The 67,717-nt window shown below is 40.5% G+C and overlaps 7 protein-coding genes across 9 annotated transcripts in view; 1 reads left to right on the top strand and 6 right to left on the bottom strand.

The window, feature by feature from the left end:
• Positions 1–7,255: 7,255 nt before the first annotated feature.
• LOC112566194 (ras-related C3 botulinum toxin substrate 1-like) lies at positions 7,256–12,562 on the top strand. 3 transcript variants are annotated; one of them, XM_025242328.1, is made up of 7 exons: positions 7,256–7,355; positions 8,007–8,151; positions 8,783–8,854; positions 9,095–9,212; positions 9,856–9,918; positions 10,056–10,190; positions 11,940–12,562. In XM_025242328.1, exons 2-7 carry the CDS (start codon positions 8,114–8,116, stop codon positions 12,093–12,095), a joined length of 582 nt encoding a protein of 193 aa, XP_025098113.1. In that variant the 5' UTR covers positions 7,256–7,355; positions 8,007–8,113; the 3' UTR covers positions 12,096–12,562. The 3 variants fall into 3 exon arrangements, with proteins under 3 accessions (XP_025098113.1, XP_025098031.1, XP_025098195.1); XM_025242246.1 differs by lacking the exons at positions 7,256–7,355; positions 8,007–8,151 and adding an exon at positions 8,275–8,506 and having other exon boundaries at positions 11,940–12,555; XM_025242410.1 differs by lacking the exons at positions 7,256–7,355; positions 8,007–8,151 and adding an exon at positions 8,613–8,672 and having other exon boundaries at positions 11,940–12,555.
• Positions 12,220–20,636, bottom strand: LOC112566113 (WD repeat-containing protein on Y chromosome-like). The gene is made up of 8 exons (XM_025242118.1): positions 20,450–20,636; positions 19,110–19,352; positions 18,502–18,680; positions 18,083–18,304; positions 15,881–15,925; positions 15,551–15,679; positions 14,790–14,891; positions 12,220–14,209 (listed from the first exon to the last, which is right to left on the bottom strand). The coding sequence occupies exons 3-8, from the start codon at positions 18,634–18,636 to the stop codon at positions 14,168–14,170; spliced, it is 675 nt and encodes a 224-aa protein (XP_025097903.1). The 5' UTR covers positions 18,637–18,680; positions 19,110–19,352; positions 20,450–20,636; the 3' UTR covers positions 12,220–14,167.
• On the bottom strand, positions 19,092–22,611 carry LOC112560438 (WD repeat-containing protein 49-like). The gene is made up of 4 exons (XM_025232307.1): positions 22,420–22,611; positions 21,718–22,008; positions 21,114–21,311; positions 19,092–19,352 (listed from the first exon to the last, which is right to left on the bottom strand). The coding sequence occupies exons 1-4, from the start codon at positions 22,609–22,611 to the stop codon at positions 19,092–19,094; spliced, it is 942 nt and encodes a 313-aa protein (XP_025088092.1).
• On the bottom strand, positions 22,463–28,005 carry LOC112565942. The gene is made up of 5 exons (XM_025241884.1): positions 27,077–28,005; positions 25,871–26,151; positions 25,224–25,449; positions 23,266–23,549; positions 22,463–22,747 (listed from the first exon to the last, which is right to left on the bottom strand). Exons 1-4 carry the CDS (start codon positions 27,445–27,447, stop codon positions 23,498–23,500), a joined length of 930 nt encoding a protein of 309 aa, XP_025097669.1. The 5' UTR covers positions 27,448–28,005; the 3' UTR covers positions 22,463–22,747; positions 23,266–23,497.
• Positions 28,006–29,653: 1,648 nt separating this feature from the next.
• LOC112560430 (WD repeat-containing protein on Y chromosome-like) lies at positions 29,654–42,810 on the bottom strand. The gene is made up of 16 exons (XM_025232296.1): positions 42,548–42,810; positions 41,521–42,162; positions 40,604–40,884; positions 39,535–39,757; positions 38,815–39,105; positions 37,733–38,051; positions 36,589–36,879; positions 36,085–36,337; positions 35,462–35,718; positions 34,761–35,003; positions 34,057–34,233; positions 33,490–33,714; positions 33,290–33,373; positions 32,320–32,496; positions 31,347–31,466; positions 29,654–30,969 (listed from the first exon to the last, which is right to left on the bottom strand). Exons 2-16 carry the CDS (start codon positions 41,889–41,891, stop codon positions 30,694–30,696), a joined length of 3,588 nt encoding a protein of 1,195 aa, XP_025088081.1. The 5' UTR covers positions 41,892–42,162; positions 42,548–42,810; the 3' UTR covers positions 29,654–30,693.
• Positions 42,811–46,113: 3,303 nt separating this feature from the next.
• LOC112574973 (WD repeat-containing protein on Y chromosome-like) lies at positions 46,114–55,785 on the bottom strand. Its single transcript, XM_025256435.1, has 12 exons — positions 54,651–55,785; positions 53,776–54,053; positions 52,973–53,198; positions 51,382–51,697; positions 50,827–51,114; positions 49,966–50,284; positions 49,122–49,330; positions 48,514–48,759; positions 47,834–48,010; positions 47,289–47,530; positions 46,739–46,912; positions 46,114–46,197 (listed from the first exon to the last, which is right to left on the bottom strand). Exons 1-10 carry the CDS (start codon positions 54,974–54,976, stop codon positions 47,342–47,344), a joined length of 2,574 nt encoding a protein of 857 aa, XP_025112220.1. The 5' UTR covers positions 54,977–55,785; the 3' UTR covers positions 46,114–46,197; positions 46,739–46,912; positions 47,289–47,341.
• A 204-nt stretch (positions 55,786–55,989) lies between these two features.
• Positions 55,990–67,717, bottom strand: part of LOC112572327 (choline O-acetyltransferase-like) — a 64,845-nt gene continuing 53,117 nt past the window's right edge. The window contains 7 exon segments of the mRNA XM_025251957.1: positions 55,990–57,861; positions 58,676–58,816; positions 60,011–60,073; positions 60,276–60,414; positions 61,333–61,455; positions 66,285–66,416; positions 67,242–67,342. Coding sequence (XP_025107742.1) covers positions 57,640–57,861; positions 58,676–58,816; positions 60,011–60,073; positions 60,276–60,414; positions 61,333–61,455; positions 66,285–66,416; positions 67,242–67,342 — 921 coding nt within the window. The 3' untranslated portion in view covers positions 55,990–57,639.

Below are 67,717 nucleotides of genomic sequence, written 5' to 3'. Positions count from 1 at the left end.
TTCTTATCACATTTATTTTTTGTATCTTTTGCATTACATAAGCAAGTGTATTCCTTGTACCTGGCCCCGCGCGCTGATTTCACCTTATGCTTACGTTCAGCCTCTTTAGTCCATTCTGTATGTCGTTTCTATGAGAACGAGAAAGTAGTTAACCCAATCATTATAGTTTGTCTTTGTGACCACACTGCGCGGGCCACTTACTAGCCTAGAAACATACGAGCAGTTTTGACAGCACATAAATTCTAGAGCGCTGATTTATGTTTCTCTCTCTATTGCTCGCGCGTTTGATGTACAACACCATCAGCCGATTTGCACATTGGCCAGTCTCACCCTAAAAGATCATGCCTGTGATTTCTTTGCTCATTGCTTGTGTTTGGTGTATTTTGATGTGCTGGCAAGACCGAGGCCTAGCGAAATAAGCTCTAGAAGGCCTTATGTATGATATAATCTACTACTATTATTTTCAAATGCAGATAGTACCCCACCTGACCCTCGCTTATCTGCGACGCCTTTATTTTCTTTGCCAAAACTAACATAGTTATCTTTTGCTGTGACCAGATGGAACTTGCAATTTGCAGATCTTGTCATGTCACGACATCTGGTGCCATATGAATGCGTTCATGAAGTTATGCGAGGATACTAAGAGCATCTATTTGTTCACAATTCATGCCAGATCACCCTATTGCAGCCCCTAGTTTACTCGGCATGCATGTAAAACTCAAAATAACCATAATCATTGAGACGAATTACAAACCATTTTAGGCTTTAGCTAGCCCATTATGCTAGTCTTAGCCCATTATTTCGTAAATACATCCTGCATCTATCGCGCATCCTCTTTAATATAGAGATGTCATCCCCGTCTTGATCATTCGTTGCATCATGAGATGACTCGTGTTTTCGTGATGCTATTTGAGCATAGCTATGTTTAGGTGTATTTTCCTCGACGTACAGTCATGTTGTCACTTTGCGCATTGACTTGCAGCTACCTTCGATGTAAGCCTGCCACATCTAAAATGAACGGTGGGTGATCAGCATGCTAGTATTCATACTCATCCGTTTATTTACTACAAGGGTATTTCTATAACCTCAGGCTGTAAACAAGACAAAGACAGACATATGATGTTCTTATGGTTCAGTACTGTAGTATGTCTACTCAACGCGGCCGCTGAGAGTAATGATGAGTGTTGTTGCGTCTGTTCTAATCTGCTCCAGTATCCCTTCAATGTGCTGCCATGTGCACGATTAGGTTTCAAATGTACACCACATTTATGAAAAGACTTCTATCATCTAAGCCTAAACTCTAAGATCCATAGAATTCTAACATAGTGCATCTGCTTTTGACTCTGAATAAGGATGTTGTGCTGATCTCTTTCTCTCAGAGCGCTCTTTCTCTTCTTCGCTTGTCACTGTGCGTGATCATCAATGCAACTAATCGATTAGCGCTTCTACTGTGTCTATACATCTACAAACTGCTAACAGTATTTCTGTTAACCTTTGTATTGCGGAAAGCTAAACATTCCAATTATAATGGTGTTGCTCCGACTAAATATTTATACTTTCATGACAGAGAAGAGGTGTCTGTATCCGGATGACATTAGCCTCAGTTCCTCTCTTGTAGCAAGTTACCCACTCTAACGAATAATTTGCGAGCTTTATGGCTGTGTGTGGGTTTCTCGGTCCTGCCTTTGTAGCTCTGCTTTGGGGGGCTAGGAGCTACATTTCGACTCCTCAGTCACAAAAAAATGAATCGTAGCCTCTGATCCTCAAAGCATTGAGGTTATATAGAGAAAGGATTTCAGTTTATTTAGTTGCTTGATTTAAGGAGAAAGCAGTGGGATTGCATCGACTCAATTTCATCAATGGATGCGACCGTTTCCGGCCGAGGTTAAGCAGATATTATATTACAGACTAAATTTCGCGTCCTCATGCATTTACCTAGGCAGTAGGGACAGCTGTAAAAACCCTTGATATGTATGTTTTCGAGATACTTTACAGAGCTGGATTACCAAGATGACATCTGATGATGTCACGATTATTCAAGCTAGGTTATACTGAAACCCTCTGTATGAATGGATCACTTGTAAAAAGGAAGGCAATGTGCGCTTTCATTTTAATGCTATCGAGTAAGGAAATGAAGAGTTAGGCGTAGGCCTGCTGTCTGTCTTCCACCTATACACTTAGGGATTATTCTCGTGTCGTCTCTGCTTATGCGTCTCATTTTTTTTCGGGACGGGGAGCTAGATGCACGTGCATACCGTCTTTAATTTTATCTTTACGTTTATACCGCAATCCAAAACCTAACCTGCTCTTTTCTTTAACCTCATAGAACTTGCTGTCAAGGAAGAAATGTGTGTGTGTACCAGCATTAGCATATAACATGTTAAGTTGATTTTAATATTTAAACTGGTTAATTGTTCGCAGGTTCTCGTGTGTGAATGCTGGTGTAAGTGGATACGAGCAAATTTGCAGGCTGGTGAGACATATATTCAAAAAAAAAAGACGGTCCATAACTAACCAACCTGAACAAACGGGTTCTAGATGTTTTACATGCGCATGTCCGCCTCGATGCTTCAGTAACAAAATTGAAAAGATCAGTTCGTGAGAATTAAAAATATGTATTTTTCGCTTTCGTAGTTGATACCTCCAAACTCGTGAAGAGCAGGCGATACAAAGGTGAGAGTTGGACTTATCCATGCACTCCAAAGCTGAGTCATCTTTCGCCACAACAACTGCGCTGCGCCAGGTTGCTGCTGGTCCACCAGCTGGTGGCGTCACTAAGGCTTGTCATGCTTCCTGCCGCAGGACCTGGAAACGCCCGTTTCCTCATGCACTGTCATGTAGGGGACAGAAGTATGGGAGTATGCTGATGGCCAATGAATGACTGATTACTTGGATTAATTGTTCCGTAAATTAAACAGACGATTGCTGCTATAGCCAGTCTTGATCCCCAAGTACAGTGCAGGTGTACACACTTTGATTACATATACCTTATTTCAGATTGAAACTACTGTATGCTGCATAACACTTCAATTATAGCAGATTTCATATATTTTAAAAAATATTTCTGTCCTTTTCCATTTCGCACTATCAAATGTATGGCCTGTGGTGATATTAGACAAAGATTTGCAGTAATCCAGAAGTATGTTATCTATGCTATGACAAAGGTAGTGCGGTGTCTTTACGGTCGCTGAAATCGAAGAGTTAAGAGACCCACTTATTTTGGACCAGCAATTTTGTGAGAGTTGCGCAAGTCTCCTCTCTCTTGCTGCCTAACATTCCCTAACCCAGATACCCATTCTACCAATGTCAATTGGTGATGGGCTACACGGATGTCGAACAGATTACCGTAGTCAGTGTAGTGTGCGTGTCTTTGGATTCGAACCCAATCGCTCTACCCGCTATCCTCTTTTATTAATCTATTATTGACTGAATGGGAGTGGAGAATTGGTGTTTAACGCCAAGACAGCAACTAAAGATATATCATGGCAAAGAAAATGGCACGTGAAAAGGTGTGAATGCATAGAAAGAACAGCATGTCTGAGACGAGACCTATATATAATCCAGGACAGCCTATCCCGGTGACAGGCGCTATCCCGAGCACCACTGGACCGCTTGACTGAGTAGGAAGAGAGCAAAAGTAGAGAAGCGGTATTCACTTGCTTCGATTCTGCTTCCTGGTCCTTAACCGACGTGTTCTCTTTACAACTTTGCGTCCAGTATATATGTCAGTACCATGAATAGCGATTATTCGTTACGATAATGGACGTTCATGTTTTCTGCAGTCAGGTAATGGAATAAAGGACGTTTACTTTGCGTAAACTAGGGCAAAATAGGAGTTCTTGAGCTTCAGAAAAAAGTCCAGAACAGTTGAGGGCCTTTTCGTATGCACAAGTGGCTTGTCGATTGCCCTTTTGACCATTGACCTCATTTTCATCCTTCTTCCCTCTCATGACAACTTATATGAATATGTCGTCAAGGCTACAGCCTGAGCGTTGAGGCCTCTTTATAATCTAATGATTGGATAAGTTTGACCTTGTTCTATGCGTGTTAATATTTAGAAGGTCGCAGCTTGAAAGCCAAAAGGGGTGTTGTCAGATCTTGGGAATGAATATGTTGTAATGAAAAAAACTATAATATATCACCTTATAATGAGTTCAAGTTTTAAAATACAAATGTCTCTAGCAAATAACGAGACCTACAGTCTGGCGGCTGAAACTTCCAATTTTAAGTTTTTAAAAAGGGCTTTTGTAAGTGTCGAGTACAACAAACATGGAGAACGGGAATATTTTATTTTTGTGACTGTAAACGTCAGTGGACTGGAAAATATCCGTCTCAGTACACAGGAACTTTCAACTCAAAGATTCAGGCAGTTCTCTTTCACCACCATTAGTTGAGAGACGAATTCTAAGTAGATAAATATTGAGGCACCTATTATAGAGGTCTCCATTGGCAGATGCGCGAATACGTCACGTCTGGTTCTACTTCCGGAATCAAGTGGCGTTAGGGTGTCATATCCGCCAATCCTTGACTCAGACTGGTTTTCCAACAACAAATCGACGCGCACGACTTAGTTACTTACTTTATTTATTTACTTATTTTTGAAGAAGTTATTTACAGTGACAGGTGTACTGTCGTCTATTGAGGGCGGTCACATACCGTCATGGCTCACTGCTCTGAAAAGGTTGTACGACTCAACAAGACTGCAACTAAATGTAATTCCCACTTTCTGTGGGAGTTGTCTGAGAAAACGATTAAATCCAGTCTTACCTAGTTTCGCTGTAACACAAAGTCTGTTGGGTGTGATGACTCTTGCCACGCAACATAAACATCAATATGAATAAATGTCTGACCAGTGCTCATGAAAATAAATATTCTGCTGCCTTATCTGTAGACTTTGTCAGAGCTTACGATGTTATGGTTCATAATCTGCTCATCAGAAAACTAAATTATACAGACTAAGTACCAGATGCACTCACCTCCCCACTTCATTTCTTTATGCGATCGAGAGTCACAGTAAAACAATTAATATCTGACCCCCTTGAGTAAAATTTCTGTTCCATAAGGCTCTTTCTTAAGATGTTTTCTCTTCTTCCTCTACAACTCCCGGCAATGTAAGATGTTTGTAGATGACACTACAACAAACCCACAACTAAGTCACTCACGTTTTTCTTACAGTTAAGTGCAAACGACTTTCAGTCTTGAACTGAACTAAAACACATGGCAATCAGCCCCCAAAAACTAGGCAAATGAGACAAAATATAGCCACTCCATTTCCAAATATCCGTATCGTCACTCAACCAATAATGGAAGTACAGAGTCACAAAATCTTAGGTAATACTTTTGACTATAACTTGCTATGATCGAAGAAAAATTATTTCCCAGAAAACGTACCAGAGGCACCCTATTCTTCACAAAAATGTATCCACAAGTCATGTCATCCACATCACATGTCATTGTCATTCTAAGAATTAACCTATTTCAATCATTCCTGAAATACTCAGAGAGCGTCCTGTGCAATTGCCTATCTCCTGATCTTCACTGAACTCTCTAAGCTGCTTTCGACAAGAATTACTGCAATACTATGGCCACGCATGATTATCTGTTGAAGCATCTTAACCATGATTGGTGAGCCTAGTACCAGGATGTACAACGAACGTGCATAAATGTTAAAGCATTGCAGCTTTTGATGTACTTCCCGACTCCATGACCACTATCAGCATGTATTAATAGTTACCACCTTTGTACATATTCCCCTTCCATTCTTTTTTGATGTTATACCTTATTTTATATTAGTTTAATAACAGTTTATTCTTAGGGCGAGGGCTAGATGAAAAAAGCATGCTGTGATTATTCTACCAGCCTCGTAAATAAAGAATTGTCAAACTGTCATTCCGTGGGTGTGTGTGTGTGTGTTTTCTTGGGGTAGTAGGGTGGTGGAACAGAGGTGGGTCTATGACTCGGGAATTTTCCAAGCCCTCAACTGTCTATCAGTAACCATGTTAGCACTCTATACGTGTATCAGTGTGTTAAAAATGAAATACTGCAAAGAGTTCTTAAGATGTCCTTTTTATATTTAATGTCATTTTTAGGGTCTCTTGACCTGACTTAATTAACTTAGATAACTCTGCAAGAATGCTATTAAGATAAGATAACACTTTATTTATCCCTTAGGGCAATTTGTGGTAGCTCGATAAGAAAGCACAAAAATACATGTTACCACAACCTATTTATATCCACCAAACAGACATACATTCATAGTTCAACAGCTCCATTCATTTGCACACATTAATATTCAGAAGTCGACGGATTGAAACAACAAAGAATAGCTTCAGTCTGTTGGTCCTGCATGCAGGTACACAGAATTGGTGGTCCGGTGTAAATTGGAAATATTCTTTCGACACAGCATGTCTGTCATCATGAAGAATTTCAGACACTTTCAGAATTGCCTGCCTGTTACACAGACTCTAAAAAGCACTCCGGGCTGTCCCAGTGACTTTGGAGCATGTAAATATACGATGTAAGCTGTTCTTGTCTTTCACCGACAAACTACTGTAAAAACAGACCAGCTCTCTATGTGCGCTCTACAAAAGAGCTAAAGAAATCGCTGGGAGACAGAGAAAGATTTAAGTTTTGGAAGAAGGAATAGAGCTCTTGAGCCTTCTTCACGACAGCTTGAGTGTTGTTATGCCAGTAAATTCTCCTATCGAAGATGTGCCCAGGTACTTAAGAGTAGAGACGATCTCCACCTCCTTATTGTGGACGACACTTACAGGACTTTACAACATACTTACGGGACCTATACCACGGAGGAAGAAGAGAAGGAGCCCTATGAGTTGACATCCCGACACATACCTATTATACACATTACATACACAGCAGACACGACTGCTGGCTCTATCTGACACACCTCCCCCTTCCCTTCTCTACCTACCCTCTCCCCGTGATTGAAACATGGACAAAACAATCACAATGACGATGCAAAGTCATGAAGGAGAAACAATCCTCAGCTGGTTCAAAAGTAATTTCAAGATTTCCTGAATAAATTGTTGATGTCTTTATATATCTATGATGTTCCAAATCGACAGTCATGATGGTTTAGTTTCATTGTGACACACTTCACGGTACGACGAATATACATTGTCGGCTCCTTGTGAGCTCGAGAGTAACGGAGATTCTGACGACATGGCTTCAGCGCGTTCTGAATTCTGATTGGCTGAAAATAAAGCGATGACAGAGTTGTCTAATTTTAGCTGCACGCGCGCACAATTATAAAGCTCATATAGACGCTGTCTCATTACTTCTCACCCTGTGCGTGCATGTAAGCAGCTGTCATCAAGATACAGCCACAAATTACGGTAAGGGCGGCGAAGTTCCTTTGTTCTTGCTCATAGTATGTATACACTGGCGAAATGAACCTAAAAGCGATTAATTATGCTATTAATATATATCGTGCACATCAACATGGTTTGAATGAGGCTAACTTGGCTTGCCAAGCCAGAAGAACATAGCACATGTTCTTGTGAATCATACTAAAGGCTTAACATTGTTTATTGTTTATGTTCGTTAAGTTTATTGAAGTGTTAAGATGATTTTTTTCTTCTGCTTGCGTTTATAACATGCCTGAGATATCCAGAGCGCCTGCGTGTGTGTCTGCATGTGCGCGTCCAAAGAAAATCAAGAAGCAGAATGAGAAAGATGGAGATGGATTAAACATTGTGCTATTGTTAGACTACATTTAAGAAGTACTACAGTGTGCGTGTGCACGTGATTTCTGATTGAAATGTTAACTTTTTAGGATCAAACCCATCGTTCAGTAGTGTCGTGGGAGATTATGAGTAACTGGTTTGTTATTAAGATTCTGATGATTTATGTGGCGTTTATTACTGGAGGTCTCTGGTGGGGTACGATTTCCTCAAGGATCAATAAATTCTAGTCATTGACGTGACCACTTGAGGTAGTTTAACTGACATGATTTTATTTGCCCTCATTTTTTTATCTCCTCCCAGCCTGAAACACACAGACCTTCATCGTAGTGTCAACGCATCTGTGACAGGCAGGCAGCGACGTTCAGTCTTTTCCTCCATCCCTCCCCCAACGCCTCCCAGTATCAGGGATGCAGCGACACATCAAATGCGTGGTTGTTGGCGATGGGTGAGTGGAGAAAATTATGTTGGATGACATTTTTATTTTTTTTTTTGCGATGTATTCCTCACGAAGGCATTGGCGAAGGTGCGTTGTGTTTCATCGGGTCAAAGGCTAGGAACTTGAGAGGTCACTTGTGTTTCCTTCCGATTCCTGCTTAGGGTCAAACTCCACTCGCGCGAATCTCTCTATGCCACTGCTCGGATGCAAGTCCATGCATTGTTCCCAAACATCTGCACAGACTATATCATTTCTTGACGGCGAGCTGGACCAACCAGGTCTCCATGACTTTGATGAGAAGCAAGGGTGGTACACGAGTGTTCATTAGAAGAAAGACAAGTGCCTGCATGGCTGACACAACTAGGTTCTGCAATATTGCATAAGTGTACAGAAGAAAGCTACTTTCATCAAGTCTCTATTGCTTTGATCCCTCCCTTGTACGGTCTGGCGCTAAAGTAGTTCAAGAAGCATCCCGTGAAGAATGGGCTGGGCACTTAGGTGCTGAGTGAAGCTTTTTCTTCACGAAACATGTAATTATTTCTACAGGGCCGTACTTAACAATAACTATTGAGCTACTTCTAATGCTGTTATTTTCAAGGCTGTTATTCTGGTGTCACTTCTTACTGCCATTTTGTTTCAGGGCTGTTGGAAAGACAAGTCTTTTTATGAGTTACACAAGGAAAATGTTTCCTGGCGAATACATACCCACAGTGTAAGTATAAGGCAGGACCCTGTTACACAGCTCTCAGAATAATTCCAAAATATTTATTGAAAGTTATCGTGCAAAGTTCGATAAATATTACAATTTTAATCACACAGAGAGAGAGAGAGAGAGAGAGAGAGAGAGAGAGAGATTTAGAACTAAGAAAAATAAATTTGTTCAGAGACTTGGTGTTTTGGCTGACAAAAAAAGTGTGAACGCTTATGTAACGCCTCTGACCTGGGTTGACAGGTTTGATAACGACATAGCCCACGTGCATGTCAACGGAGAGCTGTACGAGCTGGGGCTGTGGGATACAGCCGGCCAAGAAGATTACGACCGCATCCGGCCGCTGTCATATCCAGGCACGGTAGGTCTCAGTTCTCGTGAAGACAAAGATGCTAGGAGACCACTTTCATTCCCTTTCCACTTTCCCCTTCCTGTTGATGTGATCGGTGTCAATAAGATAAAATAATTTACTCTGAGAGAAATTTCCTATCAGTCATTGCCAGTTATACAGTTATAGTTTTCTACACCAGTCTGTTGTCTTACTGAATAAGTATTGGAAGGATTTGTGAGTGTGAGGGTGTGGGTGTGTGGTTTTGTGAATATAGTTTTAGTGTTGTTTCTTATTTAGTCGGGTATTTACATGGACTGCAGGTGTTTGTGTGAGATGATAGTTTGAGTGGAATTAAGTTGTTATTAAGTTTTTATTATAAGTTTTATTATCAGCCAGTTGTTTTACCACGTCTTTTAATTTCTCCTAGTGAGATAATAAAGTTAAATTGAATTGAATTGAATTGAATACATAATCTGTGCAGTTATCTGTAGGAGAGCTATTGGGCTTAGTTGGAGCAGTTCGTTACCCTCTATCTTAGTGAGGACTGACATAGCAGTAGCTGTTCATCGTCATCATCCCTCTGTGGCTGTTTTCATTTAAAAAATCTGAAAATTTAATTTAATTAATATTTTTAATTGTAAATATTTCTCAAGTCCTTATTTGTTATTTTCAGGACGTGTTCCTTTTGTGCTATTCGCTCATAAGTCCTTCCAGCTACGAAAATATCAAGCACAAGGTAAGGCACAAACAGGTTCAACAAGCTTACACCATGCATGCAAATTTTATGGGTCGCACCAATAAAACTATATAATCCTTCCATCGATACACAGTCCATGGAGAGTATTGTAACAGTCGTGTGTCTGTGCTGTGCAGTGGCACCCGGAAGTGCGTCACCACTGCCCGGATGTGCCCATGTTGCTGGTCGGCACCAAGCTGGATCTGCGGGATGACAAGGAGACTGTGCAACAGCTGCGAGCCAAGAACCTGGCACCCATTTCACACTCCGAGGTCAGAGGGCGTGCTTGCTTTGATCAATTTTCCATGAATGTAATGTATAAAGCGGGACTTTAGGCGAAGCCCGGGACTAGATTTATAATTCTATAGAATGCCAAGTCATTGAAGAAAATATAAAAAAGTGGGCGGAGACTTGCTTTCTCTGCTGCTGAGGGCTAAAAGTAGATAAAAACGCGATGACGCAGGTTTTATAAAGCACGGCTTGTTGTCGGTGACATGGCGCTTTTATGCTGCCCTGGTTCACATATTATGTACTTTGTATGGGGTAGCCCCTTCACACCCCATTACTGACGTGTGTTGTAAACTTATTTGCTTAGAACTTAAAAGATAGAGCGTCATCGGGAATTTATATACTCAGCAGGGAAAATTTCCAGGATCTGACTTCCTGTATACGGTAAGCGGGTTGTAATGATGAGTCGACTTTCTCGCCCCACCCTACCCCTACTCGCCATCTCCACCCCTTATGTCTCGAAGTTTGAGTTTCTCCTAGTAATTTTCGACACTGTTCAGCCACTAATACTTCAGACTCTAGCAAGCATAACAAAGACATCGTGTCCCACTTTCCCCTCTTTTGTGGAGCTGCTCAACGGCCCGCGATCTTTGGCCAGACTTCCCATCGCGCCCTCTCACCCTCCCATCCTCCATCCCCGCCCGTCAGCACTCGGCGAACCCTTGAGATACGATCACATTAGCAGACCGCACAGGTGGTGCAAGTCTGGGCCTCGCACCGGGAAGTTGAAGAGTGCGCGGTGCAGGCTTCCCGTGATTAGTCGCCACGCGATGTAGGTCAAGTGTTTATTTTTGGCAAACGAGCTTTTTTGTCTTCTGCACTCTCAAGACATATATCGTAGGATCACCAATTTATGTGCAGTCTACCGACCTGCATTTCCTTTTAATTATCTAGCTACGTGTTGTATGGGAATCAGTAAGTCCTAACCCTTTCAACAACTTGGCATACAGTTCACCACTTCTCTAACTGCTACTTCTCTCGGTCAGCGTCAGTAAATTTTATGTGCAACAAACAGATAAAATGTTATCTGTTTAATTTTTGTTTTTGTTTTTGTTTTTTGTTGTTGTTGTTGTTGTTTTTTTTTTAGTAGCCTAAGCACAGGTCAACAATATCGTCGTGGTAATGGTAAACCGAGGAGCTTGTCATTGACTAAGAAATAAAAATAGCCATAGACTATCGCAAATTATCTAACTGAAAATATTACTATGGTTATTATTTAAATAAAATCGCGAATAGCATTAATACAACATAGATAAACATTCAGTCAGCCTGCACAAATAAACAAAACGAAAAATTAAAAATATATTTTGAAAGATTTAACGTATTTAAATTTTGACTATTCGCATCCTATCTAACTATATTTATTTTTCTAGGACTTTCGCACTGTGCTTTTGTCAGTAGTCACCGCAATTTCTTCAACAATTCTGTCGAGATCGTAATCTCATCACCGAGTCTTTTGTTTGTTTATAAACACCTCGAGATCTTTCTCGAGGCTGATTGTGATAATCGTGGTCATCATGTTAATACGTTTTTGTCAGTTTAGAACAGCACCGAACTGATTTAAGAATTAAGTTTAGAGGGGAAAATACTACTTTCAAAGCCTATCTATACTGGCTTAGGAGAAATAAAGTTTTCTAAATTTGCTTTTTAGAACATGTTGTGCAACTGGCCCCTAGACCACGTGACCGTGTACTTAATGTTTCCTCTCACACTATACTATATATATGTTGCAGGGTTCCACGCTGGCGCAGCGTATAGGGGCTGTCAGGTACCTCGAGTGCTCCGCTCTTACAATGAGAGGAGTAAAGGCTGTGTTCGACGAGGCGGTCAAAGCTGGAGTTTTCAAACCAATAAAAAAGCCCCGAACAAGACCCTGCGAGGTTCTGTGAAAACGAGGATGATCCACGTTGGCATGCGTTTTAGGCATTTTTTGACAATCGCAATGTTTGCCGAGAAAACAAAAATCTCACGGACATATTGCCACCTGCACTAGTCATTTTAAGATGAACTACCGAGGTTGTGTGCCTTTGACAAAAAGGTTTTATGTACATGATAAGTATGTCTATGTGTCTTAGCGGATGACTGAAGCAACTATAAATGAATGTACGGAGAATGTGATTATGTGCGTATGAGCATGAATTTGTGTGTGTGTGTGTGTTTTTCTACGAGTGTTCAATGGGTGTACGCAAATCCTGGCAATAAATAGGTGGCTAAGGATAAAGAGGGATTAAGAGGAAGGGAAAAGATATTAGGAATTGTGGTATTGAGAGAACAAGGCACTCACTTGGTTGTGCATACATTGTGTAAATATACAAATGTCTTTCGTTCCAAATAAACAGTCACAGTTCAGAAGATAGTACGGCTTTCTGTCTGCATGCTCCGGGTTCGGCATGAACAATGAAAAACATTGAAAAGGAGGGTTTGGAAGCGAGATATTTAAAATAAATATATTATTATGATTATGATGATTATTATTAAAGTTTATTTGTGAATGAAGGGGAACTCAAGGTGTTTTACACACATTATATTCGCATAATCCACACATTGTCAATTGATGTAGAATGAGTTTTACAAATGTGCTTGCCTTCATTCAAATCATCGCTCTCTGACACACAGACACGCGTGCGCTCACGCAAACGTCCTTTGTGACACGATTTAGTATTCTCTGTATTAAGATAAAAAGTCACTGGCTAAAAGTTTTAATTAGTCAAATATTCTTAAAATTTTATCAAAACACCCTTTGATGTCTTGGTAATGAATATATAACTTTCAAAATATAAAATAAATGTATAAATTAAAAAAATATATAAATGTATACACTTTAAATACTTCAGTAAATTTTTCTAAACTAGCGAACAATATGTCGGTAACGACTACGCATAAATGACCATTGTATATGTTTGTCAAGTTGACATTTTCCTTTACAGAACATGAGAGTCTTTACAATATCGACTTGAAAAAATATAAACAGTATAGAGACCCTCAATATTGTCATGAAATGTTTTTTTCATAACAGCATCAATGAGCTAGCATTTACACAGAAGTATTTTCCCAACAGAGTTACTATACAAACTAACGTAGGATGTCACGTGATTTTCTCTTTTTATCATTATTTACCAGTCACGCACAACAGCATGCTTGCAAGCAGAGAGCCTGACTGCATGAAACCTAAAATTTTGCTCATCTGATCACAAGGACTTTTGTCAACACATCTTCAGTGCTGAGTAAACAAATGCTTAGTTTTAGTCAGCACATGTTCAATGTTCAGTTGACAACTGTTTAGTGTTTCGTCAACAGCTGTTCAGTTTTTAGTAGAGTCACTGAACAACTATTTTTGCTTAGTCAACAAGTGTTCACTGTTCATTCAACATGCTTTGAGTGCTTGGCCAACAAGTGTTTACAAGTGGTTAGTGATTGGTCAGCGCTTAAGTATTGAATTGAACAGATTTTTGTTCAGTCAGCATATGTTTAGTGCCCAGTCGACAAGTTTAAGTGTTATGTCAAACGAGTGTTTAGTGGTCAGCGAAGCAGTTTTTAGTGATACATCTTAGTGTTCAGTCAAGATACTAATTTTCACTTTTAAAGTCAAAAAAAAGTGCTTAATATTCAGTCTTTCGGTCTACAAAATCAGCCCCTCTCCTTTTCTTCATCAACATCTATAGAAAAAAGCCATGTACTTTGATGTTCATCAACCACACATTAGTCGTGGCTTAGTGAACCCCTTGTACCACAAAGGGAGGTAAGCAGCAGGACGCTTTGCATGGGGAGTTCTCATATGGAATCCTAGATACCAGCTTTCCCATCGTCGCTGCGGTCGTCAATTGACGGCAGGTGACTGCTGGTACCACTGTGACTGCTGAGACCTTCAAAGACCTGATCGCTGATCGACGGAGAGATCCTGTGCTTTTTCAGGCCAATGGGAGGTAACTTCGCGTTGTTCGTTTTATTCAATGCCACCGTTCTAGACTTCTTGAAACAACTTTTGGCTTTCGTCCAGTAATGGCTGTTAAAATATTTTTAAAAAAGATAAAAGCAGTTTTTCAAACAGAAGGTTTACTACAATTTAACTTCAGCTCTACTTTGGCAGTTCGTTCGTTCGTCAGTCGCTATATGGAACTGGAAAGCAGATATCACTTACTATTTTGAATCTACTACTGACACGCAGCTCATACAAAATGTTTTCTATCATGCGCCACAGCACGTTCTTATCGGTAATGTCGTGCAATAAATAAAGTGGACATTTTAAATTTAGCAAGTTCTTTTGCTTTTAAACATCGCAATTCGCTTAAGCAGGCTTGTCCTTGAATGTCATAGTTCTCTACCCACCCACCTCCCCTCCATTCACACCCCACTTACCATGGTTTTGGCCACATACCGAGAAGGAATCAGTCCGTGCACACACACACACACACTGTCACACACACACACACACAGCACACACACCAAACACACACAATCAGACGCTATTTGGGTTCCCCTGTCGTTAGTCACAAGTGTAGTAAGTTGGTCCAGACATTCTCCAAGCGGGCAATATCCGGTGCCCCTAACAATAATGACAGCACAAGAAGGTGGAAAACACTCACGATCATGGTTTGATGAACATCCTGTCGGTATGTCAAGCGCGGCTTGGAGATTTTCTGTATATCTTGAATGTCGTAGATGGGCAACGTGTGGAAAGCTGGAAACTGCAAAGAAAACAGTCGCTGAGAATTACAGATCACTTAACACCCAATGACCGCGAAGGGGACCAGGGACCAGCTGCCCTGCACCTCGCTGGGAAATAGTTGCATGGTGTACTCTAAGCAGTCAGTTAGAATACTTATATCATTGACATATCCGTACTGCTGGAGTCCAACGATTATCATTTCGAGAAGTGGTAGGCTGTCAGGTCTCAACGGGTTCTTCGACTGCCAATGTAAATAAAATCACGCTAATGATTCTTAATGTCAGCTGTATACTTGCAATATGTTTGTCACTTATTTATTTATTTGTAAAAGTCATTGATTCCCACTTACCACGGCTCAGAGCCAATAATCCGAAAACACAATAGACTATAAGACACGAGTGATCTGTTCGTCCGTTCGCGACTAATGGCTCATTACTGTTTGCGACTAATGATCTCCATGGACGATTCCACCTGGACGTTCCGGCTCTTTTTGCGGTCCATACTGAGCGCCAGAGAAGCCTTATATCCAGTCCACTGTTACTGGCACATAATTTGTTTAAGTGCTCACCCTCTTATGATTTTGTTATTTTGCTTCTGATTGAATCTTTTGGAATCTTTATTGATTGTTTTAAATATTTTGGTCGCATATGCAACTCCGATATAAATTACTATATTCACCTTCTTGATGTTATTCTGGGTGAATATGGCTGGGCGGGGTTTGTAGTGAAGGTTAGGTTTATATGTTGAGCCCAATATACTGCTTCTTCTAGGATTCCTCCACTCCTGGTCGAGACTTTCTGATGACTTCTGAAAAATAAAACCCCGTAATATTCATGGTAGAACATCGGGGAAAAAGCGATATTTTGAAAATACATTTCACTAAATAGGTGCTGATGTAAATACTAAATACAGTAGACAATAACAACCATTTCAAAAATAAAAATTCGTTCGAATACCACTAAAAAGGAATGTCTTACATAAGGTAACCAATATTTTGAAAATACTAACCGTTTTCTCTTCTTTTTTTTCTTTTCCGGTGACTTTTTCTTTATACTGTAACACACACGAAAAACATTTTACGAAAAAATGCTCCAGGGCATTTTTCACGGTACCTTCTTCACACAAAACAAAGCAAAGATGATTAGACAGAGAATTGGCTTATTTCCAATTGTTATTTTGTCATTACCTAAAAGATAGGTTCTGACAAAGTTTCTTCATGTTTTTCACGCTATATTCTCTCCAAATATCATGTACGCTTTTAATACATCCGCCCAGAAGCTATTTGCATTTATAAAGTGGCAAACTGTATGATCCACTTTGTCCAAATAACCTTTTATTTTTGTGATGACAAAAGATTTTTTTCCAGCTGTGGCTGGTTTTCTTTATTTTCCACAGCCATGATAATTTTAAAAGCATTCACATAAGATTTAACATCGGGTATGCCCATGCCTCCAGCATAGATATTTTTAAAGGGATACTCAAGGCTTGTGATAAGGCTCTGGCGACGGTCAAAAGTTTCAAAAATATATTTAGTTACAATTACAGAGCACGAGAGCAGCATACAGGAGAAATAAATGGATTCGTTTCTCCTTAATTACACTTATTAGCACTATTTCGGTTGCCGATGTTTATAAAAATTGAAAAAATCCAGTGAAATCGACCCTTGTGTCCTTCCGCCGAGTAACCACGATAGCTTCACGAGATGGTCAAGCAGACGAGTCTCCTTGTGACATCAGTCTCCTTGTGACGTCACTCGCACAGGAAGTGTCTGAGGTCATTGCGAAGATTTGTCGTCGTCTGTTTATTCGTATGACGCACACTGTGTGTAAGGCTTGTAATGCTCTGTCTTTCGGAAACTGATGAAAAGAAAATTTTGAATCTTTTCCATCTTTTCGTGGCAATCGGGTGCAGCACATTCTCGAGGCTTGGTTCTCACTATGGAAACCCCACGTCATAGGGTCACGTGATGGAGAATGGGACTTCGTGGAAGCAAAAAAAGGGTCCCGTGTAATTTCTTTTATTAAACACAACATTCTACTAAAATCCTTCAGCGTTTTCCGCATGAACACACATATAAATAGACGAGATTCAAATTTATCATACTCTTTAAGCGATTCTAAGCAGTTTTATTTTGCCTTTAGAATCCCTTTAATGGATATTTTTCTACTAATTTTATCATTTTTTCATTCCAAACAAACCTAAAGATAAATTTCAGTATGTCATTTATAATAAAGTCTGGAGGGTTAGGCAGTAGTAACCACAGGTATACTAATTTTGACAAAATTAAGGACTTAAGTATTGCTACTCTCCCTCATGGAGTTACATGTCTCTTTAACCATATTTTGTACACAATTCTAATTTTCAGCAAGTTTACTATCGTAGTTTAATTTTATAGTTTTTTAGGTTATTTGTAAACCAAAGACCAAGAATTTAAATTTTTTTCTGGATTACCACTGCATCTGTAAATGTGGTAAAAACTTAATCAGTGAGTTTGATTTACTCCCCAGCCATACTGCACTTGATTTTTCGGTGTTTAGTTCTATCTTTCCAAATATATCAAAAGTGCTTATAGTTTCTTCAAAGAGAGTCTATCGTCTTCCAACGTAAGTTCTGTATCATCTGCATATTGCACTATTTTACTTTCAGAGTTATGAATTTTTATACCTTTCAGATATTTGTTTTTCCTGATCATAATAGCTAGAATTTCTACTCCCAAAATGAATAAATAAGGCGAGATGGGGTCCCCCTGCCTGCATCCTCTTCTAATTTGGAACCATTCTGATAGTGTGCCATTCACTGACACACTTGATTTAATATTTGTATAAAAGGTGGTGATCCATTAACAGAAAAGGGGGCTAAATCCAAAGAAATATAGAACATTAAGCATAAAACTCCAACTAAGGCATAGTAGTAAACTAGGTTATTTTCATTTAAATATCAGATCAGATCGTATATCAGTCTAATATCACCCCAAGGTATCTTCCACGGATGAAGCCAGACTGATCCTCATGGATAAGAGATGGTAAAACTTTTTTCATTCTATTCATAATGCATGCTGCATCAATCTTATATATCACATTTAAGAGAGTGATTGGCTTCCAGTTCTTGATTTGATATCTGGGCTTATCCATTTTAGGTATACATATAAGTACACCTTCTTTTTGTGTAGCTGATAACTCTCCCTTTAGAAAGCTAAGAATGCCTTCAGACCTGTCTTCCTCGAAGATGCTGCTTGACTAGTCTAATAGCCTTGTCCCACAGCAGGTGTTTGGCCCCAACTTGGATGACTTTAAAAGTTCGCGCTGAAAGACAGTGCCGTAGTTCGCTAGGAAGGTGACGCAGTTGGACCATCTTCTGCTGGGGACTGATGAGGCTTTGCCAGGGTTCGCCGCAGGTGCCGATGTAACGGCCGCTCAGCAGCCATATTCGTACCTGGGAAGAGTACAAAAAAACATCAACCGCACCAATCCAGGCTACAGAGTGTGCTTTGAATGCTCGGGCAATTCAGTAGGTATGTCAATTAAAGGTCAAGAAAGTGTCCCGTGAATTTCTACTTCCAGTGTCTACTCGAAACAATAAGTAAAACCAACAGAGACCTGTTCTTGAGCAGGCAGATATTCCTCACCCACCGCTTTTCCTTGGTCTCCAGTGATGATCAGCTCACGGTCGGCCACGTATGTAATACAGGTGATGGGGAAGGCGTGGGCTCTGAACACATTCAACAGCCGTGGAATCTTCAGTGTCAACTCCGGCTTAGACGCCATTGGAGGCGGCCGCTTATGTGCCGATTATACTTACCTTCTGCTATCTAACCAAAGAAAAATTCATAATGAGCTTGTCCTTATCCTTCATTAAATCTGTGAAGACTTGACGAGAAGATCCAAAGAACAAATAAGGTGTTTCAAAATATATCCAAAGGAGAAGACATTAGAAAATGTTTCTTACTTGAATCAGTATGTGTTGATTCGTGAATGAGAAGAAGCTACTTTTTCATGGGAGTAAATAGCTTAAATTACATTGTACGTAGGGAATGGGTACCTAATTCTACAGAGGTTTAGGGAGGATGAGGCAGCTAGGAGGAAAAGACGTCAGCGTCCTAACAAAAATAACTTGCTCCGATAAAAGGCCCGTCTTCAACACCTCCCTCTCCCAGCGTCCGTAGGTTATGGGGTGGACCTAGGACATCTCTCTCTAGGATGTGTTATCTTTCTACACCTGATCAAAAACTGTAGCACACCTTGTCTTTCAAGAATGAAGACCTAAGGAAGAGGAATTTCTTATGAAAGGCATCGTCTCTTGCTTCGAGCTCCGTCTCGGAAATAGACTCGGCCTCTCTGTTACAGTAGAGGAGCAGGTCCCACACCCTAACGTAGCCTCGTGTGTCGCCGGTGATGAGCAACTCGTTTTGTGGGTCGGTTGTCATGGCCAACACCATTTCTCCTACTTGCTCCGTGGCGGCGAACTGGCCTAGCAGACCACCCTGCGACACAAAAACGAGCAACAGAAAGTATACAGTAAATTTTGCATGCAGCTAAATGAAGAACAAATATATTTATTTTTTTACATCGATACAAATGTATCAAATTTGTGTATCGTTACATGATCGTATTTTTAATGATAAAAATCATTATAATCAGTCAATTGTTACTAAAAATAAATAAAATAGAAATGCAGTGCTGGAAATAAACTATCGAATAAAAAAATGTACAGGAGCTTATATTAGACAAACGCATACATGAAATGTGTTTATATTTTATTCATAATAACATACATGGGAAAACTTAGTTCAAATGCGCCCCTTTAGTAACAGAGAATCAACAAGAATACAACAATGACCCTGATTGTCACCCATTCAGTTTTGTTCCGGAAAAGATTTTACTTACAAGTTCTTAGAGTGAATTTGGTTTGTACCTATTAGGTTGTTTTTTTTTTTAAATCTTCAGTCAAAGTTTCTACATAAAGTTCAAATCTGTAGGGCTGTATACCAAAATCAGCCGTTTCATTTTCTAGGCAAAAATCGCTTTTTGAACACGACAACCTGAGCGATGTTTTTTCTTGACTTGAAGACAGATTTGCTGAACTGAGCCACACTCACTCTTACAAATACTACTTGTGCGCACCTGAGCTCTCAGCGTCGGAAAGTAATTTTCCTCTGCTTTCCTAGTGGTAGGTGAGAATGTCCGATGTTTGAAAGTTAATATCTTGAAAATTAAGCATAATTATGTACTCCTATTTGGGGGATTATTATTTAAAAATAAATTTAACCCGATTATAAAGAAAAACGTTCTTGTGTAGCCCTTTAATTTCTTCATCTATGAATTTCTTTAATGTTTGGGCGGTAGGGTGGCGTAACAGTTAACGTCTGTCACTGATACAGTGATGGTTGGCTGTCCTGGGTTCAGTTCTCGTCTCGGGCACGCTGTTCTTTCTCTCAATGTGGCATCTGTTTACAGGGTTTGTCATGGAGTCATCTGTTTGCGCACGTTTACGTTTCTTGCATTGTTAAAAGTTGGTTTAGCTTGGCTTGCATCCATACGACAAACTCAGCGGTACAAATTTATTTATTTATTAGTTTACCTTGTTGTGGAGTGACCAGCCGAATCCACCCTTCATTGCCCGCAGTGATGAGGGTGGCAGTCCTCTCATCGTTGGGCTGCCGCGTGTGGGAGGAACAGCATGGCGTCCACAGAGTTCTCGAAAGTCTCAGTCTGGGCGTCGCTCTCCTCCCGTGTGACGTAGCGGCCTGTCAGCACGTCGAAGACGTCAGCACATGACTCGTCCCTCGTCGTCGTCGTCCTCCTCTTTTCTTTTCTTTAGTCCTTTTTTCTTAGCTGCTGACATACATCTTTTGTCAAGAAGTATACGCACACACACACACACACAATGTGTATGCGCATGTGAGTGTGAGCGGTAAGGAGTGTATGTGTGTTTGACATAAGCATCTGGTAATCTCGATTTAAAAAAAAACTGGCGTAAATGGAGTGAGATAAAGAGAAACGAGCCGATAAAAGAAAAGAATTTACACAATAAAATTTCTATATCAAGGGTATGCAGCTCAGCAAAAGTTTATTGGCATCATCAGCTTCAAACACTTTGCTAGCTACCTCGCTTTAACACTATTTTTTCGGGTTTTATTTTTTTAAAAATAGCTTATCTCTGGTGGATATTGAGTAGCGTCTTCACCTAGATCGTGGCTATTTATTGGGTATCGACTGAGGCAGGCGTTGAGCTTGAAGATCACATTCCCCGTGTCGCGCTTGATGACAATGACGTCACCGTCGTAGGAGGCGGTGGCCAGTAGGCCTGGCTCCACAAGGGTCATGCACAAAATGTCCTCCGTATGCATGGGCCGTAAAAACTCAATAGAGTCTTCGACTCTTTTAGATTCCAGATTGATGATGTAAATTCTCTTATCCCAGCCAGTTATAAAAAGTAATTCCTAGAAAAGAAATCAAGATCTGATAGAGGACTGCTTTAGATATATATATTTTTTTTGCGCAGAATGTTAGTATAGGTAACGTTATTGTCGTCATAATCTCACCATCATTGTGAACATCATATACATACACTTCAAAAGAGAGTGAAAGAGAAAAATAGGGTGGGGAGAGAGTGAGGTGAAGAGAAAAGAAGAGAAAAAGACAGTAACCATCCCAGCAATAATTAGTCTCCTTATGCACTATATTTCCATTTTTTCTAGAATTTCCAAAATTTTGATACAATTAACACTAAGGCCTTGTCTCCAAGTGACCTCGTCTTGATGCCCCTGACGAGACACGTACTTCTGAAGTAGGTGATGTTACTACCTATCTCCTTTCGCATTACTTTTGCGCCTGTGGACGTTTTACCTTGATGTTGACAATGGCGGAGACGACGACCGCTTCGGGCAGGGAGTAGTTCTTGATGAGGATGCCGCCGGAGAAGTTCCACAAGTTAATCGTTCCGTCGGTAGCCCCCGTCACTATACGTCTCCCTGTCTGATCCATGACTATGGCAGTGAGTTCTAACTTGTTACAGTCCGATTCGTACTCTACCTCCTTTAGCGGAGTGCGGCGGCTGTAGTGACGAAACTGCAAAATCGAAGTCCCCGTGTAGACGTCCCACACGGTGATAAAGCCACCTCGGCAAGCGCTGATGACCTGTTGTCAAGAAAATATTTTTATTTTTTAGATCCCTTTCTCAACCAGTCTTTCTTTCCCTACCCCCAAAAGGAATTAAAAACAGGTTAGGAAGTTCAACTAAATTCAGCGAAATTACAACTTTTCAAGGATGTGCATATAATGGGAAAGTGTTTGTGTAGATCTTTCCAGAATACACTAGCTGACACGGCCTTAACAACAATTTGTCTTTTCATCTGCAAAGCATAAAGAACATTTGAGGGAGTTGACAATCTTATGAACAGAAATCTGCAAATTGATAAAATTCTATAAAGACTTTGTAGCTAAAAATGAAGTATCTGTTTTTTGTGAATAAGAAAGATATGTCCCCTGTCCATACTTAGTTTGGGACAGCCAGATCCGATGCTGACTAGCTAAAGCCTGGTGCATCACCTTGCAAAACTCGGAGCTGTAGATAACGCCAACGAGAGGATAATCATGCGAGCATATCTCGGAATAGTCAGAGCGCACGTCAAAGACAGGAACAGGGAGAGCCCAGGCAATAGTGGTGCTGGCCATTGTCAGCTCGTTACGTGCTGGGTTGTAGTAGTGGCTGGTTGTGGGCAGACCGCCCAGCGCGGTCATCGACAACCTGCCAAACCGTTGGATGCACTGCTGGTTTAACAGATTGTAGACGTTCACGGCGTGTCCTGTGTCCACGCTGATGACATGCCGAGTAGCCTCTCGGATCGCCACGGCAATGACAGGGCTATGGTGACCCCTAATCACATGAGAGAAAAATTTAATAAGGGTAGATTTTAATAAATTATTATATTAATCGCATATTTGATGAAAAGTCTTACATTGCACAAATTTCTACTGTTTTTTTTTTCCAGTCTTCCCTGCAGTGTTCTGAAATACAAAGACTCGTTTTTCATCTGGATAGATGTGCCTCCAAAGGGATATTATTAAACTGTAAACGTGTGAGCGAACACCCTCTGCTTCATAGTAATTCAAGAGCTTGTATAGCCCAGTGTCACACTTAGTGTTCTTACATTAATATGTAAAATAAAGTAAAAATATAAAATTATGTGAAAAGATCGATGTTAAACAACAACGAAATAATAATATAAAAAAAATCAGTCAAAAAATCATCCAGAATCAGACAAGTCAGGCAAATAGAACATGGGATTATATATGTCAATAGAATATGTCAAGAATAATTGTAAAGAATGAGTCACAGGAAAATTGTTTTTAAGAAATATCGAGGAGAGAGGTTTGGGTTAATTAAGCTCATACCTTAATCTAAAAATGGGGGTCTGCTTCACGAAGAAGTTCCACACAAACACCGTAGCGTTCAAACATCCTGTGACGACGATGTTGAGCTGAACGCTGTACTCGAAGCACAGCACGCTAGTGCGGCATGAGTAGTACTCACGCTTGCCGTGAAAGTCGCCGTAGAAGAGGGAATTGATGTTGGTCTGGCTACACGAGATAAAGGCATCCCACTTCGGCAGGTATCTTATTTTTATCACCCACCTTTGTGAATAGCAGCCATCTTGATCAGTCTGACGCCAGAAATCCTGTGACCGTGTGAAACAGTCGTCACGAAAAGTTGTTGCGTGTTTGTTTGTTTTTTGTCTTGTTTGTTTATTGCTTTTTTTAAGCACCACTATGCACTGTCACAAGGGTTAAGGTTGTTTTTGATGTGGGGAAGGTCTTAATGTGCTTAAAGATACTTTCATTCAAATTAAAAGGAAAGAATAACAAAGATCATTGTTCGAGATTTTTGAAACGGTCTTTGAAGCCCGTCAGACCGGATTATCGGGTAAAAGTAAAGCATTTTCCATCGAGTAAAGGTAAAAGTGCCGTGCCCTCAGTAGATGGTAAAGGAGATGTTAGACACTAATTTTTCTAAGGACTTGACCTTTAGTGAGAGCGGTGCCTGTCTCGTCTCCCTAGTTGTCTTACCAACTGCTACCCTATATGGAGTCAGGTACCCATTCTACAGGTGGACCAACTGTGCGAAGTACGTTACGTCAAATGGGTATTGAATCAGTCAGTGTGCATGACTTCGGCTCAGAATGCACTGTTCTAACCTCTCGGACAGGAAAGGATGTTGTACATATTTAATGTTAGCATCAGTAATTAAACTTTCTTGTCAATAGCAGTGCTAGGGCACTTGTCTTCTGATACTCATGATCAAAGGATATTTTAAATAATACAAGTTATTTATCTGAAAGTGCTAGTTGTAGAAATTCGAGTCATGGACCGTTTTAAAACTGACCCTTTTTACTTTTTCTCACTCATGTGTTATGATAGTTCAATACTAGACTGAAAACTAATTCGTACTGCTTCTTGTAAAATGGACTCGTTATAGGGATATTTGAAAGGGTTTGCGTGCAAACTGGAAGAAACTGTCCAAGGGTCAATACTGTGATAGAAAAGAAATCGCCAGGCATTGAAGGTAAGATCTTCAAAATAGTCAATGCAAAGAGCGAGAGACACTGAGACCAGAGAAAGAAATAGAACCACACCCACATTTTTCTCTCTTTTAATGCAGAACTCATACACGAGGGTCGAATGGACAGAAGGTTTTTGGGTCCGCATCTCCGACAGGTATCAGGAAGGCAACTATAGCTTGACCATTTTATAATTGAGGTGAGCCTGAACTGATGGTGAGTGCGGCTCACGGCGAAGTGGGGTAATAGGTCAACTTGGATCTTACAAAAGACGCTGCGATCAGAGATATTAATCGTCCTTTGATGTCGTTGTCTAAGTGTTCAAACATCTCTATGGACTGGGTTAGCGCTATTCGAAAAATAATCTTAGAAGGTTTATTTAGTTCATTCGAAAATACTAGTTATCGGAAATATGACGAAACAATTTTCGAGTGGCGAGATACAATATTTTTAATGTCCTATTTCCAATCTGGAAAGAGGTCAAAAAGTTATGTGTTAGTAAGTCGCAAAAAACGTTTGCTCGAAGCTGCAGCATTAAATGGAGAGAAGGTAAGGCAATCCATTTAAACTCTACGCCCCAACAAATATGTGAAAGCAAATCAAACCACATCAAACAGACAAACAAACAACAAGAATCTCGCGACACGCACATTTTTTTGTAACAAAAGGAAAGCGTTACGTTCTGTTAGCTTGGAAGATAATTTGACGCCATTTTCTGTGGGGTTAGCCCTTAAGTCCCATTCTCACGCACAACGACCAAACAACGAGTAAATTTTCACTTGACGCATCACTAACTTGCCACGGAGGAGGTCGGTGTAGTGAACTCTGACCATGTTTTCTTTCGTCTCACTCCTAATAAACAGTCCCTCCTTGTGGTTGACGTTGAACTCCAGGCAGTGCACGTCCCCAGCAGTGTCGCCCCAGAACAGCAGGTTGCGTGTGCGTGAAGTTAGGTCACCCCAGTAGTCCAGGCATGTTGGACAGTTAGACAACGCGGTAATGGTGTATTTAAGTGATATGCCTCGAGAAAAAAAAAGCATGAATTCCTCAACCTCATTACAATAAACAAATAAGGTATCTCTGTCTGTTGTCCATCTGTTTGTGTTTACCAGGACACGGTGTGTAGACATAACTCAGATTTTGCATAACTGCTAAGACAGTTGGTCAAGAACTACAGCTTTACCGTATTCCTACCCTTATTATCATTATATATCATTTGTGTCCGCAGAAAGCGGATAGTTACTGCATTTCTTCTTTCTTCTTTTATCATGCGGTGACTATTAATGTTTCAAAATGGGCGGGAGAGGGTGAAGAGGCAGACTAGAACAAACTGTTTTGAAAAAAAAAAAAAAACCCAAACTCAACACAAGCACAATTTAGCCATGTATGATTTGTATGCAATGATGACAGCTGCAGCATCTTGAAATGTTCAGTGCGCCTACCGTCAGAGTGCATTTCCCAGATAGCTATGCAGCGCTCTGTAGAGATCACAGCAATCAGAGTCGAAGGATACAAGACTGTCATGTCGATGTAGTATTTGGGTAAGCTGCTTCGACCATCCGATCCGATCCAGCGATAGCCTGACAGTTTCATGTTTAATGTCCACATCGAAATAAGACCTTCCCTTCCCAGCATGTAGTACCGCCCCTGCTGTAGTCGATTGCCAAGGACTGTAACCGCAAGGTAGGAACGAAGCAGATGGCTACTATGGGATTTCCTGTGTCTGTAGACGTGCAGAAGGAGCATTGCTCAGATAAACTCTTGTCAACGGGAGCTGCTTTCAGAAGACAGGTTCATTTTACATGCAAAAAATAATAATTTTTAAGAATGTACGTGTACGTTCAACGGAAAGAAAATCCGTAGCACAGAGGTTTGTACTTTCGGCTGTAGAGCAGAAGATCGCCTTTGAAATCGTTTCAAGACACTCTTGGATTTTTGACTGGAAAACTCTCTTTGCCCACCTAGAACTTTTTCAGAAGAGTCTTCCCGATTAATCAAAGAAGATAAAATTTGGAGGGAGATCCTCCCTTTAAATACCGTTCTTTAGAAGTGGTAATGACGTGGTACGGCCAAAGGTGTAAGACATGTTACCTTTACTTTTTTTATAAGTAGTGATAGCAATCAGACAAAAAAGGCAACATGTTCATCTCAACCTTTCAGCAGCCGACTGAACAGCTCTTCAGAGGAAACGAAGTGCTACCATGGTGTGGAAAGGACAAACAGGTTATCTGCTCCAGTATCTTTCATTTATCCAAGAAAACTGAACTCTTTGGCAGTAAAACCCATGAGGCCAATGTGGTGAAGGACCTGATATCACAGAACATATTTTTCCAAGGCAAAGGCCTGCACAAATGGTAGCAGATCTAGTAAGTATTACCACTGGACGGAGGACACTCTCGGTCATCGTCATATCGTCGTCGGTCATTGCGCACGAAGTGTCGCATAACATTTTAGCGCGTTCAATACCTACTGACTTTAAACAAACTTTATTTCGGACTAGGTGCTGACCAGAAAGGAATTTCATCTCATGCCTATTTATACACAGTGTATAAATAAACTTTGTCTCCTGCACAAATGCACATCAACTTCTTCTCTGACCTAAATATATACTGACGGAATGAAATTTTGTCATAGACCTAAGTACTTACATGTCAGAAATAAACTTTACTTCAGGCCGAAAGATCGGCATCTTGAGGGCAGTTTCTTCCAAGTAGTTGTGGTACTGCAGCACCATAGTTATGCAGCCAATAAAGTCTTTCCAGCAGATCCTTTGTGTGCAGTTGGCATTTGTCTTCTCAAACAAGGACTCTATTTCATTGTTCGTAAACTGTCTACCAATGGTCTTCTTTATCACTTCGCAGAACTGGCTCTTGGTCAGACCTTTGTCCTTTCCTCCCCAAGGCTCCATGAAAAACTCGTGGGTCTCCTTCAGAGTGTCGAAGTCGAGGTCAATGAAACTTTTAAGCTTGGTCAGGGGAAACGAAGGACTAGTGGGTGGTTTAGGGTCTTCTGGATGCATGGTGGACGGTTCAGAGATACAGTTAGTAGTACTTGGCACAATTTTCCAATGTCAGCTCCAGTGGCTCAGTGAGACGGAGGGGTGGGGTATTCAGATGCTGAGCGTGGCTGAGCCTGAACCTGAACCTTCTTAAAAAGCAGAAAGTATCCAGAGATGTATTCTCGGCTTCAGTGACTGTGAGCATCCGAGATAAAGTCAGTCTTGTTTACGAGACGATCTATCCAAACACTGGAGAACAACTTCTATCACGAGGCGACGAGCAGAGAAAAACACAGCTGGCACATTGCTTCTGAATGGAAAGAGGGTTTTCTGTTGACACGAATGGCTTTTTTTGAGGGAGAAACTGGCAATAAGCTCGCAAGTATTCTTCTAGTTTCTTACGTCCAGGCTATGATCTATTTGCTTGCACACTTGCTGGTTGCGACGATAATAAGAGAATCTTATTCATCCTATTCTTCTTTGTTTGTCTACAGGAGAGCAAGATTTTGATAGTCAATACTAACGACGAAGGATAAGCACTGACTACTGCCCCTAGCTTTTCTACTTCTGTGTTGCAGACGACTAGACGACTAACTGATCAAAGAAGCCGGAAGAACGTCAAAACAATCGGAGCGTCATACCTATTGCAAGAATGACGACAAATTGTGAGTACGACATTTAGGAACGTCCTGCATGATGCTCAAGATTTCTCTCATCCCATTAGCCAGCAGTACATTGAGCGGAAGTGAATCAGTATTGAGAGGCAGCCGGCCTATCTCTACGCGCAGGGTTAAACAATAAAATCCATCGCGGTGAATAAATACAACCTTCTACATACAACCCATCTGAACCAATATATCTCTCAATATAATATTGTTGCTACAATAACAACGTTGTCTTTTTGCAGGAGTATCCATGTTAGAGGTTAAAAATCTGTAGTATGTAGTTCTTAAATCGGCATACCAGGCACTGGAACAAGAAACGTAACTCTTCTCCTATGACGTTAAAGGCCCGATACAGAGTTACGCCTCTTGTTAAAAATTTAAGGCTGTAAATTCGGACTCAAACTGTTTAGGATTTCGCAAACAGTGATATCATTTCAGAGTTTACAAGTGTTCATTGTAATTAATAGTATAAAATCTTAACGCTCAATGATGATATTGTTTTTATGCTGCGAAATTGTACACTTTTTTTTTGGAAACTTTTCGACGAAGTCGCATTCTGCGTCACGTGACCCTGGGACGTCAATGGAAATAGAGTAGGGAGCAAACAAAAAGCCAGATTTGCATTATCTAGAGAGCCACCCATGCAGCTACCGACTGTCAACATAAATGTGTGGCGTGCTAAAGTAAATGCACACGTCCCATCATTATTATGTATTTATAAAAAAAGAAGAAAGAAAAGTTATAAAAAATGTAGCTGCGGGCGATTCTACAATATCCTTTATCTAAGCTATAATGCTCAATACATACACATTGATCACACGGTACACACAAATATACACACATGCACACTTGTCAATTCAGTAATGCTTGAAAAAAAAATAAAAGGAACCTAACATTAATTTATTTTATTTTTACAAAGCTGATCTGAAAGGTTACATAGAGCGCAGCTGTATTCAGCGATGCACACGTGCGTGAGAAAAAAATTAGGGAAAATTGTTTTGTTTTCTACTCAAAGTGACAATAAACTTCATATGCACACAAAAAATATCCATTTACGTTGCCAACATACGGTAAATGTGTTTGAGATCGGGCTTGATTTAGCTTAGCTGAAGACAGTACTGATTTTTTTCTGCACCTAACAAATAAATTAGATATAATGGTTTTATGTTTCTCGTTTTAGTTATGTTTTAAGCCTTATTATCTGACCCCAAAAAGTTTGTGTAACGACACCCATTTTCATGAATTCTCTCTGTGACGATCATTTAAATATCTTCACCTTCTCAATGGACCATGAATCGGTAGATAATCTTCCTGTCGAGTAGCGTAACGGCTACATTCCTATTTATGTCAGGACAATTTCGCCCATGAGTAAATTGCCAACGTCCATGAATACGATTTAAGGAATGTAGATGGTTATGAAAGATATTATTTTTTCCTCTTTGCTTCTGTACTTTAATAAACATTAAGAAAGTAAAAGATAATTGTAGAGCGAGAACACGAGAGATTAATCTCACATTCGAACTGCATTCAGTCCTTTCTCTACTGAGCAAAGGTCGTGAGTTTAAAAACGTTTATTTAAACAGATATTCATAGAATATTATCAAAATAGTTCAATCAACAAATCATTGTATAATAAGAATATAACGTTCACAATATAACTATTCCTTTTAAAGTAGTTCAATGTTCTGCATTACCATTAATCACATTAATGGTTTTAAAGAGATAATACATAAGTAAGTTGGTCTGTATGTGTATATGTAACAATCAATACTTAAAAAAACTCCCCTTCAATATTTTCTGAAACTAATAAATGTAAGCAATATACATTGCCTAAATATTGGCAAAAAAGTAAAAAAAAAAAAAAAAAAAAGCAACAGCAGTAATGAGCTAGCACTTAGCAGAAGTAAACCAATATTGGTTAGCTCCACATAAAGTTTATGTGCATCCATTCACAATATCTGCCGTATACTTGGTGACCTGGTGTATGACATTAAGCAATTCAGTTACATTGCACTATAGAGCACTTCCGACAAATTATCTGTTGAAAGCTGAAATTCCAAGTGCATGAAAGGTGAGACTTTGAAAAGTCTCTCAATTTTGCCAGGCCTCTTCCCAGCAAGAGCACATCAAAACCATGTCTAATCACGTGACCTTTGCCACTTAAGATCACCAAGAGCTAAGTGTTGACCCTAGAAATGATCAATACTCAATCAAAAAAAAGGTATCGTGTTAAATCAATCAATAAATGGCTTTCCTTCTTCCTGCAGGAAACAATGAAGCAACCACTTACGTCAACCTGCTTTTCGAGAAGATAGTGGATCACACCCTAATGAGCCTTATTATACACACATTGTTCGGGTAAAAATTCCATTCCGATTTACGTCACTCAGAATGCAGTGCAACGCCATCCTATCCGTCGACATTAATAATTTTTACTAATTAACTAAACACCACATATTTAAAAAGTTTAAAAAGCTTATTTAACAGGAATTAATGAATGTGCTTCTTTGAGACACCCCAGTGAAGTTTTGACGAACAATTTTAGACGATGCTCGGTGACGTAGCAGTCAAGGGAGGTAAGTGATACTACGTTTTGCAGCTGCTAGAGGAGCTCACATCTTGTCTGTCTCCTAGAAGACAGCTTCCGATGTTTCCTGTGACTGATGCTGTTGTCAGCTGATGGCAGGTGTATCAGAGATTCTGGACCATTCTGAGTGTCGAGACCCGTGAAGACTTTATCACTCATCAAGGGTGCAACTCTGTCTTCTGCCGTCCTAATGGGAGGTAACTTGGCGTTGTTCGTTTTGTTTAATGCCACCGAATGACTTATTTTCCACCGTTCATTTACAGTACGCCGGGAGCTTTGTTTTAATGAAGGCTGCCAGGAAAAGAAATTTAAATTGAAAAGAAAATCTTTTAGGCATTTCTGCTGAGGCTCTACTTTGACAGTCCATCCATAAATCTCCCTTTATCGCTCATAGTTATTATTATTATTATTATAATAATAAAAAATATCCAATGAGAATGGAATAAGACTGGTTTCAAAACTCAGAAATAACTACTTAGGAAAGATAGAACTTTCCACCTTATCCAAACAAAGATGAAATTTTACTTTTGGTTAAAGACCTATTCATTTTATTTAAAGTGGCCTTATATTTCTGCTCATGTCCTGCTATGCACATTTTTGTTTGTGTTAGTCGTCATTTTCTTTTCAGACTCCGTGTTAAACCTTCCGCAGGAATGAGAAGCACTCACGGTACTTTTGGCGTTCTTCCCGGGGACCTTGCGATGATCCAAAAGCTGGCCAGGGCGTGGAGTGGGACCTTTTACATTGTCATCAAGGTCGTGCATAGCCATCATGTGGTAGGCTGGACACTGCAAGTTAACAGAAGGTGAGAATTACAGGTCTCTTCTTGTCAGGCAAGTCTCAGGCCAGTGAGAGGCCAGGCGTCAGGTGCAAAGCTAAAAGCTTACATAATTAGCATTACCATTGATTGATTTGCATGAATCATTAAACTAGTGCTCGTGAGAAGTTGTGCACATAAGAGTTTGCCTATCGTTTTATTTCCAATCCAACAGAAAGAAAAGGTATTAGAGAAACACAGAAACAACATCAGATAATTCAGATATTGCTCACTTTATCTTCCAAGAACAAAATTGGTGAATACCCTAAGAAGCTAAGAAATTCGTGATATGTTTTGATGCTTTTTAAAATAAAAATTAATAAAACCACTAATGGACTCAATAACAGTGATAAAAATTGCTTTGTCGTCTGTTATACAACTTCCATAACAATAGATCGGACATTCATAGCTATCTCCACTGAAAGTCTACATCGGTCCACGCATCTATGACACAAGGAAACCATATGGGACAGTATTTTAGAACCAAACTCAAGACAAGGACCTCTAGGTTATCTACGGTCATCCGAGTTCTGTGCCTGTGTTCAGCATGTAGCGGTTGGGTCCCAGCTGTACTAGAGATCCATAAAAACCTATGAAGAAATTTTATCGCCAGAAGTTGTGGATTGTCCACATCGTCACTCCAACTAGCTTGGCTGCTGTGGTTTTTTTTTTTTTGTTGTTTTTTTTTTTGCTTGTTTGTTTTTTGTTTGTTAATATTTGAAGATTAGATCCTTTTGTTCTCTCTTCGTTACCGTTTAATTTCTTTATTATTTGTTTCAAAAAAAATTCCCCAAAAGTGGACCAAAATACACCATCAATCTTACCTGAGTTAAATACTTGTTCATGTCCACATGGGAATATTTTGGGCCTGATCTGTGGTGAAGATAAGGCCGGAATGTTGAGCCCAGTATGTTGCTTTTTTTTGGGTCTTGCCAGGTAGGGCTGACAAAAATGTCGCTGATCTGTCCCTTGACAGCCTCTAGCTCCACACTTGCCTCATGCTGAGCCAGACAAAAAACTATGTTTTGTGTTCCTTAGCATGATCATGCTAGCCTCAAAATTAAAAAAAAAATCTTTAGAAAATTTTTATTTGTTGAGAATATATTGATAAAACAGTTTTTCCTCTTAACCAGTTAGCTGAACATCCATGTCACAGGGGGGAGGGAGCCAAGTCCACATACTTATGTTCTGCTGTCTCAGGTGAGGGCTCAAAACCAGAGGTGTTCTCCAAAACAGAGGAGAAAACAGCAGTAACCACCTAACTGAAACACATCTGAACTGACAAAACCTTTCTCTCAATTTTAAAATAAACATTTTGAGTTTACCGGCCATCTTCATTTTATAATCGCCATCTTCTGTTGTTTATACGTATATACAATACGTGAATCAGTGACTTGCAAGAGAGAACACAGTCCATCAGATCCTACATGGATATTCTTTGTATTTCTGACAGAAGATAATATATCACCAACAAGAAGGTACGAAAGAGAAGCAAATGAATGATTGGATCATACTATTACCCTGGCTGCTGTTAACAGACTTGCACAGCACAAAAACAAACAAACAAACAAAAAAAAGAACCCAAAAAACAAAACCAAAAACAGACAGGAACAGACAAGAATCCACTGGCCTCTCATTTACCGCTTCATATAGTAGAAAACAGTAGGACTTTGTGGTATTATCGTTAGTTGCCCCAACGACCAGTAAGAGCTAAAGGATTGGTGATGGTGAGGACGGTGAGGACTTTAAAAGCAAACTCTCAAAAATTCATATATAAGATAACCATTGTTTTACCGTTTCTCTCTCTTCTTCTATTCTCTGAGCTTGCTCCACAGAATAATATTCTTTGTCTGCTACTGCAGGTGTTTTTTGGGGGTCCTGTAACACAAGGAAGTTTCAATAAAACGCCGTGTACAGGCCGAGACAATTTATTACCTGTGCCATGCAAAACGAGGTAATACAGAAAGAATGGTGGGAAACAAATGGTTCCAGACTTGACGAAATCTTCGAAGATTTTCCTTGATGAGCGAAATGGCGGTTTGCCACAGCCGGCTCCTGGATCCCGTATTGGTGACTCTGAATGTCCTCGCTGATGCACACCTCCGCAGGTCGACAGGAAGACTGCGCAGTGCGACGTTCACCCTCCGTGGACCGATGAGGTCGGGCCAGGGGTCACCGCAAGTGCCGATGTAGCGGCCACTCAACAGCCACAAACGCACCTGTGAAGAAACAAATCCAAGGTACAGATTTTGAAGAGTGCTTCGATGTCAGATCTGACGACGACATGGCAAAGCAGGCGATGATGATGGTCTGGTTCACTGATTGTTCATCCGGTCGATCACGTCTTTATTATCAACAGGCGGATTGGTCGCTGAATTGCACCTCAGATTCATTCATTTATCAACCGAACGTTGTTGGATCGATTGGATGATTCATTCATTGACCAAATGGTCAACAAGGGTCATTATTTTGTAAAACATTCCGATTCTCCAAATCAAGACGCAATACTAAGCATTAAATTTATAAAACTAGTTAGTGGCAGGCAGATGTTTCTTACCTACCATTTTCCCAGTGCTTCCAGTGATAATCAGCTCGCTACTGGCCACATATGTGATGCAGGTGATGGCCTCTCGATCTGCCCTGAACACGTTCAACAACCGAGGAATCTTTAGTGTGGACTTTGGTTGAGATGTTAGTGGAGGCGGCCTCTTGTGTGGACTGTAATTTCCGTTCGCTGCCTAGAAAAAATCATGTTTGTAGTTTGTCCTACCGTCAACACCGTCAGATCATATGACGAAAGTGTGAATTAAAGCTAAAAAAGAACATTTTTGTGCTTCGACTGACCAGTGCATTGATGAAAGTTGCGAAGGGAAAAATTTCTGTACTGGCGAGCATTTGAATGTCGATTGTCGTATCTGTGAGACATATATTACGGTACCCTCTGAATCAAACCGTTAGAAGATTATGTCTATATTTTATGTCATTTGCGTTTTACCCCTAAAGTTTATTTTTCCGCTTGGAGTTTTTAACCTATGTATGTTTTAAATGTATTTTCAACGTAAAAGAGTGATGGATAATGTTAGAAGGGTGATCCATGCTTAAAGTCCTTCCAGTAAACTAATGTATCACGATATGGGTGGAAACAACAAAAAAAAAAAAAAACAACAAAAAACAAACAAGCAAACATACAAACATATAAAAGGAACGCTCACTTGTGCCCAGTGAGTGTAGCTTATTGGCAGTAGTGTGTGACACTGTTTCATACCTCGTCTTTCAAGACTGTAGACCTAAAGTAGAAAAATTTCTTCCAGAAAACGTCGTCTCGCTCTTTGAGCTCCTCATCCGAAATAGACTCGGCCTCTCTGTTACAGTAGAGGAGCAGGTCCCACACCTTAACGTAGCCTAGTGTGTCGCCGGTGATGAGGAACTCGTTTTCTGGGTCGGTCGTCATGGCCAACACCATTTCTCCCACTCTTTCTGTTGCCGCGAACTGGCCTAGCAGCCCACCCTGGGACACACACACAAATAAATAGATGTTTACGTCCTACCCCGTTTAAAAACATTTTCCATGAATCCTGGACATCTAGTTTATGGATCCTATCATGACCAACATGATGAGGTGTTCTCAAACATGCTGTTTGTACAACGGTTTTTGCGAGTTACAACATCTTTAAGGGACTTTTGCATCTGGATCAGATCTGTTCACAATACCAAGAAATCTTGTTTCCGATGGTGTGCAGGCCATGCATGTAATGATTTTTTTTCTATTTTTGCTCTCTCTTTCTGTGATACCTACCGCTACAGCCTTGGATTAAAAAGACGTAATAAACATATGAGAACACGACCCAAATAAATGTTCTTTTCTTTTCTTTTCTTTTCTTTTCTTTTCTTTTCTTTTCTTTTCTTTTCTTTTCTTTTCTTTTCTTTTCTTTTCTTTTCTTTTCTTTCCGTCTTTTCTGAATTCACCTTGGTGTGGAGTGACCACGCCCGAATCCACCCTTCATTGCACGCCGTGATGAGGGTGGCAGTCCTCTCATCGTTGGGATGCCGCGTGTGGAGGAACAGCATGGCGTCCACAGAGTTCTCGAAAGTCTGAGTCTGGGCGTCGCTCTCCTCCCGTGTGACGTAGCGGCCTGTCAGCACGTCGAAGACGTCAGCACATGACTCGTCCTCCTCCTCACAAGAGTATTGTTCCACCTGGTCAGTGGGTGTCGTTAATATACCTTTTCGTGAAAAACGTTCAACAATTATCAAAATATTTTGTCTGTATCTTGTGGTAGTGGTGTTTGTGTGGCTTAAGTTGGACAGGGAACTTTTAGGATATGTTAACGCGACAAATAAACCAGCTCCCAATTCAAAAGCCACTTTATTGCTAAAAGTGATCTAACCGAATGACACTGTAGGAATTGATTGCGGGTGTTCTTTTTGGTCAAAGACTTAAAATAAAAAAGGTAATCACGAGAAAAGAGAAAAAAGCAGGAACCCGTGGGAACTAATATTTATTCACGTTGACCAAATGGTACACAGTTTATTTAAAAAAAAAGTATATATATATTTTTTACTTGCATAGAAAATATGAGCAGCCTTACCATGTATGTCTTTTACTATTGGGTAGCGGCTTTGACAAGCATTTATCCTGAGGATCGTGTTTCCCGTCTCGCGCGCTACGACAATGATATCCCCGTCGTAGGAGGCAGTGACCAGCATGTTTTGGGGAATAAAGATCATGCACAAAATGTCCTCCTTGTGCACATGACGCAAGGACTGAAAATGTTCGTTGGAGCCTCTTCCTCTGTGTTGAGGACGTACACCTTCTTGTGCCAGCCAGTTGCGTAAATATACCTCTGAAAGCAGAAGATAGACCATCTGGGAACTATTTTGCAGCGTGGAATGATAATATTGGTAGTGCCATCATGGTCTACATCACCTGCAGTGATCTCTTCATGTACATTATAAACAGGCAAGATAGAAACCAGAGAAATGAAGTATGTGTGCATGTTTGCCTGGTGGTAACATCATGATCTCCTTGTGTAGCATCTTAGGCGTTGCCTAGCAACCATCGCTGTGAGCCTCGCTTTCCCAGCAACTTTTACCTTGTCCATAACGATGGCTGTGACGCTGACCGCTTCGGGCAGGGAGTAGTGGTTGAGAAGGAGGCCGCTGGAGAAGTTCCACAAGTTAAGGGTTCCGTCGGCAGCCCCCGTCACGACGCGTTTCTCTGTCTGGTCCATGGCCAGGGCAGTGATTTCTAGTTTGTGGTGCTCAGGTTCATACACCACGTCCTTATGCGGAGTGCGGGGGCTGAAGTGATGAAATTGGAACGTCTCGGTCCCCGTGTAGATGTCCCACACTTTGATAATGCCACCTCGACAAACACTGACGATCTGTCGTCAACAGACACAACCTTTTCAGAATGCGAAGACTTGAGCGAACACACTGCGTCGGAAGCAAAAGCAATGACTGTGTGTAATGGTCAAAGACACCAGAAGTATGCTCATAATTCTTCGTAATTCCCCGATACAACAAAAGAATATAAATGACACGATTTCAATGTGTGGCAGCACTGGTCACCCTGAATTATGGGAATAATTAAGTAAAAAGTAAACACAAACGGGAGCTAAATCGTAAGAACTTGTTTAAAGTAACCTTAACCGCATGTGTTTTATTTTCAATAAAAAAAACTTTTTCTATTAGACCTAACGTAATCCCAAATTACCAAACGGTCATCAAGGTTGACTTGGAGTTTGGTCAAATTAAAGGAGACAGAACCGCGTGTTTACTGGTCGGAGTGATACGATACGGGAACCGGAACATTTACACTTTTTGGACTCGTTGGCTTTAGTTTTTGATTCAGTACATGACTCTCCTGTCAAAATGTTATATAAACACTTTTGATACACATTTCCTGGTAAATTTTCGTTTAGTCCAAAATCTGGGGAACGGTTTGAATTAATTTTCACCTATAATCCTTTTTGTAAGACCTTGTTATTCAGAGTTTTTAAAAATATGTCTTGTGCTTGTATTTCAGTATAAAATTTTCCAAAATGACCAGCTGAACCTGATATGCACCACAGCCTAACGGGCAAAAATATGTAAGAGAAACCCCAGTTGAATCCCCTCCTCACCAAAGGAAAGAGTCGCTTTGAGCAAGAAATGAAAGCTTGTGTGTGCGTGTGAGGAACGTTTGTCTCACGTCACTGGAATCTTACGTCCAGTCGTTGGCGTCTTGTGACTCACCTTGCGAAACTCGGAGCTGTAAACCACGCCAGTGAGAGGGAAATCGTGTGATTGAACAGCTATTTGCTCAGCGTAAGAAGGCTTTGGAACTGTCTTGGCAATCGAGGTGTGAGCCATTAGGAACTCGTTGCATCCCACGTTGTAGAAGTAGGAAGACGCAGGGTTAGGGCCCATCAAAGACGTCGACAGTCCGCTCAGCCGCTGGACGCACTCGTGGGTCAAGATATGGTAGACGTTCAATGTGTGACCTTTGTCCAGGCTGATGACGTGTTCAGTAGAGTCACGGACCGCAACGGCAACGATAGAGCGAAGATGACCTCTGACGACGTGTAGGACAAATTAATTGTCTACGAAGTGAGATCCTTTAAAAACATCAAGGAACAAGGGAAAAGGGGATCGAGAAAGAAGGAAAAAATGGAATAAAGAAAGAATGGAAACAGAATGTCTATAAAACATGTTTTTTTCAAACTTGTGTAATTGCTTAATTTTTTTATAGAACAGTCAGTTACAGTTCGTTACAACATTTTACTTAATTATTGACATGACTTGTTAGGTCACATGCGGACAGACTTGTAACTGTTTGTATATCATTGCATAGTTTGAAAAACTTTCTGATGAGCATTAAGAAAAAGGATATAAAGTTTATTCTATTTAAATATTTTAAAAAGGTGTCTTAATTTTTGTCATGAATTTTCAGGAAGAACGTATACTGACGGAGACAAAAAAAAAAATGACAAACTTACTGGATACGTATTCAAATATGTTACACGCACACAAACGTGCACCCACGTACTACTATTAAAGCTGAAAGCACAATTTCAGAATCTAACGTTAAAACATGTCTATTACATAATTTTAGAAATATATAAGTCCTGTTGTTAATGTTATTATTATTATTATATATTTTTTTTTTTGATGCAACAAGTGGCTCAATCTCTCCTCCCTTCACCCATTTTCCTATTCTTTACTCAAACTACTTAACAGTGAATGTTAATGTTTGTAGAATGTTTTCTCATAGTACGATATAACTGTTAGTCACTTTGCTTTAAGTTCTTAAGGGTGACAAAATGCCTTAGACATACCTCAGGATGCCAATGGAGGAATCCATCAGGAAGAGGTTCCACAGGCGCACCGTAGCGTCCAAGCAGCCAGTGACCAGGATGGTCAGCCGCCTGCTGACGTCAATGCTCGTCACGCCCTTGCGACAACTGTAGTAACTCCGCTTCTTCCTCCCTCGAAATTCGCTGTAGCAGACGGGCTGGTTGTTGCACTCGCTGCACGCTATAAAGGTGCCCCAGGCCGGCAGATAGAGCACTTGTTTCACCCACCCTTTCATTATGTTGGCCATCTTGTACAGTCGGACGTCAGAGACCCTGTCAACACCAGCCCACCATTGGTAAAACGAAAAATATGCGGTTTGGTAGGCCTTGATTTCGTTAGAGGTGATTAGTTGCTCCAAAATGAGAGACTTTTGCATCCTTGTTTTGTTATCAACTTTAAATTCTTCTTCTACTTCTTTTAGTTATTTTTTAAAATAAGTTTTGGAAAAGGGAAAAATTCATGCGAACAATTTAGTCAGACTGCCTCTAGCGTAGCCGTCGTCAATGAAATAAGTCAATCCAGGATAGGTCGCGTCCTTAAAGAAGATAAAAAATAAATGTGTAACATGTTTGTAACAACCAACCCTTCGCCGCTCTTTTTGCTGATACGCCAACAGAACTGAGCTTAGCTTTACTCTTGACTTAAATTAGTCAGAAAAGGAAATGAAGCACAATTTTATTTTGGCTTCTGGTATCACTAACTTTCCACGAAGAAGGTCACGATAGTGGACTTTCTCGAGGTATTCTTTTGTTTCTGACTTGATAAAAATACTTCCTTTGCGGTTGACGTTGAACTCGAGGCAATGCACATCACCAGCAGTGTCGCCCCAGAACAACAGACTACGTGAGCGAGAGTTTAGGTCGGTCCAGTACTCCAGACACGTGGGACAGTTAGACAACGGGATGTAGTATTTACGCTCCATTCCTGGAAAAACAAAGCAGGCTTTTCTCATATGCCGAATAGATAAAAAGGACATCTCTCTGTCCATTCGCTAGCCTATCTGAGTAAGTGTGTGAGGTGTGTGAGTGGGGATGGAGGTGGGGTTAGGAATGGGGATGTGTGAATTCGTGTGTGTGTGTGTGTGAATGCGAGTGAATGAATCAGTTAGTTGGTAAGTGGGTGAGTTAGTGTTAGGTGTAAGCATAAATGGATGATTGAATGAGTGTGAATGGGTGTGTGGAAGTGCGTGAACAGTTTAAAGATGGAGTCGTTACATTATAGTTAACATGACCGACAGATTGTGAGGGAGTTAAGTATAGTAGAGTAATTCAGGGATAGTACTTAGTGAAAAGATACGTTTACGGAAAGCGTTTGAATTTAAACCTTGGAGTCCGAGTGGCGAATGTGATGTGGAAGAGAGTTCCACTGCTTAGCAGCACAGAGGGAGAACGTCCGTTATCTGTATGTGACTGTCTTTGTGGGAGGGAGGATAGAATGTGGGAGTCTGATGATGACGCACAGTGGTGTTATGAAAACTATAACTATGGCCTTTTACTATACTTATATACGTATACTATATACTAACGACGACCGATGTCGTAAAGCTGAAAAATAGACGGCCGAGGGTTCAGTAATGTTAACGACTTTGCCGACAGGAAGTTGTAATACATGCTAAACTACGCACGCCTTTGAATTTGTTTTGAGAAATGTTCAGCGAGCTAAAAACCGGTTTTGTAAAAACTTGGACTCAAAACGATTGTTCAGTAGCGAAGAACATGTAAGCAAATAACTGTTTCACATCACATTTTAAACACGTTCGTTGAGCCTTACCTTTACTGCCCACATCCCAGAAGGTGACGTTGCGTTCTGTAGAGATGATGGCGACCAGAGAGGAAGGGTACAAGGTTTTCATGTCCACATAGCTTACTTGGGTTGTGGTTCGGTAATAGTCTCCAATACAGTGATATCCTAACAAGTTTATGCCCATTGTCCACATTGAAATTACACCTTCCTTTCCGAGCATGTAGTATTTCCCCCTGGTGTAGTCGATTATCGTTGACGTATTCTTCAAACGAGGAACAAAGCAGATGGCCACTATCGGATCCAAGTGTCTTTGAACAAGCATGAAATAATAGTATACAAGCAAACCATGGCATTAGTCTAATGAAGCTGACACCCCAAAGCAGGTATATTATATACTTCTATTCTTATTTTCATTCTTTTCTGTTTTTTTTTTTTTAACACATGATAAACGCAACGTCTGTTACGAATTCGATTGTGGGGCAGATGGTCGCTTCTGGCCCATTTCAGGTCTGCGATTGGAAACCTCTCCTTCCTTTAAAACAACAATAGTTATGTTACCTTAGATTCAGACAGGACTATGATGAGGTTTTGAGGTGTGGAGCGTGAGAAGAATAATGTAAGCGCACATTACACAAAAAGCACTAATAAGGAACTATCTTTTTTTTTATAAGGACCTAACCGCAATTTATAAAGACCTATTCACTCAAAATAAGTATTATTAAGTAAACTCGACAAACTTATAAGCTCATACAAAGACCGTATGTACCATGCAGGACCTACTGACTGAAAGGAACCTCCTCTCCAATTAAAGAGACATTTCGATCAAAAACACTTTTAGACTCACGCATGTACCATCTATCAAGGAATTTCACCTGCTGCCTAACGAATCATCGCCGTATATTAAGTATTAACTATATTAGAAATGAAGATCAACCTAAACGTACCGTGTGTGTACTAACTTCAAATAATTCTCAAAGAGAGAAGATATTTGAAGAAGCTGATCGAAGTTGTCGCGCTCCACTATCTTCTGGAACACGCAGTCGATGAAGTCACTCCAGCAGATTTTTTTCAAGCTGCCAGCGTTTATCTTAGAATACAACAGTTCTATTTCTTCGTCCGTCATTTGGCTGCACACAGTCTTCTTGACCACTTCACAGAACTGTTGCTTGGTCAGACCTCTGTCTGCGCCGCCCCAGGGGGCCAGGAAGAGCTCATGAGTCTTCTGCAGGCTCACGAAGTCGATGTCACAGAAACTTTTAGCGTCGGCTAGGGCCCAGGAGTGTTTCCGCGAAGGGATAATATCCTTTGGATGCATGATCGACGGTTCAGAGGGACGAAGCTAGTAGTATGTAGCGCTATAGGCGCACCATTTTCTTTCACCACTGTGCGAAATCAGTCCTGGTTGTTCAGGGAGACGAGGTGCTGAGCGTGGGTGAGTATTACCGAACTTGCTTTCTTAGACTTAAGGACATAAGAAGGAGGAAGGCCCCAGCAAATCGTTCTCGGCTTCAGTGTTGGGTCACCTGAAGTAACCTGATCTTCTGTACGAGATTCAGCGAGACGAAACATCTGGACAGTGAACACATCTGTAAAGAGACGATACGTGAATGAGCAATACCTTTCAGTGACCCCAATAAAGTTTTTCTGATGTCAGCAGGCAACAGAAGTATATTGCTTGTTCTGTCGCTTCAATGCTAATATCTAACAGATCTTCATCAACCTTTCCTTTATTATTTGGTAGAACTCAGAGAATTGCATTTTTTAAAAAAAAAGGTGTACTAGGGTATGGCTCAATAGCAAGTTAAACTTCTGTCTCTGCTGTCCTTGGATCTACAGTTTGAAAGAAAATGCATGCAAAACAACAACAACAACAACAACAACAACAACAACAACAACAAAACAAAAAACAAAACAAAACAAAAAACAAAACAAAACAAAAAACAAGCAAACAAACAAAAAACATGCTTTTACCGAGAGAAGAATTCCTTTTAAAAGCTCAGCACCCATCTCTGTAGTTTTTTCTATTGTTCTTTTCCATCCTTTTATTCCTTTTTCCATTCTGCAGGAAAGTAGGTTTTTGATTGCGAGTAATCACGGCTGTAAAAATCCACTGACTACTTGCTTGAACTGTTCTGCTTCTGTGCCGTAAAAGTGTAATGTGTGGCGAACTCACACCAGCCAACGTTGTTTCCGTCTTCATGCTGCCAAACATCCTGACCGCATCTTGCAGGAATGACGTCAAATGATGCTTACGTCAAATTCTGCTAACGACACTTAGAGACGTAACATCAAATGGCATCACTTCCTGTCTGTGCAGTCCTGCCCTGCGTACCGTAACGCGGGCGCTCACCGCGGATGCCCGCGGGCGCTCACTCACGCCCTAGAGAGCTTGTGATACCCTTCGCCCACCGTGGGCGCCTGTTAAAATGGCGGCTGACAGCGAAGTAGAAAATATAATTTTGTTTATGGGCATATTTGACAACGACGACGAATTAATAGAAGCAATCTATTGCAGCGCCACACAATATACTTTTAGTGGCATTCATTTGGGAACTAAAAGAGGAAAAAGTCCATGAGAATTAAAGATTATGTGGAAAGAACAATGCGGTAGTCAAGTATATCACGTAAAAACAAACGACGAGTAGACTTTCTGTTGTTGTCTTCCCGATTCGAAGTTTCAAGGTCGAAGGCAAATTCATCTACCATCTCTAGAAAGACATGAATCTGAACTTTTAATATCCTTCTTTTGTCGTTGCATATATCTATCTATTGCAAAATATTATTAGAAGATCACCGTGAATATCATCTACACGTCTAAACTTTACAACATGGCGGCCATCTTTGCGCCCGTGGCGTAGTACCTCTCAGCAAGTACGCGTGCGCCCGCGTGCGCTCACTCAAATCGCTGCGGTCCGGCCGCCCGTCGTAGGCGCCCGCGGCGCACGCGTGCGCCCGCGTTGCGGTACGCAGGGCGGCACTCACAAGCATGCGGGAGAGAATAAACCATGATGATGATGATGATGTCTATTGGTAATGCGCAGGTATCCATTCAGAAGAATGCTCATTGCGCATGAATATGTTATAAGCACAGTTCTGTACACGTTTATTGTTTGTTTCTGCAGTATACACAATCCATCGACTAAGGTTGACTATATATATATACGTACGCTAAATAATGCATACAACTAAATAGTCAACCTATTCCTTATAGTCAACATTGGTTTAAACCGCGTCGTCAAGTTTCTAAATTTAAAGTTTTGTTTAGTGCACTTGTAGACTTGTATTGTACTTGTAGTGTACTTGTAGATTTGTAGTGTACTTGTAGTATACTTGTAGCTATCAGTGTGACTTCGAAACTATTTCTTATAAGATTCTTGCGAGGAGCTTGCTTTCTAAGTAGAAACCCTGTGGCGGAACATCTTCCTGAAATCGTCGGTGTTCCTACATTATTTAGCTCTTCAACGTCATGTTAGGCAAACAGACAGTGCGAACATTTTAGTGTCTATGTATTTCAGCCTCTGTACCTGTTTCCATGGAACACAGTCAGATTTACAAAATTACATTAAAAAGCGCTTATAATCAATTAAATGACTTGATCGACGCCAGACATGTTAGTCATTATCTGTAACCTCGCGACATGAGTTTTTATTTAATGACATGTCAGCTATCCAGTTTCTTTGATGGTGCTCGTTAGTCTGAAGCCAGTCGAAATAATAATTAACTTCTAATCACAAGAAGATATCCTGCCCATTAATCATCTGTATTTTCTTCTTAAACTGTTGTCCTTCTTGAGTTTCTTGGTAATTTTGTTCTACTTTGTGTGAAGTCATTCACTTTTTAAAAAGAGGCATTCCGCACACTGCTATATTATTAATATAAGGATATATTGAATTTACATATCGCTTTATTCCAACCATTAAAGGCGGTCTCAAAGCATATGCTAAAAAGAAAAGAAAAAGAAACAAGAAAAGATTAACAAACAAAGATTTTTTTTTATCTGTGCGATCCGATCTAAGACTGGAACAGTGGTGTGGATAAGGAGCTTTTACATCCTTGATTACAAGATGATGATGAGGACAATGATGAAAATGATGATGATGAGGAGGATTATTATTATTGTAAAGCACCATAAGATTGCCTACAGCCCTGAGATATGGCGCTACTATTATTATTATTGGACAAAACTGTTAATGGGAGTCAGTAATATTTGATATAAAAGTAACAGTAACTATATACCTGTATTCCAGAAACCAATCTCGAAATGATCTACATACACGAACCTGCACAGACATAACTCAGAAATATCACACACATCAAACACAACGTGAAAGCGGAATGTTTCATATAAACTTGCTTAACTTAGAAGTCTTTAGAGCTTAGAATGATCAACATTTCATTATTATCATCATTCTTATGGTTATCAATTTATTTACAGTATAGATCTGCTTCTCTATACAGGTTCCAGAAATTAAAAAAAAATTATGGAGTTTCTTTGGTAGATAACATCGAGTTAAAGGCGGTTGTCAAGGGAGGTAAGCGTGACGGGTATGGGGCCATGATGTTCCTTCCAGCTGGATTGTCTCTCCTGAACAAACCCGCAGCGTGCCCACCACTTCTATTTGAGGAGTTGCTGAGGTTATCCAGTGCTGTTGGCGGGGTCCTGTAGCCCTCCGTACCACTGTTGTAGTCGTTCAAACCTGAGGACGACCTGACCCCAGGTGAAAAAGCCGACCTGAAGTACCTGAGCTTTGCTGGCGCTGTTGTTGGACGAAGCAGTATTGGGCGTCTGTAGGATGTCGGCTCTAGGGCGTGAAGTTATTCTCTGTGTTTTCTGAAACTCAACATAAAATAACTGTTTAACGTGCCTCGTTCCTTCTTATTCATCCGCTGTCATCCCAGTACCTGCATGAGTGTCAAGCGAAGTACCAACTGAGTGAGTGAGGCAGCAAGCGAGTGAGGTTTGAGGAGGTAGAAAAGAACAGGCAAAGAATGCGAAAAGTGTGAAAATTAAAATCTCTTCCTAACTTGCCTTAAGCGAGACTGTTTTTAGAATGATCGCAAGAGAGTGGGCTCATAATGATAATGATAATTAAGTTATATCTCTGATACCTTTTAAGCCTTGACCCTTGACCCTAATCCATCCCCTCCCGTCTCCCACTCCCCTTATTCGCCCGTCCTCCACAGTGATAAAATCGCCTTCAGGTGGAAGCACCTTCCCTTCTAAAATTAATAACAAATAGACCCGGACCTGTTCCCTCTCCCCTTTCTGTCCGTTCGCCTCGTTTGTGCACATCGAACATGCTTTCCATCTGCTTTTATCGTCTCTTCTTGTTCCTAACTTCGCTGGCGTTCTCTCTCATGGACATTAACAGACGTGCAGTTGGGAGTAAATTATGGTAATGACCAAGTATCAACTCGTGGAAGCGAGAAGCAATGTCAGCTGGAAAACAAAATCAAGAACAAAAATGCAAAAGATAAGTAAACGTGACACATGAAAGAAAGCAGCAAAGAAAAGGAAAATAAATTGGCGGGCTTACGATTTTTCGTGTCTTCGTTTGCGGTTTAGTGGATGGGATGTTTTCGTCAAGGTCATGTATGGTGAGGTGACGAAAGCCAAGAAACTGCACACAAAAGTAACAACAACAATAACAAACAGCACCGAGCTGTGAGAGAACTAGAAAGTTAAGGGGGGAGGGAGAGAGAGAGAGAACGAATGAGATAGTAAAGGAGATAGAGTAATAAATAAAGAGTGAGTGAGTAGAGTAACAAGCAAAAGAGATAATGGTGAAGGAGACCGAAGTTGATGTTGTATGTAATTGCTGCTTGTTTCACTTAAGACTAAGCTTATCAAAAACGTCTCATACTAAAAATGAAATGAAAATCGAATGCATGCTAAAGTATATTACTTTACAATGCCGATAGTACAATCTTGTAAAAAATTGGAAGGCACTAACTCTGCTGTTTCTCTTTCGCACTATCATTCTGTCTTGTCTTCTTGATCGTTCCTCTATAGTCTCTTTGGTCTTTCTGTCTCTCCCTGTGCCGCCCCTCTCTCTCTCTCTCTCTGTATGTATGCTCATGCGCTTTTGTTGTTCTTTATGATCGTAATCGTATTTCACATCCTGATCACTCACAAACGCACTGAAGCCAGATAAGAATTACCTGGCCCTGAGGCAGGTCTATAAAGGGGCGTTTCTTGTAGTGTAGGTTAGGTTTGAACGTTGACCCCAGTATGTGACTCTTCCTGGGGTCAGATTGATCAATCGGTGCAACGCTCATAACATCCACATCATTATTGTCGCTTGGCTCCTCCTTCTCTTCGATCACCAAACTTTGCTTTTATAGAATAAGAGATACAACTGTAAACATGATTATTTTTGCAGAACGTTTTTAAAACTATAAAATTATCCTTTTTACGTAAAATAATAGTATTATGTCAGATTCGCAAATCTATTTTAATTTTTTAAGATAAAGATACTAGGAAAATGTTATTACATTATGGCTTAAAGTTTAAATTAAGAAAAAAATGTTTCAGTTAATTAAGATTAAATAAAAAAAATAATTAGATCACGACTTTGAAACAAAGAAGAAAGAATAAGAAAATATACATTATAAGCATATAGAGAAAAAGTAAATAACACATTTTCACAGCAGTCTACGGCAATGTGGAAACGCAGAAAAAAATAGGAAAGACTGCTTAAAGGCACCAGACCTCGGAGGTTATTAGCGCTTTACATCCGCGGCGAATATAGGACTGGAGGACACTCATAGCGCGCTGCCAGAGCTCCGCCATGTGTCCTCCATGCACGACACGAACGTCCGCGATGACGCGCACCGCCGCAGGCTGAGAGGAAGCTTCCGCTGTCGATACATAGTCCTCTGTGGACTGATGAGGCCGGACCAGGCTTCGCCGCAGGTACCGATATAAACGCCGCTCAACAGCCATAGACGCACCTTGAAACATCATGAATCAAAGGAGATACAAAGAGTGTTATTTACGATTTCTTTTATTATTGGTTAGTTACTTGTTTACCTGTTTGTCTGCTTGCTTAAATATTGCTTGATTGACTATCGAAGAGCAGTCATCAAGATGACTGATTAATTAGGATTGATGCAAGGGAAACGAATGGACTCATAGTTTGTTGAGAATCTGAATGATTATTGAATTGATAACATCAGATGTAGTGAGACTTGATGATAATACAATCATATTGTTTATAAGCGAGTAAGCCGTCTTTAGTCGATAATCTCACTCACCATTTTCTCTAAGTCTCCAGTGATGATCAGCTCGCGGTCGGCCACGTATGTAATACAGGTGATGGGGCAGGAGTGGGCTCTGAACACATTCAACAGTCGTGGAATCTTCAGTGTGGACTCTGGTTCAGAGGCCAGTGGGGGCGGTCTCTTGTGTGGGTCGTACTTGCCTTCTGCTGCCTAAAAAGCAGATTTGTCCTTTATTAGTGACCAACAAGTCATTAATGTGGATAAGAATTTACAAAATATCCGGCACTTCATAAGGCCTGATTTTTTTTCTCCGCGATTCTCCATGATGCAGAGAACATTTGTCTAAGCAACAAGTCTTACATGGTAATTTTGTTATTGGCTTAGTTAAAGGTCCAAAAAAAAAAAAATTAGATCTCATATACTCTATCATAAAGTTTCAAACATAGCGATGACTTTTTCTTTAAAAAAGTCTTAATGATCCAGTCAAATCGTGTTTATGTAAATTTGTGTTTCATTTTTATTTTATAAAGAACTGAACATCTCTTCCACCAAGTAGCTTATGTTGTACCCATGAAAGTAAACATCTTACAAGAATTAACAAAAAAAACCTTTCTCGAACAATTAAAAAAAACGTATACCGATCGCAGACGATTTGCAAAATATAATGTCTCTCTGGAGCAAAAACGTTTATGCGATATGTAACTTTGACATACCTCGTCTCTGAAGAATGAATGTTTCAGAAAGATGAATTTTTTTAAGAGCATCTCGTTTCGCTTGTTTCGGCTTTCATCAGAAAAGACAGATTCGACAGATCCGTTGCAGTAGAGGAGCAGGTCCCACACCTTAACGTAGCCTCGTGTGTCGGCGCTAATGAGAAACTCGTTTTGAGGGTCAGTCGTCATGGCCAACACCGATTCACCAAGATCTGATGTGGCGCAGAACTGACCTTGCAATCCACCCTAGAAAACTCAGTGAAGTGAGCCAGATGATTTCAGGAATAAAAAAAATGATGACATGGAGGAGTACTTTACATTCTTCAACATGAAAGTACCCCTCCCCCTACCCATGGATTTTTATATTTTTGTCTCGCAATACAACAAATATCACTATATACTAAAAATGTCACAAAAATAGGTGGAGAATCGTAGCAGCTAGCTACTGTTAAAGAAAAAAAAACTGACTACGACGTTGATAATATTGAGGATGACGACGACGACAACGATGATTAGAAAGGTTTAGGAAAATAGTACGTGAGCTTTTCCATAACTAAAACAGGTCAGTGAAAATGAAGGATAAAACTTCTTATCGTGGGCGCAGTCACCAGTTTGTGAAGGGACCAAGCTCGAATCCAGCCTTCGCTCCCTGCGGTCACCAAGACTGCCGTGTTCTTGTCGTGCAGCTGGCGGAGCTCAAGATACAACAAAACATCGACGGAGTTGTCGTAGGACCAGAAAAGTCTGTCACTCTCCGAGCGACTCACGTACTCGCCTTTCAACACGTCGAAATATGTGTCCGGCAAGTCGAGTGAAGCTGCAACATGTGTGCGTTAAGTGGGACCAAATGACAGCAGCAGCAGCAGCAGCAGCAGCAGCAGCAGCAGCAGCAACAACAAACAACAACAACAACAATAACAAAGTTTTGAGTCTGGGAGCTGAGCATTCTCCCCCTCTTACTTTCACATCTTGACATACTTGAACAAATTCGCTTGCAATCGTTCACCTCCCAACAGCTACCAAAACCACCATCACTTTATCATGATAAGCACTCGCCTTGCTCCACATATCTTTCACATTTTATTAACATTTTTTTTAGATTTTCACCCTTTCCGCCATCCTTCCCCGCTCTCACCTGTCGTATGTCCAAAAAGCCCTTTACATGCCATTCCAAACTAAGCAAAGTGCCAAACATCAATTATCAAAAGTAACAAAAAGTCCTTTTGTAATTGCAAACGTGTTGGCAATCAAGCTCGGGCTTAGCATGGTGATATATTGATGTAAACTTGTTATATTAAACATGTTACATCGATCTTAAACATGTTCTGAATGTTCCCTCGAAACGAGTAGTTTTCTGTGACCATCACGAACAACTTTGCCTAACAACTATCGACGACGTTAGCTTCGTAAAGAATAGCTTTAAGGTGCAAATAACTACAAAGAATTTCTCACTTTGGTCTGCAGGCTGTTGTCCTTCAATGGCCGATAATTGCTCGAGAGAAGGGCGTTTTACTGGGCGTGCACTGGTAATTAGAAATGGGAAACGACTTTGGCACGGATTAAGCTTGCAGACGATCTGCATAATCTCTCGGTCCACGATGACGATGTCCCCGTCTGTCGAGGCGGTGGTCACTAGGCCTGAGTTGAGTATTGTCATACACATGATATCCTCCTTGTGCACGGGCCAGAGGTGCCGCAGAGATTCATTGTTCTTATCGTCCATGTTAAAAAAGTAAACCATTCTGTCCCCGCCAGCTGCGTAAACAGTTAACTGGGGGTGCGGCAAGGACAGTTAGTAAGTGCGATGTCTATGCACAATAATACGAAATCATGAAGCGACAATCTCACTTATGACAAACAAACGTGTTTCATATCTACTATAAACCTTTTACTCTTTACTACAAATATTTCCCTTTTTTGTGTCTGAATTCCCTAGATTTCGTGTCTCGGAGGTTCGACAGTACATAAATCACGGTTAAAACAGAAATGCAGAGTGGCAGAGCCTTTTGAGATGTGTTACACAAAAAAATTCTCGCATAGATTTATAGATTTTAATAACTAATAAACAAAGACTTGTTTCCATTTCAGAGAGATACAATACTAGGGGCCTAAAGGGAGTATTTCTTTTGGCTACGCAGCATCTGGCACTATTAACATTTCCTGTCAAAGACTGAAACCAGCTCTTCGGGCTTCACTGTGTCTTCAGGACATTTTCCCCAGGAACAGAACTCACGAACACCAACACTATTCCCAGTCCTTATTTTTCGTAACAACATGATGTTAGGAAAGCTTCCTGAAGGAAGAGCATCTCACCTTGTCGATAGCAAATGCGCTGACGATGACCGGATCAGGAAGGCAGTAGGCGTTGATGAGCACGCCAGTGGAGATGTTCCACAAGTTGATCGTTCCATCGCTGGCCCCTGTCACTAAGCGTTGACCTGTATTTTCCATGATGAAGGCTGTGACTTCCATCTTGTTGTAATTTGGTTCGTAGTCTGTTTCCTCTAAAGCGCGTGAGCTGACGTGTCGAAGTTGCATGATAAGGAGTCCATCATGGACATCCCACATCGATATAATGCCTTCGCGACAAGCGCAGATGACCTGTTGCAATATAAACTCTACATAATATAACAATCCAAATTTTAGAAAACAAAGTTTGAGGACGCCATTTGTATCATAGTAAGCCTCAGCTTATAAGACCTTACTTCATTGTATCATCCGTCTTTAAAGTTAGCAAGTCATCGCGCAAAGTTTTGCTTATTGTAGTTTCGCTGTTGTAAAAATATTTGTACCAACAACTAAACAGTTATCAACAAGACATCTTTAAACTGGTAAAATTTATAAATTTTCAAAAGAATTCTGCCTCACTCTTTCGTACATAGGGCTGTAAACCACGCCGACGGCTGCTTTTGAAGACGAGCCCACTTGGGGTACATTCACAGTTTGATCGGGGCCAAGTTTGACCAACACCGTCGTGGCCATCAGAAACCTGCTGGACACGGGGTTGTAGAAACTGCTTGAGACGGGATTTTTGCCCAGCTTTAGCAAGTCACCGCCAGCGAACCGTTGCACGCATACTTGACTCTTTAAGCTGTGGACGCTGACGGCATGGCTTTTCTCCACGGAGATGATATGCTCGTCTACCTCGCGGATCGCTATGGCCACCACTGAACGACCGTAACCTCTGTCCACGCAAAAAAAAAAGATGAAGATCCCCACACCATATAAAAAAGACAAAATGACAGAGAGAATAACAGCTAGCACGCTTAACTTGGGGATCCCGAGACATAAGGACCATATAGAGCATGGACTGCTTCTGGACAGACGCATATTCCACGCCAGCTGCTGGACGAGAGGACTTTGCGTTTGAGTTTTCCTGTTCGCTACCTAAGTAAGACCAGACGACTCGAGCTCTTCGTTTGACAGAGCGGCAAAATCTTACTTTTTATGACATATTGTCTGTTTACTAGTTCCAAAACTGAGATCATCAATCACCTCACTTGCTAAGAAAGGTATTCTCACGAAGACCATATCATCAAATGACCATGAGGACTGGCAAATTTAAAATGAAGATTTAAATGCGTTTCTCGTTGTCAACTAGCATACTGGCTGTACAAATTAGCATGTGTTTACTCTAATATTCTAGAATAAAATTGTCAACACATTACCAATACAACAAAGAAGAGAGTCACCATTCGTAAGACATGCTTAAATAACTGTTTATTTTACCCCACAGAGCTGTTCTCAGCGATGTTAAATACTTTTGTTTTTTAAATTAATGATTGTAAAAATACATAGATATGCAATAAGGATCTTACCGAAGCTCCATGATGGGGGTCTTGGTCATGAAAAATTAAATACCCGCACAGACATGTCCATGCAGCCCATCGCTATAATGTTGAGATGTTTGCTGTAGGCAATGCATTGTACTCCCGTGTGACAAGTAAGGATCGACGTTGTTTACCTCCATGCCAGTCGCTCACACACACCGGGTTCGTTACGCTATCGCAGGAAGCCAAGAAGGACTCAGAGTTCGGCAAATACTGTAACTTTGGTCACCCACGCCTTGCGAGCGATAGACGTTTTGTACAGTTTGATTTTCTTTATCCTGTAATAGCGCCAAGCAAACTTTTTGTGAGGTGTGGTTCAAGTCCTACAATGTACTAACCGCGTCTACTTGTTCTACCACCAAAGTGCTGTCTCAAGTACCCTCATCATGGCGCTAGTCACACCCGATGTTTTAGGACAAATAACAAGAAAGTATTGTGCAATGATTGTAGATGATCTGAGACGGGAATATTTTACAGGTTTCGTAGGATTTAATTTTTGTTAAATGACTGAGTAACAGTCAGCACAAGATATTATTTCTCAATATCTGTACCCCGACTCCCGTTTCACCTGCAAACATCATGCACAGAAAGAGGTCAGTAAACTATGGACAACACTGGTAATTCCTAACCTGTCATTCATGAAGTCGTCTAAGGAGACTCGGGTAGGTTTCTCGCGCGTTTCTTCCTTGACGAACATGTTGATTTTCGAGATGACATTTAAGGACAGGCAGTATACATCCCCGGCCGAGTCGCCCCAAATCAGGACACTGTGGTCCCCAGATGGAAGTTTAGCCCAGAAGTCTAAGCAGGTGGGAATGGCATTCATCTCCACGATGTCATACTTCCGGTCCAAGACTGCATCAAGAAAAGAACAATTTTGTAGACGTGAAGTCCATGCGAGCGTGCCTCCCTGCTTGTGTGCTTGTTTGTGCACATGGTAAAGATGAAAGGTAAAGGTAACGACAAAATTGAGCTTAAGCGACTTTGATGTTTGAAACGTCTTCATCACAATATGTGTTGTTATGTGGGACTGAAAAAAAAATTGAGGATTCATTGCAATGACGTCAGAAGGCTTCCCTGTTGAATCTTTTGGCTATGACATAAGCTTTAAACAGAGTTTGCATGAGCTAATCAACTCGTATTTTCGGGGAACATGTTAACCTGATTTATATGCAAAGTGTACACACCAAATATCATCTTTTTCAGTCGAAACACAACCCTAGAATCATGATAGTCTGACAGCTGACACGAGAGATAACTCTCTTGTAACATACGACAGCGATAACTCGAGACCAACTCCCCAAAACGTTTAGTTTGCCTTTAAAGCACGCTCTTTGTGCAACCTAAGAATTCTCAGAAAAGACCTTTATCGAAAGAGCTTTAAGTTTGCTACATTTTTTGCAGTGGGGATGAACAGAAAACTTCTTCTCACTTTCATCTAGCAATTCCCAGATGGTGATGCAGCGTGAGGTAGAGGCTACAGCAATCAGGGGGGTTGGATACAAGACCACCATGTCCGTGAAACGCATGGAAGTCAGAAAGCGATCATGTCCAATCCAATAATATCTGATTGGACGCACGCTTATTGACCACAGGGAAAGCAGGCCATCTTTGTCCAGCATCACGTAGCGCCCCCTGGAGTAGTCAATCGCCTCGCTTTGAAGGTTGAGGATAGGCATAAAGCGTATGGATACGATGGATTTTCTGTGCCTGCGCATGAGCGGTTAAAGGGACAAGTTTGAGCAAAGCTGACGTCAGCAAAACCAGACCACAAGTCAACATTTTAGAATGAGGCCCCCTCCTCCTTTTCATTATATATATAGAGAGCACTCTTTATGGTTTAAATTTCGTTTGGTATATTAAAGACAAAATTGCTAATTCTAATAATATACACCTTTTATTAATTAATGTGTGTCTCAAAAGCGTTAAAGAATTTGGTGTATTAAGGGAAAGGAGTTAGAAGCCTTATGTTTAATTCCTAATCTTGGCGCTAGCCATAACTAACCCCAAGTAAAACCCTAATCTAAACCCGAACACAAACCTACACAGTTACCTTGCATGTACATCTCTCTTTGAAATAAGCTTTTAGCTCCGATATCAGATGACATTAATACAAACAAAAAATAAAACTTGCACTTCAAAAAATATTAATACTAAAAATCGGAATCACGACTCTAGAAAACACACACACACACAGTGTATTTGTCGCTGTTCTGCAGTTACTTCACAAAGTAAAGGAATAGTTATCTGTTTAATTATATAATAGTCGCCAAGAACATTCATCTCTGTGAGAAAACGAGTACGTACTTGGTTTGAGTGAAGGAAACCTTGGGGTCAAAGAATACCGATTTTACCAACGTGTCCTTCAAATAAATCCGCTCCTGAACTCCTTTGATGCTCCTGATGAAGTCTGACCAGTAAATGCTTTTCGAAAACCTGGTGTTGACCATCACGAAGAACTTTTCTATTTCTTGGTCTGTCAAGTTGGGTCCTATAGTCTGCTTCACGGCAAGACAAAACCCTTTCTTGTCGTACTTTTCATTTTTATTTTCCTGGAAGAGCGCGTGAAGGGCGCTCAGCTGCGTGAAGTCCAGGTCGTTAAGGTCAATGCTTGTCGACTGTCTTGCACACATGGTTTCTCCCTAAATGCTCCGTGAACGAATGTTTCTGAACTCTTGAACTGTCACAAATGTTTTTGATGTTAGTTATGCTCTTTTTATCTGCACTAGGGCATTGAGTCCCCTCCCAACCTTCTACCTTGCGATGGTTTTGAGACTTCGGAGCCCGTACAATGTAGATCTTGTTGTAGTCAGGGGATAAAGCAAAGGACCTGTTATCTATTTTCTTTATCAGAAGCTGTGAATGTGAGAGATTGTCTCATGAAGAGCTGATTATGTTAATTTATCTAAATCTTTGTCACAACAGACTGTTTTCAAAGTTAGTTTTCACGACCCTGAGGACGCACGGTTCCTACTAAACAAGACGAGTGGCTGCGTTCACCGGCTGTTTATGAACACATGTTTGGCTGTACACCAGTTTGTATTTGTTTTTTTAATTTAGTTCCAGCTTTCGTTTTGAAAAAAAAAAATGTTATTATTACATTACTAGAAAACTCAAGGATTAGTTTCTCCCGAACTATAAATACCAACAGCGATCACCTTAACAAGAGACGGCTACATCCTGGTTTTCCTCGAATGCGCATGCGCCACAGGAAGGTCCCATACACACCCAGGCTTGTACTGCCATAGACACCATAAACACCACTGTCACTTGGAGGATTAGACAGAAAAAAGCAAAGTACTGACCGACGAGCGAAGAAACCAGCTAAAGAAGTACGATGCGCGTGCTCAGTCTTCAGCTCCTTCTTCCGCAACTGTCTAGCGGAGAGGTCACCTGAGGACCACGCCAGACAGTCTACACTTGCACCTAAACTACACCTACCACCAGTATGACGTCATATTTTCCTTCCGTCATTTTTAGCAAACACGTCACTTTTTTATGACGAACAAGCAGTATGACGTATTGTTGTTTGCCGCAGACACAGCAAAGACGCGCCCGCACACACACACACATAAGCATAAAGGGAAACAGTAATTGAGAAGGAAAGATGAAGAGAGGGAAAACAATAAAAGAAAGAAAGCAAAAATGTTTTTAATCAGTTTATTTTAGCAACATGCACTTTTGACCCGTCTATATAGACTATATATGTGCATTTACTTTAATTAATATCGCATATTTTAATAACATTTTTTTTTTCTTGCAACAGAATCTACTTTCTGGTATTCTAAAAGCCTGTTTACAAGCACACATATGTTCACAGCTCATACGATAGCGCGCACACACCCACCTGCAACTAAAACTCATTCTCATAGATTAAAATATACACGCACACACACACACACACACAAACGCGCACGCATCAACGCACGCACTACAACATATTTACAAATTAACACATACAATCTCTTCTTTTCCCTCTGTAGGATCACTTCGCAACTTGTGTGTTCACATTGTACTGTTGTGGAATGTACGAGAGAATAACAAGTATAACAAACAATAAGTTAACATGTGGTCATGACTTCCGGTAAATCACAAAGACGTCTATCACAAGATAAATAATTGTGTATATTGATATACATGCGATATCTAGCTACTGTAAGTAGTAACTTTGCTAAGTCCCTTACTATCACAAACACACAGATGTAAATATATTTAAACTCCTAAAAGGTTACCCTCTGTTCTAGTACTTACTGGGTACTGACAATCTTGGGGAACTTTGGTATCAGCAACTATTAATCTATGAAAGACAATTACAGGAACATTTTAAACGGCTTTGATCACGATTGAGAACGGTTTCTCTATCACACACAATTAGACATCATCATTGCCTTGCTTCCACTCTTAAACGAGAGGAAGCGCCATTAAGGGGAGGGAACTATAACAGAAATGTAACAGATTTGGCTTCAATCACAGGTTTGTGTCCATGGAATATTTTTTAACAACATCGCAGACCAAGTTTAAAACACTCACCCCTCATCTCCTCACAACTGTTCACCTGACAGCAAATAAACAAGTGCATGTCAGTCTACGGGGTGTATAGCAATGCGCAAGAATCTACCCAGGGTACGGACATCCAGCTTTGATGGCCTTCAAGTTTTTGCTTCACTCGCTAGCTCACTATTATACTGAAAACTGTTTGTAGTTACAGCATCTTATGATTTGTACACAGCGAGCCATGTTGAGGATCTGTGGACAGTGATTTTCAATTAAGCTTCTTGCAAAATGGCAGACTATCCCTAAATGTCTTTCTAAGGAAGATTAGTGATTTACCAGTTAAAAAATTCAAGGGAACTTTGAAGCTGGAAAAGTACGCGGGCAAAATGCAGGATTTGTACAGGAGTCAAAATAGTTCTTGAATCTCCATATGTACTGAACACTTGTCAAAGCTTCACTAAAACTCTCTCCTCGTTTCTCGTATCCTTTTAAAGCTACATTCAAGGAACTGTGTATCCGCCATTGCATAAGAAAGAGCATACAGCACCATTAGGATATTTCCCTTTTGACAAATTCTGGATGATATTTTGTTGTTTGAGTGGTCATAAGTATTGCATCTTGTCAACTTTTAAACAAGTTTGTTTACTGGTTTAAACTTCTTTATAGCATCAACGATTCTGCATATTTATGCGTCAGGCATTGCGTTAAACGCTTTTTAACAGGTCATCGAAACAGCAAGAGATGAAGTCTCGATGACTTCCCTAATACAATCGAAACGAAGTAGGGGAGACTACTCCACCCATCACGAGTTATCGGGACTGGCAGTGCCTTGTTCACAAAGTTCACGCATCTGCAGGAGACTCGATTCAATGGAGTGAGCAAACATCCCCGAGTCTGTGTCGTCGCAGCTGTAGTAGGAGCTGACACAGAAGTAGATGTAGTTGGGAAAGGGGTTGTAGCACACTCCGTAGCCGTCTGGTACAACAGGACCATAGCACATGTAGGAGTCGGAGGCCGTCGGCACCTTTACGACATAAGAAAACCTCGTCACTTTATTGATGTCTGCTTTAGAAGGAACAAACTTTACCGAGCTAGTTGTACTGTCTTAACAGCAAATAAAAAGGCTCTTTATTTTGCAGAAAGAATTAAACATAGACACTAACTTGTTACTAATGCAGGAGTTAGCTAGATATTTACTTGGCTTATTTGCTTGCAGATTTGCTCCAAAAGTGACACAGTTCATTATAAAATACTTCAGAAAAGCACGAAGAAATAACATCTCGAAATGAACTCTTCTAAACATTGACATTTTCACTTGTAAAATTGTTACAAATTGTATTATGAATAGTCAATGGTTAACATAGAGTGATTGTATTAACATACGTATATAAGAGTATTTGTGTGATATACCGATTACAGGATTCAGCTTATATTTTTAGTCCAAGTTAGAATGTCCATAGTACATAGAATAGTAAAAATGTCGATAATGATAGACCTGATTCTAGTAAATGGAACAGGGAGAAAGAGAACCCGGGTGGTTATCATATGAAACCTTGAAAATAAGTTTTATATCGGCGGTCCCAAATGCAAACCGACTTTGTTAAGTAAGTTTTAATAGTCAACTTGTTACTTGAGAAAGATATTCAAAATTATTTTCATGCGCACAATTCAACAGGGATGTTTGGAAACTTGGGACTAAAGTCGAGCTCGAGTTCTCTCATATAACCAGCCCCAGATCTTGATAAAAGTTGTATATTCTTACAGCGATTCTGAATTCTTCAAAATCTGGTTGAAAAATCACTATCACGTTTGATCATCATAACAATCATCCCTCTCACCTGGCTAGTGGACAAGGAAAAGTGATGGGCACGGGCAAAAGATCGATCGGAGAAGAAAGGGAGAGAATGCAGGATGCCCAGATCAGTAGCTGCCTCCCTTAGACCGAGCAAATGGCAGTCAATACCGCCACCCAGTACTGTCTGCAGAACAGAAGTAAAACCATTTCTAAACCCTATTCTGCCGAAACTGTTCTAAGCATAAAGTTTCAATTAAATTCGGTTAATATACCTTTATTATCTGGCTGAAAATATTCAAATAAAAACCTGTATTACATAAAAAGATTACAATGACATTAAAGCTAAGCAAGGAAATGTTCCCATGAAGAAAATACCAGATAAGAAACCATATTAAAAGCTTTCATATATTTTAAAATGGGCTCAATATATTTGAAACAAGTCAAGGTTATGTGTTAAGACGAGTCGATGGTTGAATGGAATCACATAGACACAGTTTTCCATGGACACCACATTGAAAAATTAGAATGGCATAAATTGACGCAGCAAGGTAGCGAATGGTGCAGATGAATGAGTAAATGGTCGTCTTTGGCGACGCCAGATGCAGGATGAATGCGCAGCCGTGTTAGACTGTCAGAGAAGCGGAAGCAGGGGTTGTTTCCCTTGATTTCCTGCATCGCGCGCATGGTGGAGCCCGGCAGACGCTCCCAGAGCGCCACCATGCGGAAGGAAAGCTGCAGTGACACTGGAAATCAATCCACACCGCAGCAATCCTCCTTCTCTCGATGACTGGGTCTGGAAACCCTCCCGAGAAAGACGCACGTCACCATCCGTCTTGTGAAGCCCCCAACGGTCTTCTCAGCTGCTAGTGGGTGCATCATCCATATCCTTTTTTCACTCCAACATCCGCAGCCGGTTCAAATAAGGATACAACCAACCTAGACTTCCCTTTCATTAAATCAGTATTTTTATCCTTTAAGCTTTAAAATAAGCGCTACTTCAATGCTACAAGAGTTGGCTTGTAAACAGGCTTCTTCATCGGGGGGTTAAAGCCAAACATTCATAGTCCGCGGTGACTCCTCACATCGGGAATTTGTAGAGCTTGTGTTGAAATACGTCTCAGCATGTAACTCAAGGTTGTCATGATAACCTTTTTCTTTCTTCCTTCCTTCTTTTTTTTTTTTTTTTTTTTTCGCAACTCGCACGCATAAGGAATACAACAGTGTGTCGGGAATGGCAAGCGAAGTCAGAGGAATGAACGAGAGGATGAAGGTATAAATATGGTGGAAATAGAACAGACAAAATAAATAGTAAAAACAAATAAAGGAATGGTAAAGATATTTTACTGATAGATAATTATCACGATAGATAGATACACACCTCTGTTTGGTATTTTTGCTGCCACTCCGCTGCTCTCTTAAAGAGGTCAAACTTTTCCTCTATCTGTAACAATGCATCCCACTTACAATGAGTGAAGTATTTGAATACCGAATTAAATTCTTCAACTCAACACTCAGAATAGAATAGCTGCATTTAAGTCCTGTTTAAATAAAACATTTATCATAAAGGCAGATGGCAAATACTTTCTTCCCCATTCAAGAGGATGACTAGAAGGAAAACAAAAACGATTTAGAAAGCAGCTCACCGTCGATTCAACTTCGCCCAGCATGGCGTGGATCCACGCGAGAGCAGCAGGTGAATTAGCCCGGATGTTGTCAACTCTTCCTTTTCTGTACCTCCGTAATGAGGCACTCTCGTATGTCATAACAAGCTTCTTGTGCAGTCTTCTCAAGGTGAACCACGTGACACAAAAAGAAAAAAGAAGAAAAGAATATGCTTAAACGATACTTAATGAAAAAGTAAACACAATTCTTTAATATTTTACCTAATTTCCTTAATGGAGGTTTGTGCACTGAGACATGATTTTAAGAGACCAATTAAATCTTGCGCACCTATATGCACTCATTAACTGGACATCACATACATAGAATAGTTGCGTGTACCTCCCTGTGTAGGCCAAAAACATTTTCAGACTCGGATACACTCCTAGAGAAATCAAACTCAGTTCCATTGTTGCTATATATAGCACAGGATAGTCATTATAAGTCAATAAACTTATTTATAGGCATTGCAAAAGAATAAATAAAAGCATTAATTCGGCAGCAATGCTACACCAGCAAGAACAGAAACTGATGACTTCTGTGAGCCAGCAACTATGTATATAAAAATATATCACTGTTAAAAGCTGACTTTATAAATATGTAAATGTAGAAAGAAATGTACACAAAAGACGGGTTTTGAACCCCGGACATCTAATCTATCAACGAAGTCTCTGCGACTTTCTCTGTGTGTGTGTGTGTGTGTGCACGCGCGCGCGCATCTCATATTTTGGTGCGTTTGGTTCGACCTATCCCTTTATAATCCATATAACATGTCGTCTAAAGCAATTGTCTAGCGATCACCTTCCCTTCCAAAAACCGATAACTAGACTCGGCCCGAAAAATTACGATGGACAGACCGAGCGTTGCCGATATTCCTCCCTATCATTAACGTCTGACGACGGACAATGCAATGAATGCTACTACCGTAAATAAACGGCTGCGGTTCAGGTCTGCCTGCCCTTTTCGTTTAAGTTCTTCTAGATCACCAGCAGCAAGTCCGGGGTATCTGGGTAAATCAAATGAAAAGCTGGAAGTCCTTACTTGTAGTAAGTCAGCTGCAGCGCTAGTTGAATGAAGGCGTCCGGACTCATCCCTTGACTTTTCGGAAAGTCCCTTCCAAAACCCTTGAACTTCAGAACATGGAAATCTAAATTGTCGATGAGCCTAACAATGCAAGATAAAAATACATATACTATATATTTCCATGCATACACCAATATTTAAAATCGGAAAAAATACTAGCAAATGAAAAAAACTAATAATAAAATGCACTATGTATGCATTTACTTCATCTGGACGCACAAACATGTGAGCATGTTAATTATAGTCGTTTCTTGAGCAATTAAAAGATCTTTTGTGTGTGGTTTGGTTTGGTTTTTTTTAATATTTTTTTTTGTCCTTCAGTCTGACGTTTCACAACATTAATAATGAAAGATGACTAAGACTTTGATTGCTATTACCAAAGATACGTTTCAACAAAGCAGCTCAGTTATGACAGGAAATACGGTAAATAAAGTCCCGTGATTGTTCACGAGAATCCCGCCCACCATTTTTCTGGAGAACGTTGCGTGTCGGGAAGGTATTTATCGTTGTGACTTTTTTCTGTAATACACTTTTTACGGACTTTATTCAAGTGCATACGTGAAAAGCCGTAACGATACTCCACGAATAAGAAGGAAAAAATTCTGATGCAGATTTGCCGAGAAGATTTAATATTTTTTAATCAATCTGTGGCACGAAAATGTCAGATTGGGTTCTAAAAACGTCAGCTGTAGTTAGCAGTTATTTCAACTGAAAAATCCTAATCTTTTCATGCATACTATGCAGTTTAAATTACCCATTGACATTTCAGCTAAGAATTATCTTTAAGTAATAATTATAACTCAAACATATAATTAAGAAATACTTGAACTCAGCATGACAAATATTTTGCTGTGTACCTAGAGCTGAAAACACGTTTTGAAACAAAGGAATGTAATACTAAATCAACATCAATGTTGACTTATTTCACTAATACTTCCACCTTTGCCAAAGTCTATAAAAATAACAACAACAAAGATGCACGGATATGTTAGTTATTTATAGTTTCAGTGGGACAGAATTTACCCAGAAAAGCAGTTTTACGATTTTTAAACAATCATTATATGTTACTAAAGTATAAATAACTTTGTAATTTTTTTTAAAGTGCATGACTTAAGGTCATAAAATTTGAAAAAAATGATGGAAAGTCCAGGACAAACTGCTACAATTACCGAAGGCGGGAAACCTTGTGATAAATCATGCCGCATGAGATGATGTAATACAATGCCGGAGAAGATTAAAAAGGGTTAATGGGAAGCTAAAAGTTTAGCTGCACAATAATGATCGCAAAGGGCACAAATATTAAACCAATTTCTGGGATTTAATTAAAATTATGACTTTAATTTTTTAATTTTAAGATTTTCAGAGACACGGCATAAACTTTTTGTGCGGATGTCATCATTTCATAATTTTGACGACGAAGTTTGTTTGTACAGGGTAGAATTTGTTTTTAATACTATTATTATTAAAAGTTTGAAATGGAGATTTGACTCAACCGTTGCGTTTAAAATACTTAACTTATATATTAGTAGAAAAATCAGATGTTGATTTAATTCGTTATTAAGTCTACTGAAAAGTCTTCTCATGACAAGTAATACAATTTTACAGTGATGTAGCGTGGAAACAAATCTTTTTCTGATAATAAATATGAAAGCTATTTCCTGTTTCCTGAAGATTTTGTTTTCTTTCAAGCCCACGCATTCCAGAACAGAATGCTAAATACAAAGCAAGGTAGATGACTTTGACCAACTAACATCTATGTTCATGTTAAGATGGAGAGAAACCAAATTACAGGCTGACGGAATCCTTCGCAATCTTCAGCACCGTGTCAACAAAGTACCATTACTAGACTTCATCGCCTGCTGCAAGTTGACCCAGTGACCTCAGTCCTACATGTCAGGACTTATTTAGTCATGCGGTAACCTAATAACGTTTGGAAAAAATGCTCGGCCACCGTCAGGTGACCCCGACATTCGGTTATGCAAGATGGCCCGTTGCCCGCTCCAAGAACCTCACAGAAGTCCTCATATAAGGTCCTCACAGCGCAAATTCTCGTTGGGAATGTAAAACGGGCTGTAAAATCCGTTGCGAGCAACAACTTCATTTTCCTGTTTGCCTATTTGATTGGCCCAGCAGCCTTGTCCCTACCCATGAGAGGCGACGCAATAAAAATGTTGGGATTGTGCATTATTCGCACTTTACACTGGATTTGCTGTTTCCTGCCAGCTCCGCGCATGCGTACCGGGCGAGCTAGTAACGAGATGAGCGCTTCTTGCGGCAAAAGGAACTGCCACGACATGGAGGGGAGGCTCACGCTGTCCCTGGGGATGCAGCGGTATGAACAATTACTTTAGATACTTTGCCAGCCTCGCCGCTCAGCACCCTGGGGAAATTTCCCGCTATTTTTACTGGCTATTACCCATGCTGCCTGCCCTGCCCGCCAAATCATGGTGAGAATTCTCTAAACGCCTAAGTGGTCTAAATGACAAGTACTTAGAGGAGGGGAGCTGGTCATGCCAAGAGCTGCGAATTGCTTGCCGTCGGCACTCGGGGAAAAAGAGAGAGAGAGGGAGAGAAAAAAATACTTACGGCTGTGAGACCTGCCGATAGCTGTCTGTCCTGGCCTGATTAATTATGCACTCAGGGCCTGGGAAATAAGCCAATTTGCAGCTTGCTAGGCCGAATGCGAAATCTCTTTAATCGTTAGTCAGGCTTATTTGATTTCACAGCTTTAAGAATGAGAGGAAGGAGTGTCGAAAGAAAGAAGGGGGTTGAGTGATGGGTGGGTGGAGGTTTGACTTCTTCGTGGTGAAGAGTGCGAGAGAGAAGCGGGTGGGTAAGGGGTAGTCACTGTGGTTCCTTGAGCAACTTTGATCTTTGGCCTGGGTCCATCGCGAGACGTCACAAGACGTCCATATCTGGTAGCGGGCGGGCGAGGGCTGCCAGATCGATGGGTGTAATCTTGAGACGGAGCGCAAGTCCTAATTGGATTTGACTTGAATGGCCCCCATAAGACGGTAGGTTACGGGCCTTTATCGACTCTTCTGGCTGAGAAGATGAGGCGAGGGAGGCTGAGAAGGCACGCTGCCTTGCCGGTGCAGCCAAGAAGGCAAGCAAGCAGAGAGGGACAGGGAATGGAGAAGGAGAAGCAGGAGTGTAGGGTGGGGGTAGAAAAGGGTAGAGTACTTGTCTATGTTGATATTTAGTGTCCAAATATTGACATGGACTACACCTCTTTGGGACCGCTGCCAGCTTTTATCTCTTTTTTTTCTCTCTCTCTCTCCCTCGTCCCCCTCCTTTCGCTGGCGACTCCCTGGCTCTGCCTGGTCTGTGTCCTGGAGGTTCTTTGACTTGTCAGCGCTCATCTCCTTATTGCCCCCGTCATCAACGCTCTGGAAGAGCTCGGCGCACTTGGCCACGACAGGCCTGCGCCAAATCAGTTTTGCGAAAGTTGGCACGCCTGATCAGCAGAGGTGTTTGCAGGCCGAAGGACAGCGTTTTGACTAATCTGTTTCATGAGGTTTGGAGACGAACTCTGTGTTTAGAGATACAATTAAGACACGGCTTGGCCACGTAGAGCTGTTACGTGCGCGTGCTGGGAATGCCAACACGTGAGTTGCGCGAGCGGCGCTCTGATGGAAACACTTTCTGCGGGCAATGAAACACACGGAGTGAGTGAGTGAGTGAGTGAGTGAGTGAGTGAGTGAGTGAAGCATGGAGATGAACTTCATTTTAGGAAGATACTTAACCTTATATAACAGAAACTATGAAAACAATATTAACAGTTAATTTTGGAGTCTTGGAAGGACTACATGTCAACTGCGGTAATTACAGCCTGTTTCCAGTGTTTTTATATGTATTCTATTGTTTTAGTCCGACTTTCTTGTTCATTGTTAAATTATTATTCATAGATACACTTGATAAATATACACACCATTCTACTTTTTATTACCACATTCTATTGTTTATAGCAACACTTTTTTTTCTCGACTATACTCAATTATTTGTAGCTACACTCCAAATTTCAAGATAAAGGGTACAATCTTTTCTCGTTTGTCCCTTTTTCTATTTCTTTTTTTTTTTAACTCCATCTCTTACGTGGGTGTATCTATCTAATACACGAAGATACATTCTCGAAACAGCATTTCACAATTAACTCCCCGGCATCAGAATGAATAACATGGAAAACCTAATATTTGCAGGAGATGTTTGGCGCAGAAAGGAAGAATTATAATTTATTTCTTAAAATTGTTGCTCTATCTATTCTGACTGACCACCACTCTGGAGTCTCGCTTCACAGTCAGACAATACATGTACATTAGTTAGAGCTGAAGACATTGCGTAAAAAAATACTGGAGGAGGACATCTGGAAGCGAACATTTGACTGAACTTTGTAATTTTAAAAATAAACCCGTTATGTCAAATTTATGCCACATTCAGTCAATCTTTTTTCCCAAAATTTTTCTGTCTAAGAAAGCTTTTACAGACTAAAATAGCTACACTAAAACGTACATATATTGTTATAATAACAATTTTTAAAAGCTATGTCTCGCGCCTATTAGGGACTTTAAGTTCGATAAACATCTAAGAGACATCTGTAGTGAAAAAGTAAGCTTTTCGAGAATGAAAGACACTACATTATTCGATTGGTTTTGTGCCTCTTTTTGTGTCATGGGGTCCAGTAAATTCTGTACTTGATTAGTCATTAAATTGTAAATTGCTCCTGTCTGCTTTATGTCACTCCCTCCCACAAACGCTTTTCTCCAGCAAGTGAGTGTTTTCCCGCATTCCATCATGTCAAATAAAGTTAAGCATTTGAATTTAAAGTGTTTGATAATTTCGAAAACAAATATGGCCCAGTTTTCAGCATCTGAGGCCAAGGAAATCGGTTAATATTCATCCTATGGGCTTACGCATCAATCTCATCGCTCGCTTGATCAACCTCGGCCTGAAGGTCTGACGTCATCCTCCAAATTAACCGAACGGGATCAGGAAGATCGCGCTGTTCCTGTTGGTGGAAACGTTGGACGACATCTTCCTTTGACCTGGTGTCAAAATATTAAGTTGTGGAGAGTGGGAGATGAATCATGCTGTTAGAAAATACAAACGAACAAAGATGGGTGTTGGACAGAAAGGAAATAAAGCGTGGGGAATTGCAAAACAATTTCTAGATGTGGTCACACATGCAGCCGTTATTGTGCGTGTTAAAACCATCAGTCAAGCGTAAAAACCGGGTAAAGTACTGAAGTCCTCAACCCCTCAAAGTGTCCTTAGTCCCATTGTACTGGCATGTACTGGCAAACACTTTTGACTATAGCTCTGCATACTGACCAATGTTCCAATATTCCATGTTCTCTTCAAAGCCCCTGATTTCGTTTCACCTGAATTGTTTTTTTTCTAAATTTGGTAAGATTCAACGTTTGTCAAGTTAAAAATGTTTTTAACTCCCGAAATTAATTGCTAGTAATGTGTGTAACTGACCAATTCGGTCAACTGATAATGTGAGTAATAATGCTTGATTGTTAGACACAATTTAAAAATGAGATTGGAGCTTGAAAAACGTGTTATTAAACAGATTTTGGGTAATATTTTCAAGCGAGAAAGAAAACAAATAGACAAATACTTAGCAGTCTAATGCACAGGAGAAGACAACCAAAGAATCGATGCAGATCAGAGTTATCCCGGTTTCTTTCTCACGTTTTGAAATCTTTAATTTATCCTGCGATATTTTTATCACCCTTCCTTTTACTTTATTACATCTATTCCTTCTATCAAAATTGCCACAAACTATTCAATGCTGCTTCAAACTTTGATTGTAGTCTGTTTCTGTGCATTAGACTTGGAATGGAGATGACTGTAGACAACCTTACAGGTAGGCCAGAGCGTGCTCCACCAGCTGCACCAGGGGGATGCCCTCGGCCACGGAGTGCTCGTAGTTCATGCCGCAAGCACCGTCCTCCGCCACGATGATCTGTAGACAGGACCAACAGATGGCGACTGCATCACTAGGCACCAGTCACGTGACGTGCAGAAACACTGAGAGAACGTGACCAATGACCTAGAATAGATAACCTCAAGCTAAACGATTATCATTCATCCGTTGAACTTGCATACACCCACTCCCCTTCCCTCTACAAACACCCACCCACTCTTTTATGCACGCACGCAAACACGCAAGCACAATTTCCATTTGCTCGATAAAAAAAAACTAATTAATCCAAAATACTGACCATCAAATGAAACCGGACTTAAAGAATACAAAAAGCCTTCAGTCTTTTCTTTCTACAAATATGAAATTTGAAGGTGATAGTCAAGAGTTTATTCTTTCGCTCTCTGAAGTTAGGGA

This window comes from Pomacea canaliculata, linkage group LG1 (genome assembly GCF_003073045.1).
Source record: "Pomacea canaliculata isolate SZHN2017 linkage group LG1, ASM307304v1, whole genome shotgun sequence".
NCBI classification, from domain to species: Eukaryota; Metazoa; Mollusca; class Gastropoda; order Architaenioglossa; family Ampullariidae; genus Pomacea; species Pomacea canaliculata.
This window is presented reverse-complemented; position numbering and strand designations above follow the sequence as displayed.

Excerpts from the sequence above, each read along its gene's own strand:
- LOC112560438 (XM_025232307.1), bottom strand. The coding sequence starts at position 22,611 with ATGACCGCGCTGGGCGGTCTGCCCACAACCAGCCACTACTACAACCCA. Across the intron at positions 22,009-22,419 it reads ACAGCTCCGAGTTTTGCAAG|GTCATCAGCGCTTGCCGAGG; the intron begins GTGATGCACCAG and ends TCTTGACAACAG. Across the intron at positions 19,353-21,113 it reads TCAAGCGCGACACGGGGAAT|GGTGGTCTGCTAGGCCAGTT; the intron begins GTGATCTTCAAG and ends TTTGTGTCGCAG.
- LOC112560430 (XM_025232296.1), bottom strand. The coding sequence starts at position 41,891 with ATGCATCCAAAGGATATTATCCCTTCGCGGAAACACTCCTGGGCCCTA. Across the intron at positions 36,880-37,732 it reads ACAGCTCCGAGTTTCGCAAG|ATCGTCAGTGTTTGTCGAGG; the intron begins GTGAGTCACAAG and ends TGTTGACGACAG. Across the intron at positions 34,234-34,760 it reads CTACAGTCTTGAAAGACGAG|GCAGCGAACGGAAATTACAG; the intron begins GTATGAAACAGT and ends GATTTTTTCTAG.
- LOC112566194 (XM_025242246.1), top strand. The coding sequence starts at position 8,427 with ATGACTTTGATGAGAAGCAAGGGTGGTACACGAGTGTTCATTAGAAGA. Across the intron at positions 8,855-9,094 it reads GGCGAATACATACCCACAGT|GTTTGATAACGACATAGCCC; the intron begins GTAAGTATAAGG and ends CTGGGTTGACAG. Across the intron at positions 9,213-9,855 it reads CGCTGTCATATCCAGGCACG|GACGTGTTCCTTTTGTGCTA; the intron begins GTAGGTCTCAGT and ends TGTTATTTTCAG.
- LOC112565942 (XM_025241884.1), bottom strand. The coding sequence starts at position 27,447 with ATGCATCCAGAAGACCCTAAACCACCCACTAGTCCTTCGTTTCCCCTG. Across the intron at positions 26,152-27,076 it reads GTAAAGTTTATTTCTGACAT|ACACAGGAAATCCCATAGTA; the intron begins GTAAGTACTTAG and ends GCACGTCTACAG. Across the intron at positions 23,550-25,223 it reads ACCGACCTCCTCCGTGGCAA|GATTTCTGGCGTCAGACTGA; the intron begins GTTAGTGATGCG and ends ACACGGTCACAG.
- LOC112566113 (XM_025242118.1), bottom strand. The coding sequence starts at position 18,636 with ATGGCGTCTAAGCCGGAGTTGACACTGAAGATTCCACGGCTGTTGAAT. Across the intron at positions 18,305-18,501 it reads CTGGAGACCAAGGAAAAGCG|GTACGAATATGGCTGCTGAG; the intron begins GTGGGTGAGGAA and ends TACTCTTCCCAG. Across the intron at positions 15,926-18,082 it reads AGCATCTTCGAGGAAGACAG|TATAAAGAAAAAGTCACCGG; the intron begins GTCTGAAGGCAT and ends TGTGTGTTACAG.
- LOC112574973 (XM_025256435.1), bottom strand. The coding sequence starts at position 54,976 with ATGTGTGCAAGACAGTCGACAAGCATTGACCTTAACGACCTGGACTTC. Across the intron at positions 51,115-51,381 it reads ACAGCCCTATGTACGAAAGA|GTCATCTGCGCTTGTCGCGA; the intron begins GTGAGGCAGAAT and ends ATATTGCAACAG. Across the intron at positions 47,531-47,833 it reads CTGGAGACTTAGAGAAAATG|GTGCGTCTATGGCTGTTGAG; the intron begins GTGAGTGAGATT and ends TGATGTTTCAAG.